Source organism: Lampetra fluviatilis, chromosome 73 (genome assembly GCF_964198595.1).
Source record: "Lampetra fluviatilis chromosome 73, kcLamFluv1.1, whole genome shotgun sequence".
NCBI lineage: Eukaryota > Metazoa > Chordata > Hyperoartia > Petromyzontiformes > Petromyzontidae > Lampetra > Lampetra fluviatilis.
Window position 1 is genome coordinate 1,259,503 of NC_136347.1, and position 72,089 is coordinate 1,331,591.

The following is a 72,089-nucleotide window of genomic DNA, read 5'->3' on the forward strand; positions in this document are numbered from 1 at the left end:
GGCGATAATGGTGCCTTTGCACCAGCGGGGCGCTAGAGACCGCGCGGGCTTCCGCGGATGTTTAATGTCTCTGATCGTGAGTCGCTGTTCACGTCGCCCGCAAGCGGCGGGGTTCTAATAGCAAGTCGCATCCACTCGCACAGTTACACATAGACACACAGTCACACATAGACACACAGTCACACATAGACACACAGTGAGACACAGTCACACATAGACACAGTCACACATAGACACACAGTCACACACAGACACACAGTGATAGACACACAGACACACAGTCACACATAGACACAGTGATAGACACACAGACACACAGTCACACATAGACACAGTGATAGACACACAGACACACAGTCACACATAGACACACAGTGATAGACACACAGTCACACATAGACACACAGACACACAGTCACACATAGATACACAGTCACACATAGATACACAGTCACACATAGACACACAGACACACAGTCACACAGACACAGTCACACATAGACACACAGTCACACACAGACACACAGTCACACATAGACACAGAGTGATAAACACACAGTGATAGACACACAGTCATACATAGACACACAGTCACACATAGACAGTGCGATATATACAGAGACACAGACACACATAGATACAGTGTGTGATAGACACACAGACACAGTCATACATAGACACAGTGTGTGATACACACAGGAGTGATAGACACACACAGAGTGATATACACAGAGACACGTAGACCACGAGTGTAACAGTCACAGGCAGAGACTCACACAGAGAGACGCCTCGACACGAGGAGTCGATGAACCAAATGGAACCCCGAGAATCGCGGTGGGGACCCAGGGACGCAGGGCGAGAGAGACAACCTCACCTCCTCTCAGCTGTGATGATGCTGCTGCTGCTGGGGAGAAGCAGGAGGGACGTGGGGTCTCCTCCAATACCCAGCGATAGCAGCAACAGCAGCGCGTCTGGGCGACTGACCGGTCACTGAATGTGTAGGCAATTACGTAGCTGCCTGGAGGCGACGTTACCCCGCCTCACTCTCGAAGTGTACAATAATCAGTCGCCTGCCGCTGCCGCTCCCACCGCGTAACACTCGGCGAGCCAAAGCGCCTTCATACCGGGGGGCATTCTCGTGTGGGCTGCACCGTGAAATTGTGACCTTCAAAATTCATACCTTTAAAATGCAGCTTGTGATTGCGTTGAGAGTGAGTGCTTTAGCGGTGCGAATACTCTGCAGTATAGAAGTTGGTACAATCACCACCACCCTCACCACCACCCTCACCACACTCACTCTCACCACCCTCAACTACCTCCCAGCAACAGCAGCTGCCATTCGCAAGTGGCGGTGACGTCACCAAGGCGCCTGTGCCAGGCTAGATGCACTTTGAGGCTGCCACGTGAAGTGTCGACGGCTCGCTGCTGACAGGAGGTCACAGGAGACCCAGCAGGTGCCATGGGTTGACGTGGTGGTGTGCGTGTGGGGTGGTGTGTCGGGTGGTGGTGTGTGTGGCGGTGTGTGTGTGTGTTGGTGGTTGCTGTGTGTATGTTAGTGGTGTGTGTTGGTGGTTGCTGTGTGTGGTGGTGGTTGCTGTGTGTTGTGGTGGTGTGTTTATGGTGGTGGTGTGTGTATGGTGGTGGTGTGTGTGGTTGTTGTGTGTGTGTGTGGTGGTGGTGGTGTGTGTCCGTACGCATGGAGGGGGGGGGGGGTTTAACCCAAATGTGCACCGCGTGCGTATGGGGGGGGGGGGGGTCTACTGACACTGTACGCATAGGAAACGGGGGGGGGGGTGAAACCTCGATAATATTAATATTCGATAATTTTCGAAGATAATTTGTCTGCATTGGCCTTCAAACGAGTTGCATAGTCCGGCGGTAGACTGTTTGCCTAAACACGTTAATATTATTCATCTTTGATAGTTTCATAATAAAGTTTTTGGGTTAGATCGCGTTATTTATAAATGTGTCGTAACCCTTCACCACCCGACACGGCCAATCATCAAAAAAGTGTCACGTTGACAAAAGACAAATAGTTCACTGCTATTGCCCACCGGTGTGTTGAAGAGTGAATCCACAACATTTACAATTTTTGAGTTGTACGACGTTTCGCTGGTAATTGCATCCAGCATCCAACCTCAAGTGGGAAAGCATGGTCTGCTTCTGAGGCGGCCGTGATTTATTTTATTTTCTACCTACGTGACGTTACCGAAAGAACCAAAGAGTATGGATTCCTGCGTTCACGAAAGCTTCAAATCAAGATTGAGTACCACTCTGTTCGAATCGACTGGGGGTGGCTCTACAGAGGAGAGAGTCTGGCCCCCGACAGGGCAATGTGGAGTTTCCGTCACGGGCTCAACCACCGCTCCACAGAGCAGAAGGCGACCCTCCACTTTGCTGTGGCGAGAATCGCGACCTCGAGTCCAGCTGGGCACTAGAGACCGCGCGCGGACTTCCGCGGATGTTTAAATTCGCTATCGCTGATGATTGTTTTTTTTACCCTTCTATCTGGCAACAAAACTGACACCTTTTTACAAGGAGTCATGTTTGCATAGACCGCAATACCTGCAGTCATAATACAAACAAAAGACATAACTCTGATAATGTACACTGTCCCTGAAGTTGATTGGTCCACACCCGAGACAGCTTTCCTTAGAGCCTAGGTTCCCATAGTGTAAATTCGCTATCGCTGTTCACATCGCCCGCAAGCGGCGGGGTTCTCGTGGCAAGACACATTCCACTCACACAGTCAAGCCTCGCGCTCTCTAGCTGTAGACGTTCAATTGCTTTGGCAATGTTTGGTTTCAATTCGAGGAGCGTCATCGCGACACAAAGTGACACAGAGGGATAGCCACACATACACAAGCCCACATAGACACAACGATAGGCACAAACACATAGACACAGTGATAGACACACATACACACATATACACAGTGTGATAGACACACAGACACACAGAGTGTGATAGACACACAGACACACAGAGTGATAGACACACAGACACACAGAGTGATAGACACACAGAGACACACAGAGTGATAGACACACAGAGACACACAGAGTGATAGACACACATAGTGATAGACACACAAACACACACAGAGTGACAGACACACAGAGTGAAAGACACACAGACACAGAGTGATAGACACAGAGACACGTAGACCACGAGTGTAACAGTCACAGGCAGAGACTCTCACACAGAGAGACGCCTCGACACGAGGAGTCGATGAACCAAATGGAACCCCGAGAATCGCGGTGGGGACCCAGGGACGCAGTCTCCGTGAGCTGGGCGAGAGAGACAACCTCAGCTGTGATGATGATGCTGCTGCTGGGGAAAAGCAGGGACGTGGGATCACCTCCAATACTCGGCGATAATAGCGGTGGCGATAATAGCGGTAGCGACAACGCGGCTGTTTTTATAGTCCCAGCAGTCCGCCTCCCACCACCACCAGCACTCCGCCTACATTATCAGCACTCCGCCTACATTATCAGCATTCCGCCGACCACCACCAAAACATCTTTTTCGCCGCGACTGCCGTGTCCTTGGCTTTGTAAAACTCCCTTCCGCCCCGTAGTGGCGGTTAAATTTAGATTTAAAGCTTTAAATCGAAATTTAACGGCCACTAGGGGGTGGGATTCCACAAAACTTTAAGATCTTTCAACAAGCTCCGGGATAAGAAGGCTCAACTAATCGAGTCTCTAAATAATAAATAGACGCTCCAAGCATGGTGCTGTTTCATTCAGACGCTGTCTCCCCGACAGACCTGGTCTTCACCTGAGGACGGCTGCTTGCGTTGTGGCCGAAACGTCGTGAGAATTTTTTTATTATGTTTTATTTTTATTATTTCCATTCTACGTGACTTTACCGAAAGAACCAAGAAGATGAATCCCTTCCGCCTGTTCTGCTTCGAGGCAGAACTCGTGTTTAAAATAAAAAAAATACTGCGTTCAAATGTTTTCATACCTGACAAAGAAATGGTTTGCCATTTGTGGCAGATCGGCTAAGAAAGGACGTGTACTGAAGTTGTATCGTAAACTAGATACATTTATACCTTGACTCGCCTTATTTACCAGATAAAATCAGACTTCCATTCCATCTGAATGGGCGCTTGCTTGAAACGTCCTTTATACATCCAGCCAGAGGCGTGGTGCGCACATTTAACTGAAAACCAAATACAATCTACAGATGTCCACATCGTTCTTTACGTTGTATATAAGTTTTCATTGTTAGAGAAGTATGGACATTTTGTATCGACTTTGCAACTCGTTTCTGTGCTTCAGTTACCCTCTGCAAATGTTTTGAATTCAGAGGTATATTTGTTTCATGAGAATGAGAAATGTTTAGCTTTGTGTTAATAAACATGACTGCAGTACATGATATTTCGGAGTTCAGTTTTTGATTTTCAGCGGTGAGTTGGACATTTTACTTTGGTTCTAAAAACATTCAGACAAGACGCCTCTCACAACGCTATGGGAGGAGGCGGCTCTCTTGGTCCCGATGGCAACCGGCGTTGACCGGCCTGGTGAAGTATGGTCAAACACCCCCACCACCTGTATGTGTGTCAGTGCTGTGTGTGTGTGCTGTGAGTGAGTAGTGTGTGTACTGTGTGAGTGCTGTGTGTGTGAGTTGTGTATGTGAGTGTTGTGTGTGTGAGTGCTGAGTGAGTGCTGTGTGTGTGCTGTGTGTGAGTGCTGAGTGAGTGCTGTGTGTGTGCTGTGTGTGAGTGCTGTGTGTGTGAGTGCTGTGTGTGTTGAGTGGTGAGTGCTGTGTGTGTGCTGTGTGTGAGTGCTGTGTGTGTGCTGTGTGTGTTGGCTGTGTGTGTGTGTGCTGTGTGTGAGTGCTGTGAGTGTTGTGTGTGCTGTGTGTGAGTGCTGTGTGAGTGTTGTGTGTGACTGTTGTGTGAGTGTTGTGTGTGAGTGTGTGTCGTGGAACAGCGCTACGAACCACCCGGCGACCCGAGTTCGATTCCCACTCACGGCCAACACCGTCAGTGACAATTATCTGAACCGGTCCTGGGCCTCTCCTAGGTCGACTCGGCCTCAACTGAGTACCTGGTGTAGCGGTGTGTAGTGAACATCGCCACTGCGGAGACAAAGGCGGTCGGGCGTGGTGCTGGCCACCCACACCTCGTGCGCCGTGTCGGCCTTCGTCGGTGTTCGCTAACAGCACTTGCCCCTAGAGTCTGTTAAGGCTACACGGGGGAGCTTTGTGTACAAATAGCTCTGTGTGGGTGATGTGGTTCTTATCGCCGTTTCATGCCTGTTTGGGTCGTTCCGCCAAGCAGATTTCCTTTGGCGAAAGCGCGACTCGCGAAGCTGTGCGAGTCCTGCCGTTAACAACAGCAACACGCGCGTGGCGGTGAAACCCCGCGGCAAAGGACGGAGATGACTGAGCAAGTGAGCCGGCCCCGCAGTGAGCGTGAGAGTTTGGGCCACACAGCCCCCAAGGCCCCCACCCGCTGGCAAGGGGCCGCGTGTCGTTTTACACCGTGACACCGTCACACCTCTGGTATTAGCCACCGCTCTGATGGCGTTGTCGATCACACTACGTAAACACAACTTTTGTTCCTGGGTAGTAAGTGTTATTTCGTTATGGTTTATGCCTATAAAGTATATAAAATGGCTATTATTCCCCACAAACTTTGCTTTTGTGACCAGCACCGGCACTGTGGCACACGAGGGGCTGGGTGGCCAGCACCACGCCCGACCGCCTTTGTCTCCCCAGTGGTGATGTTTACTACACACCGTTACTCCAGGTACTTATTTGAGGCTGAACAGACCTAGGGGAGGCCCAGGACCTGTTCAGATAATCGTCACCGATATTGGCCGTGAGCGGGAATTGAGCTCGGGTTATAGCCGGGTTCGTAGCGCTAAACCACTACACCACCGCTCCCCCCCCCACACACACAGGCGCGTACACAACAACCACTCAGTGGCTCCCCTACACAATTGGTGCATCATAATAAACACTGCCAGCCCCCTGTGTGTGGTGGAGTGGCGAGTGGTGAACTCTGGAGGATGTTGCACTGGGAGCTGTGTGGGGGCTGACCCCCCCCCCCCGCGAGCCGGTGGTGCGCGACGTCCCCCCCTAACCCCCCACCCCTCACTCTACGCGAGCCGGTGGGGTGTGGCGTCCCACTGCCTCGCTTTGTTTAAATCGCTGCTCGCCGCTGTTTGGAATTGACGAATTTTCCTAAGCTGCCGTGTCAACAAGCCGGCCGGCTGCGCTCTGACTTAATTCACTACTCTCTGCACAATACGCTCGCGGCGCGGGCAAACAATCATCTATTTATTTATGCGCGCTGATTGGAGTTACCCACACACAGCACGAACCGCTATACAGCACTAACAGCTGTCCCACCGCTCTTGCCACTCTTCACACGCACGCACCACGCGTCAACCAACAATTTGGCACCGAGGTTTTTTTTGGTGATTTGTTTACCATTCCAACACTTTACACTCCTACCGCGTGTGTGTATTGTGTTTGTTGATGTAACGTTCGGACCTGCCCCTACTGGACATCAGAGGAAAAAAAGAGCTTCATAGCTCATCGGATTCCTCCTGCAGTATAAATACATATTCTGATTAAGTACTGACTACAGGCGCGTCATACGGACGTGCCCAGTAATCGATTACCAATCAACCCAAAGTAATCCATTTACTTGCAGTGTGGGACCCCATTCATTGGGGCCACTACCGCAAGGCCGATTGGGCCGTGGTCAGAACGGCTCTACCAACCTCGCAGAGGCGTGGATGGTGGGGGAGTTCTCGTTCAGACCGCACCAATTATATATACTGATGCAGCTTGAAAACATTACTAGGTAAGAAACGAGTTTTGCAATGCACGCACTTTCATTTGCACTCAAAAAGAAGAACATTGATTGTTTTGACCCCAGAATGAATCAAATTTTATGTGATAATAAAAGTGTTTTTTTCCCCCGTATTGAAACAGCTGTATGCCATATGGACCTGAAAACTCAATTTTTCTGTTCAAGAATACGGCGTGAGCCGTGTGTGTTGACAGCAATGGGCTAAGCCAGGGGCGGCACGATCTAGAGAAGAGATGGAATGATGTGGTAGGAGAAGATATCGAGCTGAGTGCTGACAGGCGGCCAGTGACCTCCGTATTGCTCCTCTATTTCGTGACTCCACTACTTGCATCATCGCTGTCAACCCGCACGGTGTTCAGGCTGTATTCGTGAAAAGGGAAATTGAGTTTTCAGGTTCATACGGCGTTCAACCAATTCAAGACGGGCAAACAAAAACATGTAAGTCTGTTTGTTTGGGTTTCTCCCTTGTGACGGGACATTGTAGCATGAACGTTGAGATGTATAAGGGTGCACGGGGTGACCACTTCAGGTGAGACTTGGCCTGTGTTAAGGTAGGACACTGATAGGGGTTGACAGGTGAGACTTGGTCTGTGTTAAGGTAGGACACTGATAGGGGTTGGCAGGTGAGACTTGGCCTGTGTTAAGGTAGGACACTGATAGCGGTTGGCAGGTGAGACTTGGTCTGTGTTAAGGTAGGGCACTGATAGGGGTTGACAGGTGAGACTTGGTCTGTGTTAAGGTAGGGCACTGATAGGGGTTGACATGTCTGCATAGTTCACCACGCCGGTCAGCACAGGTTGCTAAAGGGAGCAAGAGAACTTCCTCTTACACAGTAGGCATGGAGGTGACCACGGTCACACGCTGCGGCTGTGGTCATGAGAACCACAACGATGGCGAAACCACCAGACCGTGAGGTTGGTATGGTAACATACTTTCACTTTTAGTTCCGTGCGGGTTGACACACACTAACAATGTAACTTATATCACGACACCACCACTAATATCTCTCTACTCGCATTGTTACACTCACACACTAACAATGTCACGTATACCATTACACTACTCAAGTTCAAGTTCATTTATTAGCTATAGCCCTGTGAGCCATTCGGCTCTTGAATCGGGTGCAACCGCAACAAACAAAAAACATGAACAAAAAACATCTTAAAGTGAATATGTGACTAAGTTCAAACAGAAAATCCAAGAAAAGACAGCAAAATATTGCAAAAAAAACACCGTACACCAACACTGTGTGCAAAAATCCCAGTGGGATGCAAGTCAAACAACAACAACAACCACAAGACAACTTAGATTAAGGCCATCAGTCTAACTCTGTACTACAACAACACAAACATGGCTAAACCAATACACTTTTCGAAATCACCAAAATAAAGCCATGAAAGCAATGAAACAGTGATCATAGGAACTGTGACGGAAATTTCACAATAAATGGCATAAACAACGTACTACCAAACCCTGCAGCCATAGCGGGCTGTATGAGTCACTCCACAACAGCAGGAGCATCAATCCGAGTATTATAATTTTCAATGCACCTTTAAGATCAGCACACTAAATCAAAACACAGGTCATACTTTGTAGAGATCATCCGGAGTGAAACATTTTATTTTAGGCCACTGAATAGCACTGGCAGCTAGGGGTGTACAACTCCTCTAGAGCAGTTTTGAGTGAAGATCTCATAGGTAGTGACTCAAGTTTCAATTTATTGGCAACATCATTCCAGACCCTGGGGGCATCAATAGCAAAGGCCCTTCCTCCAGTATATGTACAGCAATAGGGAATATGAAGCTGGTAAAATTACTATTATCACTCTACACACACTGTTACACACACTAACAATGTAACTTATACCACGACACCACTAATATTATCTCTCGACTGGGGGGTGAAGTTTGACCATACTTCACCACGCCGGTCACTGCGGCTTGCTGAATGAGACCCAGAAGACGTCTCCCCCTCCACGGCGGCTCAAGACGCGCCCCGAAACGAGACGCGCAGAAACAGCACGGTGCCAGCTGCAGTGACGATGATGATGATCACCACTCACAACCACGCCATGGACGACTCAACACCAGGAGGAGTCGCGGTGCAGCGCTGGGCTCGACACACACACACATCCCGCCTTGAAAGTCTAAAGTCTTAGCGTCAGTCACCCCGCACACACGAACAGCTGACAGCAGAAGAACAAAGAACGACACCTGACTCTTTGGTTCTTTCGGTAAAGTCACGTAGGTATAAAATAACATAAATTAAATCACTTCTATTTTATAGCTACGTGACTTTACCGAAAGAACCAAAGAGTATGGATCCCTGACTTGCATCCCACTGGGATTTTTGCACACAGCGTTGGTGTAAGGTGCTTTAAGATGTTTTCTTGTTCATGTTTTTTTTGTTTGATGCGGTTGCACCCGATTCAAGAGCCGAATGGCTCCCAGGGCTTTAACTAATAAATGAAACTTGAAACACCCGAGACTGGCGGGGCGGGGTTGTGGTTTGCTGGCATAAATGGGGTGCGGGGGCGTTGCGGGCGCGGATTGGTCGCGGATGGTGCGATGGGCGGAGCTTGCCTCGTGCACCGGCCAATGGGGGTGAAGATGCAGTGACGTTGCATCGCCCAACTCGTCACGTGCCTCGCCGGCTGTTGCAGGGCGCGTGCTGCTACCCCGGCACCGTCGTCACTCGTCAGGGCGCACGCGCCGAGGCGGCCGCAGGCTTCGTGGTGCGGGAGGCGGACGGCTTCTGTGGGGAAGTGCGAGGCGGCTGCTGCTGCTGAGTGGACGTGGGAGGGGAACAATTCACTCGAGATTCTAGAGCAGGGGTGGGGAACGTCCGGCCCGCGGGCCATGTAAGGCCCGCGAAATAATTTCAGAATGCCTCATCACAATTGCAGTAGTACCCTTGAGCGCCGTTGATGTCTTTAATGGTGTTCTTTTATCAAGCAACAACCTTCCTAAATCAACTTTATACAGTGCTCTTTTGTTTTGGCGCCATTTCGTTTGCCTCAGATAAACAAAGTGAATAAAGTGCACTTTATTGGAAATAATGAGTAAAAATGTAGGAAAGAGGTGATCACAGAGATAGATATATATCCTCTTGGCATTGAGATGATCATCAATTATACTGCACGATTTATCTATGCTAGGCGATTATTTTATATATATACGTGTAAAATGTTAGTTCATGCCCGAAAATACATTTAAACAAGGTTGTATTTCACTTGTCAAAAAATCACGATCACTGAAGTATAAATTCGCCCCATGAGAAATCGTCGCCTATTCCTATATCCCGTCCACACTATGCTTTGCCGTGACAACCACGAATTAAATATGTTGCATTGCACCGTGGGTCGGAACCATTACTCGTTAGGAGTTTTGGTAAACGCAATAATACACTGCGAAAACATACGCACAGGAGAAATGTTTCCATAACGCAACGCTTACTGCCAAAACAACTGACGGATTGCCCTGCAAGGTTTTGGCGCCAAATATTCTATGCAATATCTGAATCGGCTGCAGATGAAATTAATGGACAAACAAGTCCAGGAAATGCTTGCTGGTGAATATGATGTGCCATGAATATTGTTGTTTTTATTCACGTGGGAACAAGTTAAAATACGCTGGATTTTTCCAGCCCCCAGTACTGTACTGAAGAAGCTTGACTCTATTTATCACTCGGCCTTAAGATTTGCATTGAACTGCCCATACAGGACCCGCCACTGCTATCTCTACATTGGGTCAAACTTACAATCTCTTAATGATCGACGGCTTGTGCATCAGATATTATTTATTCACTATATACTTACAAAAAAATCCGCAGAATACCTGCTGGATCTCCTCACTATTTCGAAGAACAAATGTGACCTAAGGTCTTCGCTCATTTACCAGCTTCACATTCCTTATTGCCGTACAAACACTGGAGGAAGGGTCTTTGCTATTGATGCCCCCAGGGTCTGGAATGCTATCGCCAATAAACTGCAACTTGGATCACTACCTGTGAGATCTTCACTCAAAACTGCTCTAGAGGAGTTGTACACCCCCAGCTGCCACTGCTATTCAGTGGCCTGAAATCAAATGTATCATTCTGGATGACCGCTGCAAAGTATGATCTTGAGTTTTGATTACAGTGTGCTGATCTTTAAAGGTGCATTGAAAATGTTTGATACTCCTACTGATACTCCTGCTGTTATGGAGTGACTCATGCTGCCAGCTGTGGCTGCAAAGTTTGGTAGTACATATTATGTATATCGTTTATTGTTACATTTGAATCACAGTTCCTATGATCACTGTTACGTTGTTTTTATAGCTTTATTTTGGTGATTTCGAAAACGTTTTGGTTTAGCTATATTTGTTTGTTGTAGTACAGAGTTAGACTGATAACTTTAATCTAAATTGTCTTATGGTTGTTATTGTTTGACGTGCATCCCACTGGGATTTTTGCACATAGCGTTGATATACGGTGCTTTTTCTGGAAGACTTTGCTGTTTTTCCCTCGATGTTTTTGTTTGCGCGTAGTCACTTTAAGATGTTTCTTGTTCATGTTTTTGTTTGTTGCGGTTGCATCCGATTCAAGAGTCGAATGGCTCACAGGGCAATTACCTAATAAATGAACTGAACTGAAATTAACTGAAGCGATCAAACCCAAACTCATCACCCAACTGCACTGCCCCCTGGCGGTCACATCACGCCACTGCACAAATCCTCATCGACCAAAACCACCAGCGGATTCGTCTCTTTCACGTTCATCGGACCCCTCCACATCAAAAATAAAATGCAGCAACAAAAATCTTCCCGTGAATGCACAATTTCAGCAGCACCCTTGGTGGTTCCAAAGCCAGCAAAAACATTCTGGACCGGTTTCGACATTCAGCGTCTCATCAGCAGTCAGGATCGCTGGAGAATGTAAAACACGGCGCTCGATGTGACAAAGATCAACGATGAAGGTGCAGCCCCTGTGTTGAGTAGTTCCGACGGACGCACTCGGAGACGGAGGTAAGTTAAGAGCTTTCGCCAGGGTTTATTAAAGCTGTTACAATATTACACACCAGGGTACACAACTCCCAGGGGCTAGGGGGTCCTACTCTGAGTCCGGGTCCCTGCCGGCTAGCTCCGGTCTCTCTCTCGTGTCAGATCGTGGACTCTGCCGACTCCACCGAGCGGAGAGAGAAGCACCTCTACGGCTACCACCGGCTTCTCCCCAGACTCCCTATTCGTTCCCTCTCTCTACCCCTGGTTCCCTCTTCACCCTTCTTACTCTACCCGTTCCCACAGTGACCCCGCTTACATCACGGGGTATCCCTTAAGTACTCTAGGAGACGTGACATCATGTGCACTGTCCAGCGCGCGTGACCCCACGTCCCATGACGTCATCGCACTGGACAGCGCACACGACGCCACTACTCCCCTCTACTCCTCTACACCTGCAACGGCTCGCTCACGCCACTGCAGGCGGAAGGACCTCCACCAGAGGGCGCTCTGCACAGCTCCTCCCACCACCGGGGGGCGCTGTCGTCTCGCCGGCGACAAAGCGGCGGCCTCGAGGGCTCTCACCGAGCACCGTGAACTTGCATCGAGATCCAGAGCCTCGCAGTCTCGTAGCCAGCAGCACGCCCGGCCGCCTTTGTCTCCCCAGTGGCGACGTTTACACATCACACCAGCTACTCGTTTGAGGCCGAGTCTACCTAGGGGTCAGGTTCATTGCGCAATGCGCTCACCGGATTACACACACACACACAACACCTACCAGCGCATGTAATGATAGAGAATCACTGCACCAGATTGAATTGAATGATGACGTCACCCTGATGCTGCTCTATTTAAGACCGGAAGCAACAGGAGAGCTTCACCATTCTTGCCCGATGAAGCTGATTGTAATTATCAGTGAAACGTCGTATTTCTCAATTTTAAAAAATGCTGTTGATCCTCTCTTCAGCACACCGGTGGGCTAAAGAAGTGAATTATTTTGTCCTTTGAAAAAGTGACACATTTTTTACTGTTTGGCCGTGTCGGGTGGTGGAGGGTTACGATACATTTATAAATAACACGATCCGACCCAAAAACCTTGATTATGAATGATAGAGTTCTAAACGGTGTGTGCAGTCGGGAGTTGTCTGTCCTTCAAAGCAGGGGTCCCCAACCCCCGGGACGCGGACCGGTACCGGTCCGTGGCCTGTTAGGAACCGGGTCGCACAGCAGCAGGAGGTGAGGGCGGTGAGTCTGCATGTGGCCTACCCCAATTGTTTTATTATCACTGGTGAACAACAAAAAAACTTTCTTTTCTGGCCTGGACTTTTGCAGCTGTTCTAGACTAATTTCAGGGTGCTGATTCCAAATCTGATCTCAGAATTGCTCTATCACATCTCATTTTATGCTATCGGCATACCCCATTTTCATTGATTTTACCCGAAATTAACTGTCACTTATGATTGCAAGTTGTTGCGAGTCAGTGACTGCTTTAGTGTTAAAATATGGTGCTGTATTTTTAGGATAGTGTTTATAATATCATTTATGTAGATATCCACATTTATTTAATATTTTTCTTCTGCAGTTTTTTATTGAAAATGCAATATTTGATATCTCAAAAACCTGATGTGATAGACAAAAACTGATGCCATATGTGGAATCAGCACCCCAAAATTACCTGAAAACCGTTGGAATACCTTAGGCCAGACAAAGTGTGTTGACCAGTGTTATTCACCACTTCCATCCGCGCCTCTTTTCCGTACTGCGCGCTTGTCTCAGTCACAGTGTTGGTGAGCCCACACACTCTAACCCCTAGTAGCCACAATGAGTAAAAAACAAACGTCGTTGGAGAGCTTCTTTGAAAAGGGGGAAAGACCCAATGATGAACACCCCCCCCCCTCCCCGGTCCGTGAAAAAATTGTCTTCCACGGAACCGGTCCCTGGTGCCAAAAAGGCTGGGGACCGCTGCTCTAAAGAGGGACATGGAATGTGGAATTTCCACCTCTAGCTGAGGGTGGCTCTGAGGGACGAGTTCCGCCCAGAGACGGAAAGAGACAGACAGAGAGAGACGGAGAGAGACAGGAGGCGACGACGAGAAGTGGGGAGTGACGAGGTGAGGGGGGCAAGTGAGGAGTGACGGTGAGCAGGGCGAGCAGTGAGTGACGAGGTGGGATGAGGGGAGCTTGAGCCCTTGGACAGAGAACGTAACATGTGTCATGTGAGGATATATCCGTGTCGTTGACGGATTACAACTCGTCACGATGATTGGCTCTGCCGGTCCTGGTCCATAGCCAATGGGGGGAAGCCTAGGGGCGTGGCCCTGACGTAATGGAAAGGTGACAGCTGTAAGTAGAGGATTGGTTCTGCTGGCTTTAGCCACAGCCAATGGGGAGACGAGTCAGGAGCGTGGTCCCAGGAGCCTACGATGGAGTCTGGAAGATTCCATAGAGGCTAACCAGGATTGGTGGAAATGTACCACGTGACCCGGGTATTAAATAGGGGTGGAGACGAACAACACGTGGTCAGAACTGGAACGAACAGAGGGAGAGGCCACGCGAGAGCGGGGGTCGAGGCTGCCACGTGGCTGCACGCATCTCTCTCTTTCTATCCCTCTCACGCTGTCTGTCAGCAGCGTAAAGGAGTGTTGTAATGAAAGACGAATAAAGACCGGATTCCAGAAGTCACTTCAACGACCTTTATTACACATGTTTGTGTTTTTATTTACAGAATACATTCAGGTACAATGCGAGTCTTGGATCACAAAGAACGACTCTAAACAAGTCTTAACCACAGTCAATGTCACAACCAGAAGACTAAAACATGGCCCTGAGTTTTACAAGAACAGTTTATAAAATATTCAACGATATTTCACTCCTGCAAATGCATCACCGAGCAAAGTACTTGAGGTCAGACGTTCCGGGACGTCTGCGAGGTCCCTCTGAAGGCGCGAGAGAGGCCGCAGCTGAGAGGGCCACCCGACACTGCGCGTGGGGGAGCCACGCATGGAGACCCCCCCTTAGTGCAGTCACACGCAGACAACCCACACCGCTCGCTCGTGCTGCACCAGCACCGCACCACCCACCGGCCGTCTCGAGCAGGGCCGTGTTATCCCATAGCTCACGGTAGGCACTTTGCATAGGGTCCACCCACCCAGCCACTCATCTAGCCACTCACCTAGCCACTCATCCAGCCACTCATCCAGCCACCCACCAGGGCCGTGTTATTCAATAGGCCACACAGTAGGCACTGTTGCTAGGTTCTACGAAAATAAAATGGACCCGTGTTTTTTTTATCGATTAAAATGAATGGCATCCTTTTGAATCTGCGTCATCCGATGTAACCATAGTAAAAAATTCTATTAAAAACGTTTGCTTATAATATTTTTAGGAATACCTTGTTTGATTTGTGTTTCTATAATAAAAAAATAAATGCGTTTATCTGCGGCACACAGCCGCACCATCCCATTGAATGAGGGCACAGACTAATTCGTGAACCTGCCAGCAGTAACGACATCTGTCCAGTGTCTGGACGAAGTAGCACCTCGTGAAGCGAGTGGCGTGACAGCGGTGGTCGTCACATGGGGAAGCAGCATCTGTAGAGAGTCATCACTCAAAGTGCCGACGAAACTCAAGTGCCGAGGGCCGAACAAGAACATGAATCCGGCCCTGCTCTCAACACATCCACACCACAGGCAGACCTCACTGAGCGTGACCGGTCGGATGCCTGGAGAGAAAATGTTTACTGGGAAAGAAATCTAAAAATCTACAAAGCGCTTAACGGAATGAGATCGCAGCAGCATTGGCCGAGGAAATTTTGCCGCCCACAAGTCGCTCAGCCAATGAGAGCGACGCACGGGTGTCAGCCAATCAGACCCCAACCATCCCCCTCGCGATTCTTACATTATCACGATTGGTAATTACGATTTTAATAAATTAAGAACTGATTTGTTGAGCCAGGTGAGAGAGAGAGAGATTTCGCGAGATAGGGGTAGAGTCTCAGGCTCCGTTTAACACGTTGGCCATCGTGACCAATGTCATCCATAACACCGTGTATTTGGGTTAGTTCGCGTAGACGTATAAATGTGTCGTTAAAGCCACCACCAACCTTACTAACTGGCTGTGTTGGGTGGTGACGGGTTTAACGGCACATTCACTCTGGGTCTCAATCACACCGCTCGCGCGTTCACCATCACATGAACCCACGACCTGCTGTATACCAGGCGACGTAGTTAACATCTCGCCACAGTGGCACCCACTATCGGGACCTGATGAAGCAATTTCAGGATTGGGGTCATGTGGTTTCGTTCACGGACACTCTGAGAAATCCAGGATAGAGAGGTGATGGAGTTGGAGACACACGAGAGATATCCGGTCGAGAGTTATGGTTGTCAAGGCCAGAGATGGCAAAGGCATGATGGTCTAAGGTTTCAAACAAAACGTGGAACCCGGAGCACACGGGCAGTTTGTACCGAACCAGCGCCCTGTGTGTGTGTGATCCATTCCACGTGGGGCAGAGAGCTGCCTGAACATTATAAAATGGCCACGGTCTCCAATACTTGTTGTTTTTTCTCTTCGTGTCCGTTCATCAGCGGCTGCCCGTTCATGTCCCCACGCACGTCTTTATAGTCGCCGCCACTGTGGAAATAAAAACAAACAGCAGGTTTACCAACCACGCGGAGCCTGCACACAGCAACGCGTGGACGTATCTCGCCGGGAACGAGCAGAGGGCCTCAATGGCGCTCACTCTTTAATATCGGTTCGAGTCGGCAAGACCAAGGGGCTGAACCCAGGAGCTCGGTGCGAGCTCAGTGTCCCCGGCACGGCCGCTATGAACCGCTCAGGAAGAGACCCAGACCCGGCGGTGCGTGAACGTGAAACCTCGTCAGTGACACCGAGTGGGAGGCCACCGAGAGAGCTCAGCCCGTCTGCCCACGTCCACGCACATTCACTAGGGGCTGGGCTGGGTGATCCGGGTGCCTGAGCTGGAGGGGGGGGGGGCACCTGCGTGAGTGGGGGCAGAGCCCTGAAGACCGACGGCGTTTCTGCCAGATGAAGACGGAGACAACGATGAAGATGGCGGAGATGACGACAGGCAGGACCCAGGCAGCCACCACCCCTCCCTTGTGCGAGGTCTCCTCTAGAGGGGCGAGGGTGGCGTCACTCACGCCCCCACCGTGTGACCGTGGGGCTGCAGAGACACGGAGACAGAGAGGGGGGGGGGGGGCTCAGCGTGACCCCCACTCGCACCCAGCACCACAGCCCCACCCAGCGACTCAACACGGCTTCACATGCAGCAGGGAGATTCTCTGCCGAGACTCCTCTCTGTGCAACGACCACTCTCCAGCTCTGCACCCTACACCCTGTGATCTGTGACCCTTGACCTCCCACCCACCACCGTCTGCACGAGCGACGGTGCGAGTCACAGCGCCACCGTGTGGTGAGCGCGACGCTCCCCTCTCATTCACCTGCAGCCGTCACGTTCAGCTTCACCGCTCGTTCCACCTGCCAGTTGTTCCTCCCACAGCTTGTACAAAGGACATCGCACTTAAACACAAGGCTGAGGGTCCTGGAAACGTTGAGGAGCCTGAGGGAGCAGTCGCCCTTTTCCTTGTCTCCCGCAAACTCAGCTCTTTCAAGCCAGACATTCCCGAGAAGTGAGTCATAGATCTGGAATGGCACAAAACACAAATTGGAGCATGAACCACAAGCCTACTACGATCAAATCACAATACACCTGAACTAATTAAATCTTAATAGCCAAGCAGGGTTGAGCTTGCTTCATACCTTGACTGGGGTTGCCAGAGGTTGTAGGCTTGGGCTGCAAGGTGGCCAGGAGATTGGGTACAGCCATGGATTTGAATTGCAGATAGCGTTAAAGAGTGGTTCTATCTATGGATTGAGGGTACCCATTATCCCCTTGTATGATGGCGTTTTTCTCTGGGTTCTCCGTTTTCCTCTCAACATGATTCCAAACCCTCGTGAACTCAAAATGGCAGGAGGAACCTGCTTATAAATTGGGTCGTGAGACTCGGTGCGACATTCTTGTCTGATTAAGCGACTATTTTATTATACTGGAACAAAGCAAACCCCAATTAACGTTGTATTACTCTCAGTTACTGAGTAGAATATTCAGGGTTGTATTGGAAAGAGGTTCTCACATTGATGATATCATCTGTGCTTACTTACTATGTAGCCTGTGGGCATCGTGAGCCACGTGATGTAGAGGCCACTCGAGACGGTCGACGGTGAGGAGAATGAGCAGGGAAGAGTCACGCTCTCTCCCTCCGTCACATCCACACTCTCCGGCAGGAAGAGCTGCAGCTTCACAGCAGACGTCACAGCTACACAGAGAGAGAGAGACCGGTCACTCTCATGAAAGATGTCTCCACAGGGAACACATTCCTGCGGAGGGAGCTGGTAGGAACGTTGGGTTGCTTGGTTAATGGCCAGGGTCAACGGCGGCGTGGTGTATTCCTCAAATATGGACTACTGTGAGGGCGGGCACAAGCTGGCATGAGTAGGTTAAACGTTGAGTTTTATAAGGGCACCACGGTGTGACCAGCCCCTCTCCACCCAGCCCCACCCCTCCCACCCCCCCACCCAGCCCCTCCCTCCCCACCCAGCCCCTCCCCACCCAGCCCCACCCAGCCCCTCCCCACCCAGCCCCACCCTCCCCACCTAGCCCCTCCCTCCCCACCCAGCCCCTCCCTGCACGACGGACGGACACAATAATCCGCTGTGGGCTGGTGTAACCAGGAGGTTCCTACCAGTATCAACTAAACTCTCTCACTACAGACGTCTATACAGAGAGAGACCAGTCACTGTCCTCATGGTGCTCACCACCGGTCCACTCAGCAATAGCAGAGATACCGAGGGATGTCTAGATGCAGGTGTTACACACAGCGGCACTATAACATTCACGTTTATACTGACGCAGCATCAGTAAATAACAAAACGAGCTCACTGAAGAGTGACCTAACATGAGCGTCATTCAGCATCACTTGGTGAGCGCGACTGCCTCCCTCACCATCAGTGCTCACGTGGTCACACGGGCGGCGTGAGGGACACGTCTCAGCGCAGCGCGACCACGGGAGGCACCGACGCTCATAGCTACACGGGGGCCCTGGCACTGGAATCCCATCGCCACAACGTCATCGTGACGTCATTATGATGACGGCCTCTATTGGACTCTCAGCTGGTTACACATCACTGCTTTTCCACTGCACACCTGGGCCATGCTGGGACGGTGCCAAGCCGATGCGGCGCAGCTCAGGAGGGGGCCAGATTGTTTTTCCACTGCAGGGGCTGAGCCGTGGCGTGAACGAGTCGAGATGCATGTTTGTTGAAAATTATAAATGCTGCACCTGGCGTTGTTTGGCCCTGGGCGAGATTCCGATGTCTTATGAGGTCAGGGCGGTTTGGTTCTGGCTCAGTGCAGCAAACTGCTGTGGAAAACCACCAGGACCGTCAGGGCTCTGGGCTGGCACGGCTCGACTGTGCTGGTGGGAAAGTGGTCTGAAGGAGACCGCTCCACGTGTGCTGGGTGAGTGCTTCTCGGTGTGAACTCACGCAGGAGGGAGACGAACGCTGCGACCAGGACCCCATTCATTGTGCCTCCGTCTCCTGATGGATACAGAGGAGAGGGGTTCATCACATCTCTCGCTCCACTCACTACCAGCGGTTAAAGTAGGGCAGGGTGAGCCGGCATTCATTCCAATGAGGGAACAGACGGTTTGGTAGAGCAGCAATAGAGCACAAACATCAGTGAAATACATAAATGTGTCTTTACTACGGATGTGGAGCACAGGCAGAGAGGCCTGAAATGCCAAGCCGCTAGCAACAAACTGCACTGTTGAAGGTGTAATCGATAAGGGGAACACGCTTCTTGTAAGAGACGGTGATGGGAGAGACTTTCCAAATGTAGAGCAGTGCAAGGTAAGAAGCAGAAGATAAATGTTGTGACCTGCAGGATGGCGAGTGGGTGAGTGTGTTGTTGTGACCTGCCGGGTGGTGAGTGGGTGTGTTGTGACCTGCAGTGTGGTGAGTGGGTGAGTGTGTTGTTGTGACCTGCAGTGTGGTGAGTGGGTGAGTGTGTTGTTGTGACCTGCAGTGTGGTGAGTGGGTGAGTGTGTTGTTGTGACCTGTAGTGTGGTGAGTGGGTGAGTGTGTTGTTGTGACCTGCAATGTGGTGAGTAGGTGAGTGGGTGAGTGTGTTGTTGTGACCTGCAGTGTGGTGAGTGGGTGGGTGAGTGTGTTGTTGTGACCTGCAGGGTGGGAGTGGGTGAGTGTGTTGTTGTGACCTGCAGTGTGGTGAGTGAGTGTGTTGTGGTCACCTGCAGTGTGGTGAGTGGGTGAGTGTGTTGTGACCTGCAGTGTGGTGTATACAGAGCAGTAGCAGCGATAGAAGAGCAATACGCAGGTGACTGGCTGTCTGTAAGCATGTGGCAGAATTAAAATTGCTTAACACAGAAGTGTTTGAGTGTTTCTTTCCAAGTCCATGCATAACTCTTATTTATAAGAACTGTATCCTGCGTTGAGAGATAAATTTGGAGACCTAACATAACATAAGCACACTAAGAGATAATCAATAAATGTTTAAGCAAAAATAATTGTTTTGATAAATACGACACTGGGCAGCGAAGCTAAGCCTAATTATCATAACTGCCCACCTTAACATAATAGCAAACACTAACATAAAGGAATACGATTATCATAATTTATGCGCATAATTACATGCAATAGCATCATTGCAACACACTAAGCTATTTCCCAATCTTTATTAATTTTTATTATTTTTATCAAAATTTCATAATCCAACATACACAACTGTAGAGTAGTGTATAGTGCAGTGTGTAGTGTATAGTATAGTGTAGTGTATAGTGTAGTGTATAGTGTAGTGTAAAGTATAGTGTAAAGTATAGTGTAAAGTAGTGTAGTGTATAGTGTAGTGTAAAGTAGTGTAGTGTATAGTGCAGTGTAGTGTAGTGTGTAGTGTATAGTGTAGTGTGTAGTGTATAGTATAGTGTGTAGTGTATAGTATAGTGTATAGTGTATAGTATAGTGTATAGTATAGTAGTGTAGTGTATAGTAGTGTATAGTGTAGTGTAGTGTATAGTGTAGTGTATAGTGTAGTGTATAGTAGTGTATAGTGTAGTGTATAGTGTAGTATATAGTGTAGTGTATAGTGTAGTGTATAGTGCAGTGTGTAGTGCATAGTAGTGTAGTGTATAGTGTAGTGTGTAGTGTATAGTATAGTGTGTAGTGTATAGTGTAGTGTAGTGTGTCGTGTAGTGTGTCGTGTAGTGTGTCGTGTAGTGTGTCGTGTAGTGTGTCATGTAGTGTGTCGTGTAGTGTGTCGTGTAGTGTGCAGTTTAGTGTATAGTGTAGTGTATAGTAGTGTAGTGTGCAGTGTAGTGTATAGTATAGTGTATAGTGCAGTGTAGTGTATAGTGCAGTGTGTAGTGTATAGTGTCATCATCATGGCTTGGCTTCGCGAACGAAGATCTAGGAAGGACATCCACGTCTTCTGCAGGCACGCTGGTGGCTGACGTGGCCTATGCGGGACAAGCAGGTCCTGCCACAACGGCTGCAAGTATAGGTCTGATCTGGGATGGGTGCTGAGGGAACATGGTTCTTCCTCCTCCTCCTTTTGTCCTCCATACGGGCCCTGCGGGTATCTTTGAAGAAGGAGGTGGCCTGGTGGACTGTGTGCCGCCAGGAGTTGCGACCAGCTGCTTGTGTTGCCCACTGACGGTGATCGATGCAGCAAGCAGTGAGGGACTTCTTTAGGGAGTCTTTGTATCGCTTTCGTGGTGCCCCTATGTCGCGATGGCCAGAGGACAGTTCCCCACCGTGTATAGTGTAGTGTGTAGTGTATAGTAGTGTAGTGTAGTGTATACTGTAGTGTATAGTGCAGTGTATAGTGTATAGTGTAGTGTGTAGTGTATAGTAGTGTAGTGTATAGTGCAGTGTATAGTGCATAGTGTAGTGTAGTGTGTAGTGTATAGTGTAGTGTGTAGTATAGTGTGTAGTGTGTAGTATAGTGTGTATTATGTAGTGTAGTGTGTAGTGTATAGTGTAGTGCAGTGGCGGCTCCTGCAAAATCTCTCAGGGGGGGCAAATGTCTGGATGATTGATAAGGATAAGGTCCACCCATGCAATGGATAAATTAACAGCTTAAGCATGTAAAGGCAACTTCACTTCTTTAATATTAATGAAAAATAAAGTGACTCTTACAATACATCTTCTTGGTTCTTTCGGTAAAGTCACGTAGAAGGGAAGTAATAAAATAATAAAAATAAAACATAATAAAATGAAATAATTCTCACGACGTTTCGGCCACAACGCAAGCATCCGTCCTCAGGTGAAGAATGAAACACCACCAAGCTTGGAGCGTATATTTAAGCTGGGTTAGAGGGGGGGAGGTGGGAAGAAGAGCGCCTAGACAAAATAATTTGCATATCAAGAGGAATTTAGCATATGGAAAATGCGTAGGAGGTGGGCGGGGGGGGGGTTTCAAATTAATATTATGCCCGTGCATTATGCAGGATTAGCAGCATCAAAGGGAGGGGGAAGGGGAGTAGCATTAACAAAGGAAAGGAATGTTAATAGTATGTAGCTGCAGTTACTAAACAACCACGTAAAAAAAAACTAAAGTATAAACTGCATAAACAACTAAAGTCTAAACTACATAGCATCATCAGTATACTTACTATACTCTACAATAAGCTGAGTTACTAACAGTAAGTAATACATTACAATTCTACGTCATAAAAATTATATAATATGCTTCCATCTAAACTTTATTCTCTTACATAACACGAGTCTACACCGTACTATATACTGCCATAGACAAACCCAACATTAAATTATATACTGTATAGCTATAAACCACGCTATACCTTATACATTTTAATATAACACTATGTATTATTCTACCCACCTTAATGTGTATCACACTACTATATATTTACTATACAATTACGAAACTATATATTACTTTGTACATTGTATTAAGCATATAAATGTTATACTATTTGTTATTATACACTGTACCATTGACCGTCGTGTATATTTAAGCTGGGTTGGAGGGGGGGAGGTGGGAAGAAGAGCGCCTAGACAAAATAATTTGCATGTCAAGAGGAATTTAGCATATGGAAAATGCGTAGGAGGTGGGCGGGGGGGGGGGGTTCAAATTAATATTATGCCCGTGCATTATGCAGGATTAGCAGCATCAAAGGGGGGGGGAAAGGGGGGTAGCATTAACAAAGGAAAGGAATGTTAATAGTATGTAGCTGCAGTTACTAAACAACCACGTAAAAAACTAAAGTATAAACTGCATAACTAACTAAAGTATAAACTACATAGCATCATCAGTATACTTACTATACTCTACAATAAGCTGAGTTACTAACAGTAATACATAAAAAATTTCTACGTTGTAAAAAATTATATAATATGCTTCCATCTAAACTTTATTCTCTTACATCACACGCGTCTATACCGTACTATATACTGCCATAGACAAACCCAACATTAAATGACATACTGTATTGCTATAAACCACGCTATACCTTATAAATTTTAATATAACACTATGTATTATTCTACCCACCCTAATGTGTATCGAAATGGTTTATTACGTCCTTCCAATGATTGCTAAGCCAGAATCCATCTTCTCGGTTAAAATTGTCTTTGTGTTTGTATATGTATCTCTTTCATAAGGTCGGGCGTAGAGTGGCAGTCTGGATGGCGTCCGTCTCAAATTTCTCCATGAAGATGTTGGCTACAACCGGAGATAGGGGGGAGCCCATTGGGGTGCCCTCAGTTTGCTTGTAGAAAGTTTCATTCCAGGTGAAGTATGTATTGGTTAAGCAGTGTCTCACCAGGGGGGGGTACCCCAGCATTCAGTCCTTGATGAACCAAGTCTTCAATGATTGCGATGGTGTCAGGTACAGGAACCTTGGTGAATAAGGAAACCACATCAAAACTGACAAGCAGGTCGTCTGGGGACAGGGCAATCCCCTTGATTGTCGATACCAGGTCAGTAGAGTTTAGTACTGCAGAGGTGGTTTTTCCAGTGAAACTGGAAAAACCTACACTACAATACACTACTATACACTACACTACTATACACTGCACACTACACTGCACACTACACTATACACTACACTACTATACACTACACTGCACACAACACTACACTATACACTGCACACTACACTACACACTACACTACTATACACTACACTGCACACTACACTACACTATACACTGCACACTACACTACACTATACACTGCACACTACACTGCACACTACACTGCACACTACACTACACTATACACTGCACACTACACTATACACTGCACACTACACTATACACTGCACACTGCACTATACACTGCACACTGCACTATACACTGCACACTACACTATACACTGCACACTACACTATACGCTGCACACTACACTATACGCTGCACACTACACTATACGCTGCACACTACACTATCACTGTGGTGGTTTATAGCAATACAGTATGTAATTTAATGTTGGGTTTGTCTATGGCAGTATATAGTAAGGTATAGACGCGTGTGATGTAAGAGAATAAAGTTTAGATGGAAACATATTATATAATTTTTTACAACGTAGACATTTTTTATGTATTACTTACTGTTAGTAACTCAGCTTATTGTAGAGTATAGTAAGTATACTGATGATGCTATGTAGTTTATACTTTAGTTGGTTATGCAGTTTATACTTTAGTTTTTTACGTGGTTGTTTAGTAACTGCAGCAAACATACTATTAACATTCCTTTCCTTTGTTAATGCTACTCCCCTTCCCCCTCCCTTTGATGCTGCTAATCCTGCATAATGCACGGGCATAATATTAATTTGAAACCCCCCCCGCCCACCTCCTACGCATTTTCCATATGCTAAATTCCTCTTGATATGCAAATTATTTTGTCTAGGCGCTCTTCTTCCCACCTCCCCCCCTCTAACCCAGCTTAAATATACGCTCCAAGCTTGGTGGTGTTTCATTCTTCACCTGAGGACGGCTGCTTGCGTTGTGGCCGAAACGTCGTGAGAATTATTTCATTTTATTATGTTTTATTTTTATTATTTTATTACTTCCCTTCTACATGACTTTACCGAAAGAACCAAGAAGATGAATCCCTGCAGTCACGAAAGCTTTAAATCGAAATCTTACAATACATCTTGTTTGTTTCTATACTCACTATTAAAAGAAACCACTCAAGTTTATTTTATTAAAGATTCCACTAGGTGGCGATAAATTATATTGTTGGATGAAACGTGCTTACGTATGATGACGTTAGCACGTATGATGACGTAAGCACGTTAGTGCAAGCCCTCCCGGAAGCCATAGAGAATGCATTGGAGCGCCCGCCGTTCGAAAAAAAACATCTTTGAATGTAAGTCTATGGGGCCACTCGGGGCAATTCTCAGCTGGAGTGAAATCGCCCAAAAAGAGGCGGTACTCCACAGAACGTGACATGACGCTGATTGGACTATATCCAGAGGCACAGTGACGGCTAGCGTGACTCTGTGGTTGAATGACATTGGTGGTGCGTCGCCCAATCGCCCTAATAAAGAAACCGCCCCTGGTGTAGTGTGTAGTGTATAGTGTAGTGTGTAGTGTACAGTAGTGTAGTGTACAGTAGTGTAGTGTACAGTAGTGTAGTGTACAGTAGTGTAGTGTACAGTGTATAGTGTAGTGTACAGTGTATAGTGTAGTGTACAGTGTATAGTGTAGTGTACAGTGTATAGTAGTGTAGAGTATAGTAGTGTAGTGTATAGTAGTGTAGTGTGCAGTGTAGTGTATAGTAGTGTAGTGTATAGTGTAGTGTGTAGTGTATAGTAGTGTATAGTAGTGTATAGTGTAGTGTATAGTGGTGTAGTGTATAGTGCAGTGTATAGTGTATAGTAGAGTAGTGTATAGTGTATAGTGCATAGTGTAGTGTATAGTAGTGTAGTGTAGTGTATAGTAGAGTATATAGTGCAGTGTATAGTGCAGTGTATAGTGCATAGTGTAGTGTAATGTGTAGTGTATAGTAGAGTAGTGTGTAGTGTATAGTAGTGTAGTGTATAGTAGTGTAGTGTGCAGTGTAGTGTATAGTGTAGTGTATAGTGTAGTGTGTAGTGTATAGTGTAGTGTGTAGTGTATAGTGTAGTGTGTAAAGTGTATAGTGTATAGTGTATTGTGTAGTGTGTAATGTATAGTGTAGTGTGTAGTATATAGTAGAGTAGTGTAGTGTATAGTGTAGTGTATAGTGGTGTAGTGTATAGTGCAGTGTATAGTGCAGTGTATAGTAGTGTAGTGTATAGTGTGTAGTGTATAGTAGAGTAGTGTATAGTACAGTGTATAGTACAGTGTAAAGTACAGTGTGTAGTGCAGTGTGTAGTGTAGTGTATAGTGTGCAGTGTAGTGTATAGTAGTGTAGTGTATAGTATAGTGTATAGTATAGTGTATAATAGTGTAGTGTATAGTAGTGTAGTGTATAGTGTAGTGTATAGTGTAGTGTATAGTGTAGTGTATAGTGTAGTGTAGTGTATAGTATAGTGTATAGTATAGTGTATAATAGTGTAGTGTATAGTAGTGTAGTGTATAGTAGTGTAGTGTATAGTGTAGTGTAGTGTATAGTGTAGTGTGCAGCGTATAGTGTAGTGTGCAGTGTATAGTGTAGTGTGCAGTGTATAGTGTAGTGTGCAGCGTATAGTGTAGTGTGCAGTGTATAGTGTAGTGTGCAGTGTATAGTGTAGTGTGCAGTGTATAGTGTAGTGTGCAGTGTATAGTGTATAGTGTAGTGTGCAGCGTATAGTGTAGTGTGCAGTGTATAGTGTAGTGTGCAGTGTATAGTGTAGTGTGCAGCGTATAGTGTAGTGTGCAGCGTATAGTGTAGTGTGCAGCGTATAGTGTAGTGTGCAGCGTATAGTATAGTGTGCAGCGTATAGTGTAGTGTGCAGTGTATAGTGTAGTGTGCAGTGTATAGTATAGTGTGCAGTGTATAGTGCAGTGTGCAGTGTATAGTGTAGTGTGCAGCGTATAGTGTAGTGTGCAGCGTATAGTATAGTGTGCAGCGTATAGTGTAGTGTGCAGCGTATAGTGTAGTGTGCAGTGTATAGTGCAGTGTGCAGTGTATAGTGTAGTGTGCAGCGTATAGTATAGTGTGCAGCGTATAGTATAGTGTGCAGCGTATAGTGTAGTGTGCAGTGTATAGTGTAGTGTGCAGCGTATAGTATAGTGTGCAGTGTATAGTGTAGTGTGCAGTGTATAGCGCAGTGTGCAGTGTATAGCGTAGTGTGCAGTGTATAGTGCAGTGTGCAGTGTATAGTGCAGTGTGCAGTGTATAGTGTAGTGTGCAGTGTATAGTGCAGTGTGCAGTGTATAGTGTATTGTGCAGCGTATAGTATAGTGTGCAGCGTATAGTGTAGTGTGCAGCGTATAGTGTAGTGTGCAGCGTATAGTGTAGTGTGCAGCGTATAGTGCAGTGTGCAGCGTATAGTGTAGTGTGCAGTGTATAGTGTAGTGTGCAGTGTATAGTGCAGTGTGCAGTGTATAGTGTAGTGTGCAGTGTATAGTGTAGTGTGCAGTGTATAGTGTAGTGTAGTGTGCAGTGTAGTGTGCAGTGTAGGGTGCAGTGTATAGTGTAGTGTAGTGTGCAGTGTATAGTGTAGTGTAGTGTGCAGTGTAGTGTATAGTAGTGTAGTGTGTAGTGTAGTGTGCAGTGTAGTGTATAGTAGTGTAGTGTATAGTAGTGTAGTGTAGTGTGTAGTGTAGTGTGCAGTGTAGTGTGCAGTGTATAGTAGTGTAGTGTATAGTGTAGTGTATAGTGTAGTGTATAGTGTAGTGTATAGTGCAGTGTATAGTGCAGTGCAGTGTATAGTGCAGTGCAGTGTATAGTGCAGTGTAGTGTAGTGTATAGTAGTGTAGTGTATAGTGCAGTGTATAGTGTATAGTATAGTGTAGTGTCGTGTAGTGTGTCGTGTAGTGTGTCGTGTAGTGTGCAGTGTAGTGTATAGTGTAGTGTATAGTGTAGTGCAGAGGTGTGGACTCGAGTCATGTGACTTGGACTCGAGTCAGACTCGAGTCATGAATTTGATGACTTCAGACTCGACTCGGCAAAATGTACAAAGACTTGCAACTCGACTTGGACTTGCATAACAATGACTTTGTCCCACCTCTGAGGTGTGGACTCGAGTCATGTGACTTGGACTCGAGTCAGACTCGAGTCATGAATTTGATGACTTCAGACTCGACTCGGCAAAATGTACAAAGACTTGCAACTCGACTTGGACTTGCATAACAATGACTTTGTCCCACCTCTGGTGTAGTGTGTAGTATATAGTGTAGTGTGTAGTATATAGTAGAGTAGTGTAGTGTATAGTGTAGTGTATAGCGGTGTAGTGTATACTGCAGTGTATAGTGCAGTGTATAGTGCAGTGTATAGTAGTGTAGTGTATAGTAGTGTAGTGTATAGTGTGTAGTGTATAGTGTGTAGTGTATAGTGTGTAGTGTATAGTGTGTAGTGTATAGTGTGTAGTGTATAGTGTGTAGTGTATAGTGTGTAGTGTGTAGTGTATAGTGTGTAGTGTATAGTGTGTAGTACAGTGCGCAGTACAGTGCGCGGTGCAGTGCGCGGTGCAGCGCGCGGTGCAGCGCGCGGTGCAGCGCGCGGTGCAGCGCGCGGTGCAGCGCGCGGTGCAGCGCGCGGTGCAGCGCGCGGTGCAGCGCGCGGTGCAGCGCGCGGTGCAGCGCGCGGTGCAGCGCGCGGTGCAGCGTGCGGTGCAGCGTGCAGTGCAGTGTGCAGTGCAGTGTGCAGTGCAGTGTGTAGTACAGTGTGTAGTACAGTGTGTATAGTGCAGTGTATAGTGTGCAGTGTAGTGTATAGTAGTGTAGTGTATAGTAGTGTAGTGTATAGTATAGTGTATAGTATAGTGTATAGTATAGTGTATAATAGTGTAGTGTATAGTAGTGTAGTGTATAGTGTAGTGTGCAGCGTATAGTGTAGTGTGCAGCGTATAGTATAGTGTGCAGCGTATAGTGTAGTGTGCAGTGTATAGTGTAGTGTGCAGTGTATAGTGTAGTGTGCAGCGTATAGTGTAGTGTGCAGTGGATAGTGTAGTGTGCAGTGTATAGTGCAGTGTGCAGTGTATAGTGTAGTGTGCAGTGTATAGTGTAGTGTAGTGTGCAGTGTAGTGTGCAGTGTATAGTGTAGTGTGCAGTGTATAGTGTAGTGTAGTGTGCAGTGTAGTATATAGTAGTGTAGTGTGTAGTGTAGTGTGCAGTGTATAGTGTAGTGTAGTGTGCAGTGTAGTGTATAGTAGTGTAGTGTAGTGTGCAGTGTAGTGTGCAGTGTATAGTAGTGTAGTGTATAGTAGTGTAGTGTATAGTAGTGTAGTGTATAGTAGTGTAGTGTATAGTAGTGGATAGTGCAGTGTATAGTGCAGTGTATAGTGCAGTGCAGTGTATAGTGCAGTGCAGTGTATAGTGCAGTGTAGTGTATAGTAGTGTAGTGTATAGTGCAGTGTATAGTGTATAGTATAGTGTGTAGTGTAGTGTAGTGTCGTGTAGTGTGTCGTGTAGTTTGTCGTGTAGTGTGTCGTGTAGTGTGTCGTGTAGTGTGTCGTGTAGTGTCGTGTAGTGTGCAGTGTAGTGTATAGTGTAGTGTATAGTGTAGTGTATAGTGTAGTGTGTAGTGTATAGTGTAGTGTGTAGTATATAGTAGAGTAGTGTAGTGTATAGTGTAGTGTATAGTGGTGTAGTGTATAGTGCAGTGTATAGTGCAGTGTATAGTGCAGTGTATAGTGCAGTGTATAGTAGTGTAGTGTATAGTGTGTAGTGTATAGTAAAGTAGTGTATAGTACAGTGTATAGTACAGTGTATAGAACAGTGTATAGTACAGTGTGTAGCACAGTGCGTAGTGCAGTGTATAGTGCAGTGTATAGTGTGCAGTGCAGTGTATAGTAGTGTAGTGTATAGTAGTGTAGTGTATAGTAGTGTAGTGTATAGTAGTGTAGTGTATAGTAGTGTAGTGTATAGTAGTGTAGTGCAGTGTATAGTAGTGTAGTGTATAGTGTAGTGTATAGTGTAGTGTATAGTATAGTGTGCAGCGTATAGTGTAGTGTGCAGCGTATAGTGTAGTGTGCAGCGTATAGTGTAGTGTGCAGTGTATAGTGTAGTGTGCAGTGTAGTGGGCAGTGTAGTGTGCAGTGTAGTGTGCAGTGTAGTGTGCAGTGTAGTGTGCAGTGTATAGTGTAGTGTGCAGTGTATAGTGTAGTGTAGTGTGCAGTGTAGTGTATAGTAGTGTAGTGTATAGTGTAGTGTGCAGCGTATAGTGTAGTGTGCAGCGTAGTGTATAGTGTAGTGTATAGTATATAGTGTAGTGTATAGTGTAGTGTGTAGTGTATAGTATCGTAGTGTATAGTATAGTAGTGTATAGTATAGTAGTGTATAGTATAGTAGTGTATAGTATAGTAGTGTAGTGTATAGTAGTGTAGTGTACAGTAGTGTAGTGTATAGTATAGTGTATAGTATAGTGTATAGTAGTGTAGTGTATAGTAGTGTAGCGTAGTGTATAGTGTAGTGTATAGTGTAGTGTATAGTATAGTGTATAGTAGTGTAGTGTATAGTGTAGTGTGCAGCGTATAGTGTAGTGTGCAGCGTATAGTGTAGTGTGCAGTGTATAGTGTAGTGTGCAGTGTATAGTGTAGTGTGCAGTATATAGTGTAGTGTGCAGTGTATAGTGTAGAGCGCAGTGTATAGTGTAGTGTGCAGTGTATAGTGTAGTGTGCAGTGTATAGTGTAGTGTATAGTAGTGTAGTGTGTAGTGTAGTGTGCAGTGTATAGTGTAGTGTACTGTGCAGTGTAGTGTATAGTAGTGTAGTGTATAGTAGTGTAGTGTAGTGTGCAGTGTAGTGTGCAGTGTATAGTAGTGTAGTGTATAGTAGTGTATAGTGTAGTGTATAGTGCAGTGTATAGTGCAGTGCAGTGTATAGTGCTGTGTAGTGTAGTGTATAGTGTAGTGTAAAGTAGTGTAGTGTATAGTGCAGTGTATAGCGTATAGTATAGTGTGTAGTGTATAGTAGTGTAGTGTGCAGTGTAGTGTAGTGTATAGTATAGTAGTGTATAGTATAGTAGTGTAGTGTATAGTAGTGTAGTGTATAGTAGTGTAGTGTATAGTAGTGTAGTGTATAGTAGTGTAGTGTATAGTAGTGTAGTGTATAGTAGTGTAGTGTATAGCAGTGTAGTGTATAGCAGTGTAGTGTATAGCAGTGTAGTGTATAGCAGTGTAGTGTATAGCAGTGTAGTGTGTAGTGTATAGTGTAGTGTGTAGTGTATAGTGTAGTGTTTAGTGTATAGTGTAGTGTATAGTGCAGTGTATAGTAGTGTAGTGTATAGTAGTGTAGTGTATAGTAGTGTAGTGTATAGTATAGTGTATAGTAGTGTAGTGTATAGTAGTGTAGCGTAGTGTATAGTGTAGTGTAGTGTATAGTGTAGTGTATAGTATAGTGTATAGTAGTGTAGTGTATAGTGTAGTGTGCAGCGTATAGTGTAGTGTGCAGCGTAGTGTATAGTGTAGTGTATAGTATATAGTGTAGTGTATAGTGTAGTGTGTAGTGTATAGTATCGTAGTGTATAGAATAGTAGTGTATAGTATAGTAGTGTATAGTATAGTAGTGTATAGTATAGTAGTGTAGTGTATAGTAGTGTAGTGTATAGTATAGTGTATAGTATAGTGTATAGTAGTGTAGTGTATAGTAGTGTAGCGTAGTGTATAGTGTAGTGTATAGTGTAGTGTGCAGTGTATAGTGTAGTGTGCAGTGTATAGTGTAGTGTGCAGTGTATAGTGTAGTGTGCAGTGTATAGTGTAGAGCGCAGTGTATAGTGTAGTGTGCAGTGTATAGTGTAGTGTGCAGTGTATAGTGTAGTGTATAGTAGTGTAGTGTGTAGTGTAGTGTGCAGTGTATAGTGTAGTGTACTGTGCAGTGTAGTGTATAGTAGTGTAGTGTATAGTAGTGCAGTGTAGTGTGCAGTGTATAGTAGTGTAGTGTATAGTAGTGTATAGTGTAGTGTATAGTGCAGTGTATAGTGCAGTGCAGTGTATAGTGCAGTGTAGTGTAGTGTATAGTGTAGTGTATAGTAGTGTAGTGTATAGTGCAGTGTATAGCGTATAGTATAGTGTGTAGTGTATAGTGTAGTGTATAGTAGTGTAGTGTGCAGTGTAGTGTAGTTTGCAGTGTAGTGTATAGTATAGTAGTGTATAGTATAGTAGTGTATAGTATAGTAGTGTATAGTATAGTAGTGTAGTGTATAGTAGTGTAGTGTATAGTAGTGTAGTGTATAGTAGTGTAGTGTATAGTAGTGTAGTGTATAGTAGTGTAGTGTATAGCAGTGTAGTGTATAGCAGTGTAGTGTATAGCAGTGTAGTGTATAGCAGTGTAGTGTGTAGTGTATAGTGTAGTGTGTAGTGTATAGTGTAGTGTTTAGTGTATAGTGTAGTGTATAGTGTATAGTGCAGTGTATAGTAGTGTAGTGTATAGTAGTGTAGTGTATAGTAGTGTAGTGTATAGTAGTGTAGTGTATAGTAGTGTAGTGTATAGTGTAGTGTATAGTGTAGTGTATAGTGTATAGCAGAGGTGGGACAAAGTCATTGTTATGCAAGTCCAAGTCGAGTCGCAAGTCATCAAATTCATGACTCGAGTCTGACTCGAGTCCAAGTCACATGACTCGAGTCCACATCTCATAGGTGGGACAAAGTCATTGTTATGCAAGTCCAAGTCGAGTCGCAAGTCATCAAATTCATGACTCGAGTCTGACTCGAGTCCAAGTCACATGACTCGAGTCCACACCTCTGGTGTATAGTAGTGTAGTGTATAGTAGTGTAGTGTATAGTGTAGTGTGTAGTGTATAGTGTAGTGTGCAGCGTATAGTGTAGTGTGCAGTGTAGTGTATAGTAGTGTAGTGTATAGTAGTGTAGTGTAGAGTGCAGTGTAGTGTGCAGTGTATAGTAGTGTAGTGTATAGTAGTGTATAGTGTAGTGTATAGTGCAGTGTATAGTGCAGTGCAGTGTATAGTGCAGTGTAGTGTAGTGTATAGTGTAGTGTATAGTAGTGTAGTGTATAGTGCAGTGTATAGCGTATAGTATAGTGTGTAGTGTATAGTGTAGTGTATAGTAGTGTAGTGTGCAGTGTAGTGTAGTGTGCAGTGTAGTGTATAGTGTATAGTATAGTAGTGTATAGTATAGTAGTGTATAGTATAGTAGTGTATAGTATAGTAGTGTATAGTATAGTAGTGTATAGTATAGTAGTGTATAGTATAGTAGTGTATAGTAGTGTAGTGTATAGTAGTGTAGTGTATAGTAGTGTAGTGTATAGTAGTGTAGTGTATAGTAGTGTAGTGTATAGTAGTGTAGTGTATAGTAGTGTAGTGTATAGCAGTGTAGTGTATAGTGTAGTGTGTAGTGTATAGTGTAGTGTGTAGTGTATAGTGTAGTGTGTAGTGTATAGTGTAGTGTTTAGTGTATAGTGTAGTGTTTAGTGTATAGTGTAGTGTATAGTGTATAGTGCAGTGTATAGTAGTGTAGTGTATAGTAGTGTAGTGTATAGTAGTGTAGTGTATAGTAGTGTATAGTGTATAGTGTAGTGTATAGTGTATAGTAGTGTAGTGTATAGTAGTGTAGTGTATAGTAGTGTAGTGTATAGTAGTGTAGTGTGTAGTGTATAGTGTAGTGTGCAGCGTATAGTGTAGTGTGCAGCGTATAGTGTAGTGTGCAGCGTATAGTGTAGTGTGCAGTGTATAGTGTAGTGTGCAGTGTATAGTGTAGTGTGCAGTGTATAGTGTAGTGTGCAGTGTAGTTTATAGTAGTGTAGTGGTGATACGCGCTGGGATAGGGATCGGGTGCCAGCGCGTAGTGATTGGCTGTGTGCCGGTGACGCGCTGGAGAGGGAGTGATCGGGTGGCAGCGCGGCGTGATTGGTTGGGTGATGGAAACACGCGCTGGGGGAAAAGGGATCGTAGGAACAGCGCGTCGGGATTGGTTAGCTAAGGAGCGAGGCTCACGTCGAAGTCCGCATCCGCTCCGTCTCCCGGGAGCCGGGACTATATAAGGGGATGCACACAGGCGAACGGGGAGAGATGTAACCAGCGAAGACTGAAGACGGAGAGGAAGAGATAGGGCCTGCGGTACCTAGTCCCGCTGTCCTATAGGGACCGGGACTCTGTGTAGCCCGAGGCGTAGTGCAGTGTGAGCCTGCAGTGTGAGCATGCGGTGTGAGCATGCAGAGTGTGTAGCCAGGGACATAGGGTCTACACGAGCTAAGTGAAGAGTGTGTAGCCAGGGACATAGGGTCTACACGAGCTAAGTGAAGAGTGTGTAGCCAGGGACATAGGGTCTACACGAGCTAAGTGAAGAGTGTGTAGCCAGGGACATAGGGTCTACACGAGCTAAGTGAAGAGTGTGTAGCCAGGGACATAGGGTCTACACGAGCTAAGTGAAGAGTGTGTAGCCAGGGACATAGGGTCTACACGAGCTAAGTGAAGAGTGTGTAGCCAGAGGCATAGGGTCTACACGAGCTAAGTGAAGTGTGTGTAGCCAGAGGCATAGTGTCTACACGAGCTAAGCGAAGTGTGTGTGTAGCGAGAGGCATAGCGTCTACACGAGTTAGGAGGAGTGCGTAGTCAGAAGAATAGAGACCACACGTTGTGTCGAGACCGTAGTCGGAAGAAGAGAGACCACACGTTGTATCGTGACAAGTCAAGATTGAATAAAAAGTGTGTTACCCGTCAAGAAGTTTCCTGCCGTCATTTCCCATACTTCAACTGGCGTCAGAAGTGAAACAGTCTTCCAAGCATGGATACAAGGAGGACTCATCGGACCCACGGGATTGACCGCGGGGATAACCTTGACGACTCGGGCCAGCTGGCATCGGGGGGTGAGGACGAAGAATTGCCTATGCTGCAAGATCCGCCGACGGCGCTGGGCGAGCGACTGGGGACCGATGCCGTGCTCCGGGAGGCACACTCCCATCTAGCGGAGCTGCTGCTCGCCGCCGCGTCCATCCTGGCGGAAATCAGCTCATCGGGAGGAGCGGGGACGGCGGCGGACATTCTACAGGGTCGCCCCGCAGATTCCCACCAAAATGCGCCGACTTTTGGCGGGAACGGTGACCACCACGTGGCGGCGGTTCTTCAAGCGCGCCCGCTTACGTCATCAACGCGCGCTGCGGACCGCCATCAGACACCCGCCACTGGGGCCGCCATTTTACACACCGACGGGGCGGCGGGAAGGAACCACGAGGCAGAAGACGACTTCATTTTTCAACAGCGCCTGCCTACATTGTCAACCTTCAAGGCGGAAGGCGGGGATTGGGGCCAATTTCAGCGCAGGTTTTTGGCGCATCAGGAGATGTCCGCCTGGTCCGACGCTACAGCGCTGCGGGCACTACCTGCCATGTTGGACGACAACGCGCTCGCGGCCTTCACGTCCGCACGGAAGTCGGACCGCTCCACGCTTAAGGCTGCGCTGGGTCTCATGGCCAAGGTCTACGGACCTCCCTCGGCGTGTCGCCATCATTTTTATGCAAGGCGGAAGGCGGACACGGAGACCGCGCTCGCCTATCGCACGGCGTTGCTGGCTCTCGCCGACGCCGCGTTCCCTCGTATGGACGAGGAGGGCCAAGATGCGATGGTTTTGGAGCAACTGCTCAAGTTGGCGCAGGACCTGGGGGTCCCTATCAACACGGCCGACGAGATCGATATTTCTTCCCTGCGGGTCGCTACGAGTATACAAGCGCACGAGGTTCTTCAACGTAAACAGGGGGTCGTCTGCAACGCTGCCGTGGCCCCAGCTCCGGGCCCGGTAGTCACCGAACCCAAAGTCGTCAGCCCACGAGAGGAGGCGTTCACCGCGGGACGACCAGGGGACTGGAGGTCGGGGGGTCGTTCGCCTCTGCGATCGGCCCGCAAGCTGGAGCAACCGAGATCTCCGACGACCCTCATCACATGTTATAACTGCGGCCTCCGGGGCCACGTGGCGCCCGGTTGCCGCGCCCCACGTCAACGCGCCATGGGACCTCGGCTGGACGACGACCACGGCCCCAAGTCATCCCTAGTTACCCCGGCAAGTCGCGGCACCTCACACGCTCGGCTCGCATGCTCGACACACAGGGGCCGTCGCGTTACGGCGGAGGAGAGCCGAGTAGGGTTCGGGGATTCAGTTCGGCGAGGGGGGTTCGGCCGGGACCGGGGAGTCATTGAATGGTCGGAGTTGGGGCACAGAATAGTCGCTGCCTCAGCGGGTTCATCCGTTGTTACGGGATCTATTGATGGGGTCGAGGTCAGGGTGTTAGTGGACACAGGGGCGTCGGCGACTATTATATCGGACCTAATTTACAACATCCTACCAGTCCAATGTCGTCCACTGCTTCCTGTGGATGTGCCATTTTACGCCGCTAATGGGGGATCGTTGGGCATTATCGGTCAGATTAGGGCGTCCATTTGCATTGGAGACATCAAATTGTCGGGACCCGTTTTCGTTTCGTCCTCTTTGGCGGTTCCTTGTCTATTGGGCACTGATTTTTTGGCGAAAATGCCCATTAAAATTCTCATTGACCAGCGTTGCATTGAACTACCATCGGGTCGCCGCATTTCATTTTTGACGAACCCTACTGAAATTCGGACGGCGTGCGCTACGATACAAGCGTTGGCGACACAGACCGTGCACGTACCCCCGGGTTCACAGATGTTAATTCCCCTCCGGTTGCGGAAACCGTGGGGAGGGGAGACCTCGGAACAAGGCATGCTGTTGGGTCCTTCTAATAGGGCTGTCGGAGGTCTCGATTTGTCGGTGGCGCACACTTTGGTTAGGGCTGACAAGGATCCGTTTGTGATGGTTTTAAACGCGGGGTCGCGGCCGGCCGTCATTCACCAGGGCACCGTGCTAGCTCACGCGGCACGGGTCCCTGCGGAAGAGCGGCTGGTTGCGCAGGTTGATCCGAGCCCCACGCAGAACATCAAACCAAAGGAGGACCTTGAATGGGTCGATTCGCTGTGTGCCGACTCGGACGATTTGTCAGGGGTGCAGTTGGGTGCGCTGCGCGAGTTGCTGATAGAATTTTCTGATGTATTCAATAAACATAAGTATGACATTGGGTGCACGGACCTGTTACGCCACCACATTGAAACGGGCGATGCGGCACCGGTCAGGCAAAACCCCTTCCGACTGAGTCCTGCTGAGAAGGAACATGTTCAGTCGGCCGTCAACGATATGCTAGAAGCTGACATTATTTCGCCTTCTTCCAGTCCTTGGGGAGCACCTATTGTGCTGGTTAAAAAGCAGGACGGGTCCCTGCGATTTTGCGTTGATTTCCGTCGCCTGAATAAGATTTCTGTGGCTGACGCGTATCCGCTCCCCAGGATGGACGAGTCCCTCGATGCTTTGTCTGGGGCGCGATATTTTTCGACTCTTGATTTATTATCGGGATTCTGGCAGTTGCCACTCGACGAAAAGTCTAAACCTAAGACAGCATTTCGGACTCCAGGGGGCCTGTTTCAGTTTAACCGGTTACCCATGGGACTTCACTCCTCTCCTGCGACGTTTCAGCGCCTTATGGAGTTGGTTTTATCGGGCTTGCAATGGGATACGTGCTTAATTTACCTGGACGATGTCATTGTGTTCAGTAAAACGTTTGAGGAACACCTCCAGCGATTGAGAGGGGTGTTCTTGCGCATGCGATCGGCTAAATTAAAGTTTAAACCGGCCAAATGCCACCTTCTTCGTAAGTCCGTTAGATACTTGGGCCACATTGTCGACTCTCCGGGAATTTCTACCGATCCCGCAAAAACGGACTGTGTCAGTTCATGGCCGATGCCCACGTCAGTTTCGGACGTGCGCAGTTTCATCGGGTTTGCTTCGTATTATCGCCGATTCGTTGAGCATTTTGCCACCATTGCAAAACCCTTGCACGCTCTAACGGCAAAAGGAGTGAAGTTCCGATGGGGACCGGAGGAGGAGGCCGCGTTCTGCTCCCTCCGGGACGCCTTGGTGGGTGCCCCACCCTTGCGCTATCCTGATTTTGCGAGTCCCTTTTTGCTGGACACGGATGCTAGCAACACGGGCATTGGGGGGGTGCTATCCCAGGTTGTTGGGGGAGTCGAAAGGGTGGTCGCCTACGGTAGCAGGGTGTTGTCGCCGGCAGAGCAGCACTACTGCGTCACCCGTCGGGAGCTGCTTGCCATTGTTTTTTTTGTACAACAATTCAGACCCTATCTCTATGGTCGTCACTTTACGGTCCGGACGGATCACGCGGCGCTCCAGTATTCATTGAGGGTCGCCCAACCCTCGGGTCAATTGTCACGGTGGTTGGAAGTCCTTCAGGACTATCAGTTCACGACTACATACCGTAAGGGGTTGCGACACACTAATGCCGATGCACTGTCGCGATTGTTGCCTTGTCACAAATGTGCGTGCTTGTCGGGAGCGGCTCGCTGTAAACCGCCGGTTGCGGAAGGTATGGGGGCATTGGTCGCGACCGCGGGGGCGCCGATTGGGGATGTTCCCGCTACCCCAGGGGGTGAGGACGCGCTGCTCTCGCTGTCGCTGATTGAGTGGGGCCGTCTCCAAATGGCGGACAGCTCCCTGCTAGCATTGCGTCGCAGGGTGGGGGGTTCCGAAGAGGCCCAGGAGCGGACTGGCTCCTATGTACTTAAGCAAGGCCTGTTGATGAGATGGGACAATTTGTCCCGGCGGCACGCACTTGTGGTGCCTTCCGCTGTGAGGGGGAAAGTTGTCTTGGCCGCACACGAACGCCTCTTGCATTTGGGAGTTAACAAAACGCTTGCCCTGCTTCAGCGTGACTATTATTGGCCGGGGATGGGGAGTGACGTGGTGAATATTCTGAAGGGATGTGTTGAGTGCGCCAGACGAAAACCACCGGCCTTGGCAGCTAATCCACCGCTGCAATCTATTCAAGTCTCGCGCACTAACGAGCTCGTTGCGCTCGATATTCTGGGGCCTTTTCCAGTCACGCCTAGGGGTAACAAGTACCTGTTGGTGGGGGTCGAATATTTTACCCGGTGGCCTATGGCGTGGCCACTCGCCAACCAGTCGGCGGCGGCTGTGACGGACGCCTTTGTCCAGGGCTACGTCCTGGACAAGGGGGCTCCCGAACGCCTGCTGACCGACCAGGGAAAATTTTTTTCTAGTAAATTGCTGCAAGAGGTATGCGACCTGTTGGGCACTAAGAAGGTGCGTACCTCCCCGTACCACCCGCAGACAAACGGGATGGTGGAGAGACTCCACAGAACTTTGACTTCTATGCTGTGCCAGCAGGTGTGTGAGGCACATGTTGATTGGGACCTGCAGGTCCCGGGAGTCCTCGCCGCGTATAGAATGGCCCCCCATGCAGCAACGGGGTTTTCCCCATTCTATCTGATGTACGGTCGGGAAGCTGACCCGCCCATGGAAACGCAGCTGGGCCTGTCCGCACCACGAACTAATTCGAAATTGGCAGAGCATATTAAATTTAATATTTGTAAACTGACGGAGGCAAGGGAAGCCGCACGTCTTAATTCGCGAGCTCGCCAAATTGCAAACGAGCGGTTGCGTGCACGAAAGGTGTCCGTGCACAACTGGAAACCAGGTGACAGGGCCTGGCTGCATTGCCCTCAGGCACCTTTGGCTACGTCGCCTAAATTGTTGAAGCCATGGCGGGGACCCGTGGAGGTCGTGCGGGTTGCACGCCCCCAGTGCGTTCAGATAAAGTGGGGAAAGCGCCGTTGGTACGTCCACCCCTCCCGACTGAAGCCGTTCTCGCCTCCATATGGCCTCCCCTTGTGTTATGAGGGCCGAGCATGTGACGTGTCCGACGACCCGGAGGGGGAAATGTCTCTGCCTGATCCTCACATGTCTCCGCCCGATCCGCTCCCAGGTGTCACGGAACTGACAGCTGCCGACCACCGGCGGCCGGATCTTCGCGGCGGGGCCGGTCCTTCCAGGCCCGATCCGCGCCGTCTAGAGCAGTCGGAGCCACCGGACGGTCGTTAGCGTCCCGTCCCATACGACGGACCGGCCAGACGGACTCGCGCTAGGTCGCGCTACTTTTTGTGACCTACCACGTGAGGAGTCGAGGCAGCCGGAGCGCCTCGTCACTGCGTTTAGTCACAGAGACACTTGGCGCGTTCGTTTTCTGGAATTCGCTTTTATTGTGTTGTTCGTCGGGCTGTACATAGCTTCTTATCTAGGTGGTGTGTGTTGTTGTTGATTTTTATTGTGTGGGTTATCGATTGTACATAGGTTGTTGTTGTTGTGTTATTGTTGCGTTACGGGGCACACTGGGGGTGGGGGGGGGGTTTGCTGTGTTAACGGTGTGTTGTGTTGTTGTTTAGCAGCCGGGCCAGCTGCGAGCTATGTGGGAGGGGGTGATGTAGTGGTGATACGCGCTGGGATAGGGATCGGGTGCCAGTGCGTAGTGATTGGCTGTGTGCCGGTGACGCGCTGGAGAGGGAGTGATCGGGTGGCAGCGCGGCGTGATTGGTTGGGTGATGGAAACACGCGCTGGGGGAAAAGGGATCGTAGGAACAGCGCGTCGGGATTGGTTAGCTAAGGAGCGAGGCTCACGTCGAAGTCCGCATCCGCTCCGTCTCCCGGGAGCCGGGACTATATAAGGGGATGCACACAGGCGAACGGGGAGAGATGTAACCAGCGAAGACTGAAGACGGAGAGGAAGAGATAGGGCCTGCGGTACCTAGTCCCGCTGTCCTATAGGGACCGGGACTTTGTGTAGCCCGAGGCGTAGTGCAGTGTGAGCCTGCAGTGTGAGCATGCGGTGTGAGCATGCAGAGTGTGTAGCCAGGGACATAGGGTCTACACGAGCTAAGTGAAGAGTGTGTAGCCAGGGACATAGGGTCTACACGAGCTAAGTGAAGAGTGTGTAGCCAGGGACATAGGGTCTACACGAGCTAAGTGAAGAGTGTGTAGCCAGGGACATAGGGTCTACACGAGCTAAGTGAAGAGTGTGTAGCCAGAGGCATAGGGTCTACACGAGCTAAGTGAAGTGGTTGTAGCCAGAGGCATAGTGTCTACACGAGCTAAGCGAAGTGTGTGTGTAGCGAGAGGCATAGCGTCTACACGAGTTAGGAGGAGTGCGTAGTCAGAAGAATAGAGACCACACGTTGTGTCGAGACCGTAGTCGGAAGAAGAGAGACCACACGTTGTATCGTGACAAGTCAAGATTTAATAAAAAGTGTGTTACCCGTCAAGAAGTTTCCTGCCGTCATTTCCCATACTTCAGTAGTGTAGTGTATAGTGTAGTGGTGTGTAGTGTATAGTATAGTGTGTAGTGTGTCGTGTAGTGTGCAGTGTAGTGTATAGTGTAGTGTATAGTGTAGTGTATAGTGGTGTAGTGTATAGTATAGTGTGTAGTGTATAGTATAGTGTAGTGTAGTGTGTCGTGTAGTGTGTCGTGTAGTGTGCAGTGTAGTGTATAGTGTAGTGTATAGTAGTGTAGTGTGCAGTGGTGTATAGTGTAGTGTATAGTGTAGTGTATAGTGCAGTGTGTAGTGTATTGTATAGTGCAGTGTAGTGTATAGTGCAGTGTGTAGTGTATAGTGTCATCATCATGGCTTGGCTTCGCGAACGAAGATCTAGGAAGGACATCCACGTCTTCTGCAGGCACGCTGGTGGCTGACGAGGCCTATGCGGGACAAGCAGGTCCTGCCACAATGGCTGCAAGTATAGGTCTGATCTGGGATGGGTGCTGAGGGATCATGGTTCTTCCTCCTCCTCCTTTTGTCCTCCATACGGGCCCTGCGGGTATCTTCGAAGGAGGTGGCCTGGTGGACTGTGTGCCGCCAGGAGTTGCGATCAGCTGCTTGTGTTACCCACTGACGGTGATCGATGCAGCAAGCAGTGAGGGACTTCTTCAGGGAGTCTTAGTATCGCTTTCGTGGTGCCCCTATGTCGCGATAGCCAGAGGACAGTTCCCCACCGTGTATAGTGTAGTGTGTAGTGTATAGTAGTGTAGTGTATAGTGCAGTGTATAGTGCAGTGTATAGTGTGTAGTGTATAGTGTGTAGTGTACAGTAGTGTAGTGTACAGTAGTGTAGTGTACAGTAGTGTAGTGTACAGTAGTGTAGTGTATAGTGTATAGTGTAGTGTATAGTGTATAGTATAGTGTATATTAGTGTAGTGTATAGTAAAGTAGTGTATAGTAGTGTAGTGTATAGTAGTGTATAGTGTAGTGTATAGTGTAGTGTATAGTGTAGTGTAGTGTATAGTGTAGTGTATAGTGTAGTTTGTAGTGTATAGTGTGGTGTATAGTGTATAGTGTAGTGTAGTGTATAGTGTGTAGTTTAGTGTATAGTATAGTAGTAGTGTAGTAGTGTAGTATAATGTGTAGTGTAGTGTGTAGTGTATAGAATAGTGTATAGTATAGTAGTGTATATAGTGTACTGTATAGTGTAGTGTATAGTATGTAGTGTAGTGTAAAGTGTATAGTATAGTGTAGTGTATAGTATAGTGTATAGTATAGTGTATAGTATAGTGTATAGTATAGTGTATAGTATAGTGTAGTGTGTAGTGTATAGTGTGTAGTGTATAGTGCAGTGTATAGTGCAGTGTATAGTGCAGTGTATAGTGCAGTGTATAGTGCAGTGTATAGTGCAGTGTATAGTGCAGTGTATAGTGTATAGTGTAGTGTATAGTGTAGTGTGTAGTATAGTGTGTAGTCTGTAGTGTAGTGTGTAGTGTAGTGTGTAGTGTATAGTGTAGTGTGTAGTGTATAGTATAGTGTAGAGTATAGTAGTGTATATAGTGTACTGTATAGTGTAGTGTATAGTGTGTAGTGTAGTGTAAAGTGTATAGTATAGTGTAGAGTATAGTGTATAGTATAGTGTATAGTATAGTGTATAGTATAGTGTAGTGTGTAGTGTATAGTGTGTAGTGTATAGTGTGTAGTGTATAGTGTGTAGTGTATAGTGTGTAGTGTATAGTGCAGTGTATAGTGCAGTGTATAGTGCAGTGTAAAGTGCAGTGTATAGTGCGGTGTATAGTGCAGTGTATAGTGTAGTGTGTAGTATAGTGTGTAGTGTGTAGTATAGTGTGTAGTATAGTGTGTAGTGTGTAGTGTAGTGTGTAGTGTAGTGTGTAGTGTATAGTGTAGTGTGTAGTGTAGTGTGTAGTGTATAGTGTAGTGTGTAGTGTATAGTGTAGTGTGTAGTGTAGTGTGTAGTGTAGTGTGTAGTGTATAGTGTAGTGTGTAGTGTATAGTAGTGTAGTGTATAGTGCAGTGTATAGTGCAGTGTATAGTGCAGTGTATAGTGTATAGTGTAGTGTTTAGTGTATAGTGTGTAGTGTGTAGTGTAGTGTGTAGTATAGTGTGTAGTGTGTAGTGTAGTGTGTAGTGTGTAGTGTACAGTAGTGTAGTGTACAGTAGTGTATTGTACAGTAGTGTAGTGTACAGTAGTGTAGTGTACAGTAGTGTAGTGTATAGTGTATAGCGTATAGTGTATAGTAGTGTATAGTGTAGTGTAGTGTATAGTGTAGTGTATAGTGTAGTGTATAGTGTGTAGTGTATAGTGTGTAGTTTAGTGTATAGTATAGTAGTAGTGTAGTAGTGTAGTATAATGTGTAGTGTGTAGTGTAGTGTGTAGTGTATAGTAGTGTAGTGTATAGTATAGTGTATAGTATAGTAGTGTATATAGTGTAGTATACAGTGTAGTGTATAGTGTGTAGTGTAGTGTATAGTGTAGTGTGTAGTGTAGTGTGTAGTGTATAGTGTAGTGTAGTGTGTAGTGTATAGTGTAGTGTATAGTGTAGTGTATAGTGTAGTGTATAGTGTAGTGTATAGTGTAGTGTATAGTAGTGTAGTGTAGTGTATACTGTAGTGTATAGTGCAGTGTATAGTGTAGTGTGTAGTGTATAGTAGTGTAGTGTATAGTGCAGTGTATAGTGCAATGTATAGTGCAGTGTATAGTGCAGTGTATAGTGTATAGTGTAGTGTGTAGTTTATAGTGTAGTGTGTAGTATAGTGTGTAGTGTGTAGTATAGTGTGTAGTGTGTAGTATAGTGTGAAGTGTGTAGTGTATAGTGGTGTAGTGTATAGTAGTGTAGTGTATAGTAGTGTAGTGTACAGTAGTGTAGTGTACAGTAGTGTAGTGTATAGTGTATAGTAGTGTAGTGTATAGTAGTGTAGTGTGCAGTGTAGTGTATAGTAGTGTAGAGTGTAGTGTATAGTAGTGTATAGTAGTGTATAGTAGTGTATAGTAGTGTATAGTGTAGTGTATAGTGTAGTGTATAGTGCAGTGTATAGTGCAGTGTATAGTGCAGTGTATAGTGCAGTGTATAGTAGAGTAGTGTATAGTGTAGTGTATAGTGTGTAGTGTAGTGTATAGTGCAGTGTATAGTGCAGTGTATAGTGCAGTGTATAGTGCAGTGTATAGTGTGTAGTGTAGTGTATAGTGCAGTGTATAGTGCATAGTGTAGTGTATAGTAGTGTAGTGTCGTGTATAGTAGAGTATATAGTAGAGTATATAGTGCAGTGTATAGTGCAGTGTATAGTGCAGTGTATAGTGCAGTGTATAGTGCAGTGTATAGTGCAGTGTATAGTGCATAGTGTAGTGTAATGTGTAGTGTATAGTAGTGTAGTGTATAGTGCAGTGTATAGTGCAGTGTATAGTGCAGTGTATAGTGCAGTGTATAGTGTATAGTGTAGTGTGTAGTATATAGTGTAGTGTGTAGTATAGTGTGTAGTGTGTAGTGTAGTGTGTAGTATAGTGTGTAGTGTGTAGTGTAGTGTGTAGTGTAGTGTGTAGTGTAGTGTGTAGTGTGTAGTGTGTAGTGTACAGTAGTGTAGTGTACACTAGTGTAGTGTACAGTAGTGTAGTGTACAGTAGTGTAGTGTACAGTAGTGTAGTGTACAGTAGTGTAGTGTACAGTAGTGTAGTGTATAGTGTAGTGTATAGTGTATAGTAGTGTAGTGTAGTGTGCAGTGTAGTGTATAGTAGTGTAGAGTGTAGTGTAGAGTGTAGTGTGTAGTGTATAGTAGTGTATAGTAGTGTATAGTAGTGTATAGTAGTGTATAGTAGTGTATAGTAGTGTATAGTAGTGTATAGTGTAGTGTATAGTGCAGTGTATAGTGCAGTGTATAGTGCAGTGTATAGTGCAGTGTATAGTGCAGTGTATAGTGCAGTGTATAGTGCAGTGTATAGTGCAGTGTATAGTGCAGTGTATAGTGCAGTGTATAGTGCAGTGTATAGTGTATAGTAGAGTAGTGTATAGTGTAGTGTATAGTGTGTAGTGTAGTGTGTAGTGTATAGTGCAGTGTATAGTGCAGTGTATAGTGCAGTGTATAGTGCAGTGTATAGTGCAGTGTATAGTGCATAGTGTAGTGTATAGTAGTGTAGTGTATAGTAGAGTATATAGTGCAGTGTATAGTGCATAGTGTAGTGTAATGTGTAGTGTATAGTAGTGTAGTGTATAGTGCAGTGTATAGTGCAGTGTATAGTGCAGTGTATAGTGCAGTGTATAGTGTATAGTGTAGTGTGTAGTATATAGTGTAGTGTGTAGTATAGTGTGTAGTGTGTAGTGTAGTGTGTAGTATAGTGTGTAGTGTAGTGTGTAGTGTAGTGTGTAGTGTAGTGTGTAGTGTAGTGTGTAGTGTGTAGTGTGTAGTGTACAGTAGTGTAGTGTACACTAGTGTAGTGTACAGTAGTGTAGTGTACAGTAGTGTAGTGTACAGTAGTGTAGTGTACAGTAGTGTAGTGTACAGTAGTGTAGTGTATAGTGTAGTGTATAGTGTATAGTAGTGTAGTGTAGTGTGCAGTGTAGTGTATAGTAGTGTAGAGTGTAGTGTAGAGTGTAGTGTGTAGTGTATAGTAGTGTATAGTAGTGTATAGTAGTGTATAGTAGTGTATAGTAGTGTATAGTAGTGTATAGTAGTGTATAGTGTAGTGTATAGTGTAGTGTATAGTGTAGTGTATAGTGTAGTGTATAGTGCAGTGTATAGTGCAGTGTATAGTGCAGTGTATAGTGCAGTGTATAGTGCAGTGTATAGTGCAGTGTATAGTGTATAGTAGAGTAGTGTATAGTGTAGTGTATAGTGTGTAGTGTAGTGTGTAGTGTATAGTGCAGTGTATAGTGCAGTGTATAGTGCAGTGTATAGTGCAGTGTATAGTGCAGTGTATAGTGCAGTGTATAGTGCATAGTGTAGTGTATAGTAGTGTAGTGTATAGTAGAGTATATAGTGCAGTGTATAGTGCAGTGTATAGTGCAGTGTATAGTGCAGTGTATAGTGCAGTGTATAGTGCAGTGTATCGTGCATAGTGTAGTGTAGTGTATAGTAGAGTATATAGTGCAGTGTATAGTGCAGTGTATAGTGCAGTGTATAGTGCAGTGTAATGTGTAGTGTATAGTAGTGTGTAGTGTAGTGTGTAGTGTATAGTGTAGTGTATAGTAGTGTAGTGTATAGTAGTGTAGTGTATAGTAGTGTAGTGTATAGTAGTGTAGTGTGTATAGTGTATAGTGTAGTGTGTAGTGCAGTGTATAGTGCAGTGTATAGTAGTGTAGTGTATAGTGTAGTGTAGTTTATAGTGTAGTGTAGTGTATAGTGTAGTGTATAGTGTAGTGTATAGTAGTGTAGTGTATAGTAGTGTAGTGTATAGTAGTGCAGCGTATAGTGTAGTGTGCAGCGTATAGTGTAGTGTGCAGCGTATAGTGTAGTGTGCAGCGTATAGTGTAGTGTGCAGCGTATAGTGTAGTGTGCAGTGTATAGTGTAGTGTGCAGTGTATAGTGTAGTGTGCAGTGTGCAGTGCAGTGTAGTGTGCAGTGTATAGTGTAGTGTGCAGTGTATAGTGTAGTGTAGTGTATAGTAGTGTAGTGTATAGTAGTGTAGTGTGTAGTGTAGTGTGCAGTGTATAGTGTAGTGTAGTGTGCAGTGTATAGTGTAGTGTGCAGTGTATAGTGTAGTGTGCAGTGTATAGTAGTGTAGTGTATAGTAGTGTAGTGTATAGTAGTGTATAGTGCAGTGTATAGTGCAGTGCAGTGTATAGTGCAGTGTAGTGTAGAGTGTAGTGTATAGTAGTGTAGTGTATAGTGCAGTGTATAGTGTATAGTATAGTGTGTAGTGTATAGTGTAGTGTGTCGTGTAGTGTGTCGTGTAGTGTGCAGTGTAGTGTATAGTGTAGTGTATAGTAGTGTAGTGTGCAGTGTAGTGTATAGTGTAGTGTAAAGTGTAGTGTATAGTGTAGTGTATAGTGCAGTGTAGTGTATAGTGCATAGTGTAGTGTATAGTAGTGTAGTGTATAGTAGTGTAGTGTATAGTAGTGTAGTGTATAGTAGTGTAGTGTGCAGTGTATTGTATAGTGTAGTGCATAGTGTATAGTGTAGTGTGTAGTGTGTAGTGTATAGTATAGTAATGTATAGTATAGTAGTGTATAGTATAGTAGTGTAGTGTATAGTAGTGTAGTGTATAGTAGTGTAGTGTATAGTAGTGTAGTGTATAGTAGTGTAGTGTATAGTAGTGTAGTGTATAGCAGTGTAGTGTATAGCATAGTGTATAGTGTAGTGTATAGTGCAGTGTATAGTGCAGTGTGTAGTAGTGTATAGTGTAGTGTATAGTGTAGTGTATAGTGTATAGTGTAGTGTATAGTGTATAGTGTAGTGTATAGTAGTGTAGTGTATAGTGTAGTGTGTAGCGTATAGTGTAGTGTGTAGCGTATAGTGTAGTGTGTAGCGTATAGTGTAGTGTGTAGCGTATAGTGTAGTGTGCAGCGTATAGTGTAGTGTGCAGCGTATAGTGTAGTGTGCAGCGTATAGTGTAGTGTGCAGTGTATATTGTAGTGTGCAGTGTATAGTGTAGTGTGCAGTGTATAGTGTAGTGTGCAGTGTATAGTGTAGTGTCCAGTGTATAGTGTATAGTAGTGTAGTGTAGTGTGTAGTGTATAGTATAGTGTGTAGTGTGTCGTGTAGTGTGCAGTGTAGTGTATAGTGTAGTGTATAGTAGTGTAGTGTGCAGTATAGTGTATAGTGTAGTGTATAGTGTGTAGTGTATAGTGTAGTGTAGTGTGTCGTGTAGTGTGCAGTGTAATGTATAGTGTAGTGTAGTGTATAGTGCAGTGTGTAGTGTATAGTGTCATCATCATGGCTTGGCTTCGCGAACGAAGATCTAGGAAGGACATCCACGTCTTCTGCAGGCACGCTGGTGGCTGACGAGGCCTATGCGGGACAAGCAGGTCCTGCCACAACGGCTGCAAGTATAGGTCTGATCTGGGATGGGTGCTGAGGGATCATGGTTCTTCCTCCTCCTCCTTTTGTCCTCCATACGGGCCCTGCGGGTATCTTCGAAGAAGGAGGTGGCCTGGTGGAGTGTGTGCCGCCAGGAGTTGCGATCAGCTGCTTGTGTTGCCCACTGACGGTGATCGATGCAGCAAGCAGTGAGGGACTTCTTCAGGGAGTCTTTGTATCACTTTCGTGGTGCCCCTATGTCGCGATAGCCAGAGGACAGTTCCCCACCGTGTATAGTGTAGTGTGTAGTGTATAGTGCAGTGTATAGTGCCGTGTATAGTGTATAGTGTAGTGTACAGTAGTGTAGTGTACAGTAGTGTAGTGTACAGTAGTGTAGTGTACAGTAGTGTAGTGTACAGTAGTGTAGTGTATAGTAGTGTATAGTGTAGTGTATAGTGTAGTGTATAGTGTATAGTAGTGTAGTGTATAGTAGTGTAGTGTATAGTAGTGTAGTGTATAGTAGTGTATAGTGTATAGTAGTGTATAGTGTATAGTAGTGTATAGTGTAGTGTATAGTGTAGTGTATAGTGTAGTGTATAGTGTAGTGTGTAGTGTATAGTGTAGTGTATAGTGTAGTGTATAGTGTAGTGTATAGTGTGTAGTGTAGTGTATAGTGTGTAGTTTAGTGTATAGTATAGTAGTAGTGTAGTAGGGTAGTATAATGTGTAGTGTAGTGTGTAGTGTATAGTAGTGTAGTGTATAGTATAGTGTATAGTATAGTAGTGTACATAGTGTAGTGTATAGTGTAGTGTATAGTGTATAGTATAGTGTAGTGTATAGAGTAGTGTAGTGTATAGAATAGTGTAGTGTATAGAATAGTGTAGTGTGTAGTGTAGTGTATAGTGTGTAGTGTATAGTATAGTGTATAGTATAGTGTAGTGTATAGTATAGTGTATAGTATAGTGTAGTGTGTAGTGTAGTGTGTAGTGTAGTGTGTAGTGTAGTGTGTAGTGTGTAATGTGTAGTGTGTAGTGTATAGTGTATAGTATAGTGTATAGTATAGTGTAGTGTATAGTATAGTAGTAGTGTAGTAGTGTAGTATATTGTGTAGTGTAGTGTGTAGTGTAGGAGGAGGCGAATGCGGCGTAGAGAGAGAAGACGGAGGCGAGGCTGCAGGGCCGGTGCGCTAGCCAGGCTACGGAGGCAGCCACTCAAACCACCGCTACCCAGCCTATTTCTCACGAACGCCAGATCCATCGCGAACAAAATGGATGAATTGAGGCTACAGACTACAGCGAGCAACGTAGTGAAGGACAGCTGCATTCTGCTTTTCACAGAAACCTGGCTTCATTCATCCATCCCGGACTCTGCTATTGAGCTCGCAGGCTACACAGCACAGCGCCAGGACAGAACAGTAGACTCCGGTAAGAGCAGAGGAGGGGGGCTCTGTGTGTACGTGAATAAGAGCTGCTGTACTAACACTGTGACTGTAGACAGCCACTGCTCCCCAGATCTGGAGTATGTGACTGTTAAATGCAGGCCGATTTACCTCCCAAGAGAGTTTACTGTGGTCATGATAACTGCTGTTTACATCCCACCGGATGCTAATGCTCACTCAGCTATTGGACTTTTCCATGGCAGCATTAGCATTCAGCAGAGCAAGTATCCTGACGCTGTGCTGATTATAGCAGGGGATTTCAACCATGCAGACTTAAAAGCAGTACTCCCTAAATTCCACCAGCATGTTAAGTGTGCTACTAGGGGAACTAAGATTCTGGACAAGGTCTACACCAACATCAAACTAGGCTACAGGGCTAGACCACTACCACACCTGGGCCAGTCTGACCATTTGTCCCTGCTTTTGATCCCTGCATACGCCCCCATCAAGAAAACGGCTCCTACCATCACAAAAACTGTCGCCATCTGGCCTGAGGGTGCCACCCAGCAGCTGCAGGACTGCTTTGATAGGACCGACTGGGGGGTCTTCGAACATCAGGACCTGGAGGTGTTCACATATAGTGTACTGTGCTACATTAAAAACTGCATAGACACTGTCACTGTGGACAAACGCGTTCGGGTTTACCCCAACCAGAAGCCCTGGATGACCAGGGAGGTCCAGCAACTGCTGAAGGAGAGGAACATCGCCTACAACTCCGGAGACAAAGCTCTCTACAGTACAGCCCGAGCCAACCTGAAGAGAGGCATCCGCAAGGCCAAAGCAGACTACAGGAGGAGGATTGAGGAATGCCTGGACAGTCACGACAGCAGGCAGGTGTGGCAGGGAGTCCAGCACCTCACCAACTACAGGGCCAACCGCAGAGCTGCTGATGGTGACAACGCTCTGGCAGAGGAGTTGAACCTCTTCTTTGCCCGCTTTGAGGTGACACCACAAGGGACAGCATCATCAAACCTCACGGTCCACAGCAGCTTAAACCTCACAGTAGAGGAGCATGAGGTGAGGCGCACGCTGCGGGCCGTCAACCCGAGGAAGGCTGCGGGACCTGATGGCGTCCCGGGACGTGTGCTGAGGGACTGTGCTGACGAGCTGGCTGGAGTCTTCACAAGGATTTTCAACCTGTCTCTGGAACAGTCCACTGTACCAACCTGCCTAAAGTCCTCCACCATAGTCCCGCTGCCCAAAAAAACCCACATTTCCAGCTACAACGACTACCGGCCAGTAGCACTCACGCCAGTGGTGATGAAGTGCTTTGAAAAACTGGTCCGGAGTCACATCATAGGAAGCTTGCCCCGAAACCTTGACCCCCACCAGTTTGCCTACAGAGCGAACCGATCCACGGAGGACGCCGTGGCCACAGCACTACATGCTGCACTGTCACACCTGGAGCAGCAGGGGAGCTATGTGCGGATGCTCTTCGTGGATTACAGTTCTGCGTTCAACACCATCCTCCCACACAAACTGGTGGAAAAACTGGGCGACCTGGGGATTCCACATTCCACCTGCATGTGGATACATAGTTTCCTCTCGGGCCGCAGACAGAGGGTCAGAGTGGGCCGTCATACATCCACAGCCCTGAGCCTCAGTACCGGCTCCCCCCAGGGCTGTGTACTGAGCCCCCTGCTCTACTCCCTCTACACACATGACTGTGCCGCCGTCCACCATAGCAACACCATTGTGAAGTTTGCTGATGACACCACAGTGGTGGGGCTCATCTCTGGGGGGGATGAGTCTGCCTACAGGGACGAGGTGGAGCGGCTGACAGCATACTGCAGGGGTAACAACCTGCTCCTTAACACCGCAAAGACCAAGGAGCTCATAATAGACTACAGGAGAAAGAAAACGGACACTCCACCACTAATCATCAGCGGGGACTGTGTGGAGAGGGTGGCAGATTTCTGCTTCCTGGGAGTCCACATTGGGGAGGGCCTGACCTGGAGCGCCAACAGCACTGAGCTTCTGAAAAAGGCCCAGCAGAGACTTTACTTCCTGAGAATTCTCAGGAATAATAACATCACACAGAAACTGCTGGTGTCCTTCTACCGAGCCTCCATCGAGAGCATTCTTACATACTGCATCTGTGTATGGTACACCAGCTGCACAGTGGCTCAGAGGAAAGCGCTCCAGAGGGTCATCAACGCAGCCCAAAAGATCGCTGGCTGCCATCTCCCCACACTGGAAGAACTACACAGTTCACGTTGCATCAAAAAAACACAGAACATTATAAAGGACTCTTCCCACCCTGGACACTCACCGTTTGAGCTGTTGCCATCAGGCAGACGATTCAGATCAGCCAAAACAAGGACAAACAGATTCAAACAGAGCTTTTATCCTACAGCGATCACCACACTCAATAATGCTAATTAATTATTAAGTAATAGTGTTTACAATTGACTGTGAAATAGAGATGTGCAATGACAAAATGTAACCTTATGTGGGTATGTGGGTACACTTGGGCTGTTTTATATATAGTATAAATTGATTATCTTTAATTTAATTTTATTTTCTTGTTTTATTTAATTTAAATTTATGAATGATGCCCTGACTGGTGAGCATTTTAAATTTCGTTGTACTGGTGACAATGACAATAAACGATCTATCTATCTATCTAGTGTGTAGTGTATAGTAGTGTAGTGTATAGTATAGAGGTGTATATAGTGTAGTGTATAGTGTAGTGTATAGTGTGTAGTGTAGTGTATAGTGTGTAGTGTAGTGTATAGTGTATAGAGTAGTGTAGTGTATAGAATAGTGTAGTGTGTAGTGTGGTGTATAGAATAGTGTAGTGTGTAGTGTAGTGTATAGAATAGTGTAGTGTAGTGTATAGTGTAGTGTATAGTGTAGTGTATAGTGTAGTGTATAGTGTAGTGTATAGTGTAGTGTATAGTGTAGTGTATAGTAGTGTAGTGTATTGTAGTGTAGTGTATAGTATAGTGTAGTGTGTAGTGTATAGTGTAGTGTATAGTGTAGTGTATAGTGTAGTGTATAGTATAGTATAGTGTATAGTATAGTGTATAGTATAGTGTAGTGTATAGTGTAGTGTATAGTGTAGTGTATAGTATAGTGTATAGTATAGTGTAGTGTATAGTGTAGTGTGTAGTGTATAGTGTATAGTATAGTGTATAGTATAGTGTATAGTATAGTGTATAGTATAGTGTAGTGTACAGTATAGTGTATAGTATAGTGTATAGTATAGTGTAGTGTATAGTATAGTGTAGTGTATAGTGTAGTGTATAGTGTAGTGTATAGTGTAGTGTATAGTGTAGTGTATAGTGTAGTGTATAGTGTAATGTATAGTGTAGTGTATAGTGTAGTGCATAGTAGTGTAGTGTATAGTATAGTGTATAGTGTAGTGTAGAAGTGTAGTATATTGTGTAGTGTAGTGTGTAGTGTAGTGTGTAGTGTAGTGTGTAGTGTATAGTATAGTGTAGTGTATAGTATAGTGTAGTGTATAGAGTAGTGTAGTGTATAGAATAGTGTAGTGTGTAGTGTAGTGTATAGTGTGTAGTGTAGTGTAGTGTATAGTATAGTGTATAGTGTATTGTATAGTGTAGTGTATAGTGTAGTGTATAGTGTAGTGTGTAGTGTATAGTGTAGTGTGTAGTGTATAGTGTAGTGTGTAGTGTATAGTGTAGTGTATAGTGTGTAGTGTGTAGTGTATAGTGTATTGTATAGTGTATAGTGTAGTGTATAGTGTAGTGTATAGTGTAGTGTATAGTGTAGTGTATAGTGTAGTGTATAGTGTAGTGTATAGTGTAGTGTATAGTGTAGTGTGTATAGTGTAGTGTAGTGTGTATAGTGTAGTGTGTAGTGTATAGTGTAGTGTATAGTGTATAGTATATAGTAGTGTAGTAGTGTAGTATATTGTGTAGTGTAGTGTGTAGTGTATAGTGTATAGTGTAGTGTATAGTGTAGTGTATAGTGTAGTGTATAGTGTAGTGTGTAGTGTATAGTGTAGTGTGTAGTGTATAGTGTAGTGTATAGTGTATAGTGTAGTGTAGTGTATAGTGTAGTGTGTAGTGTATAGTATATAGTAGTGTAGTAGTGTAGTATATTGTGTAGTGTAGTGTGTAGTGTAGTGTGTAGTGTATAGTATAGTATACTGTAGTGTATAGTATAGTGTAGTGTATAGTATAGTGTATAGTAGTGTATATTAGTGTATAGTGTAGTGTATAGTGTAGTGTATAGTGTAGTGTAGTGTGTAATATAGTGTAGTGTATAGTGTATAGTATAGTGTATATAATAGTGTAGTGTATAGAATAGTGTAGTGTATGGAATAGTGTAGTGTATAGTGTAGTGTATAGTATAGTGTAGTGTATAGTATACTGTAGTGTATAGTATACTGTAGTGTATAGTATAGTGTATAGTGTGTAGTGTAGTGTATAGTATAGTGTAGTGTATAGTATAGTGTATGATGTAGTGTGTAGTGTATAGTGTAGTGTGTAGTGTATAGTGTGTAGTGTATAGTAGTGTATAGTGTAGTGTGTAGTGAATAGCGTAGTGTATAGTGAATAGTGTATTGTATAGTGAATAGTGCATAGTGTGTAGTGTATAATGTGTAGTGTGTAGTGTATAGTGTATAATGTAGTGTATAGTGTATAGTGTAGTGTGTAGTGTATAGTGTATAGTGTAGTGTATAGTGTAGTGTATTGTAGTGTAGTGTATAGTATAGTGTAGTGTATAGTGTAGTGTGTAGTGTATAGTGTAGTGTATAGTGTAGTGTATAGTGTAGTGTATAGTATAGTGTATAGTATAGTGTAGTGTATAGTGTAGTGTATAGTGTAGTGTATAGTGTAGTGTGTAGTGTAGTGTATAGTGTATAGTATAGTGTATAGTATAGTGTATAGTATAGTGTATAGTATAGTGTAGTGTATAGTATAGTGTAGTGTATAGTGTAGTGTGTATAGTGTAGTGTGTATAGTGTAGTGTGTAGTGTGTAGTGTGGTGTATAGTGTAGTGTATAGTGTAGTGTATAGTGTATAGTGTAGTGTATAGTGTATAGTGTAGTGTATAGTGTAATGTATAGTGTAGTGTATAGTGTAGTGTATAGTGTAGTGTATAGTGTAGTGCATAGTAGTGTAGTGTATAGTATAGTGTATAGTGTAGTGTAGAAGTTTAGTATATTGTGTAGTGTAGTGTGTAGTGTAGTGTGTAGTGTAGTGTGTAGTGTAGTGTGTAGTGTATAGTATAGTGTAGTGTATAGTATAGTGTAGTGTATAGAATAGTGTAGTGTGTAGTGTAGTGTATAGTGTGTAGTGTAGTGTAGTGTATAGTATAGTGTATAGTGTATTGTATAGTGTATAGTGTATTGTGTAGTGTATAGTGTATTGTGTAGTGTATAGTGTATAGTGTGTAGTGTATAGTGTAGTGTATAGTGTAGTGTGTAGTGTATAGTGTAGTGTGTAGTGTATAGTGTATAGTGTAGTGTATAGTGTGTAGTGTGTAGTGTATAGTGTGTAGTGTGTAGTGTATAGTGTATTGTATAGTGTATAGTGTAGTGTATAGTGTAGTGTATAGTGTAGTGTATAGTGTAGTGTATAGTGTAGTGTATAGTGTAGTGTGTATAGTGTAGTGTGTATAGTGTAGTGTGTAGTGTATAGTGTAGTGTATAGTGTATAGTATATAGTAGTGTAGTAGTGTAGTATATTGTGTAGTGTAGTGTGTAGTGTAGTGTATAGTGTAGTGTATAGTGTAGTGTGTAGTGTATAGTGTAGTGTAGTGTGTAGTGTGTAGTGTATAGTGTAGTGTGTAGTGTATAGTGTAGTGTATAGTGTAGTGTGTAGTGTATAGTATATAGTAGTGTAGTAGTGTAGTATATTGTGTAGTGTAGTGTGTAGTGTAGTGTGTAGTGTAGTGTGTAGTGTGTAGTGTAGTGTATAGTATAGTATACTGTAGTGTATAGTATAGTGTAGTGTATAGTATAGTGTAGTGTATAGTATAGTGTATAGTAGTGTATATTAGTGTATAGTGTAGTGTATAGTGTAGTGTATAGTGTAGTGTAGTGTGTAATATAGTGTAGTGTATAGTGTATAGTATAGTGTATATAATAGTGTAGTGTATAGAATAGTGTAGTGTATGGAATAGTGTAGTGTATAGTGTAGTGTATAGTATAGTGTAGTGTATAGTATACTGTAGTGTATAGTATATTGTAGTGTATAGTATAGTGTATAGTGTGTAGTGTAGTGTATAGTATAGTGTAGTGTATAGTATAGTGTATGATGTAGTGTGTAGTGTATAGTGTAGTGTGTAGTGTATAGTGTGTAGTGTATAGTGTATAGTGTGTAGTGTATAGTAGTGTATAGTGTAGTGTGTAGTGAATAGCGTAGTGTATAGTGAATAGTGTAGTGTATAGTGAATAGTGCATAGTGTGTAGTGTATAATGTGTAGTGTGTAGTGTATAGTGTATAATGTAGTGTATAGTGTATAGTGTAGTGTGTAGTGTATAGTGTATAGTGTAGTGTATAGTGTATAGTGTAGTGTATAGTATAGTGTGTAGTGTATAGTGTAGTGTATAGTGTGTAGTGTATAGTGTGAAGTGTATAGTGTGTAGTGTATAGTGTGTAGTGTATAGTGTATAGTATATTGTAGTGTAGTGTATAGTATAGTGTATAGTGTAGTGTATAGTGTGTAGTGTAGTGTATAGTATATTGTAGTGTATAGTATAGTGTAGTGTATAGTATAGTGTATAGTATAGTGTAGTGTATAGTGTAGTGTATAGTGTAGTGTATAGTGTAGTGTGTAGTGTATAGTGTAGTGTATAGTATAGTGTATAGTATAGTGTATAGTATAGTGTATAGTATAGTGTAGTGTATAGTATAGTGTAGTGTATAGTGTAGTGTGTATAGTGTAGTGTGTAGTGTGTAGTGTGGTGTATAGTGTAGTGTATAGTGTAGTGTATAGTGTATAGTGTAGTGTATAGTGTATAGTGTAGTGTATAGTGTAATGTATAGTGTAGTGTATAGTGTAGTGTATAGTGTAGTGTATAGTGTAGTGCATAGTAGTGTAGTGTATAGTATAGTGTATAGTGTAGTGTAGAAGTTTAGTATATTGTGTAGTGTAGTGTGTAGTGTAGTGTGTAGTGTAGTGTGTAGTGTAGTGTGTAGTGTATAGTATAGTGTAGTGTATAGTATAGTGTAGTGTATAGAATAGTGTAGTGTGTAGTGTAGTGTATAGTGTGTAGTGTAGTGTAGTGTATAGTATAGTGTATAGTGTATTGTATAGTGTATAGTGTATTGTGTAGTGTATAGTGTATTGTGTAGTGTATAGTGTATAGTGTGTAGTGTATAGTGTAGTGTATAGTGTAGTGTGTAGTGTATAGTGTAGTGTGTAGTGTATAGTGTATAGTGTAGTGTATAGTGTGTAGTGTGTAGTGTATAGTGTGTAGTGTGTAGTGTATAGTGTATTGTATAGTGTATAGTGTAGTGTATAGTGTAGTGTATAGTGTAGTGTATAGTGTAGTGTATAGTGTAGTGTATAGTGTAGTGTGTATAGTGTAGTGTGTATAGTGTAGTGTGTAGTGTATAGTGTAGTGTATAGTGTATAGTATATAGTAGTGTAGTAGTGTAGTATATTGTGTAGTGTAGTGTGTAGTGTAGTGTATAGTGTAGTGTATAGTGTAGTGTGTAGTGTATAGTGTAGTGTAGTGTGTAGTGTGTAGTGTATAGTGTAGTGTGTAGTGTATAGTGTAGTGTATAGTGTAGTGTGTAGTGTATAGTATATAGTAGTGTAGTAGTGTAGTATATTGTGTAGTGTAGTGTGTAGTGTAGTGTGTAGTGTAGTGTGTAGTGTGTAGTGTAGTGTATAGTATAGTATACTGTAGTGTATAGTATAGTGTAGTGTATAGTATAGTGTAGTGTATAGTATAGTGTATAGTAGTGTATATTAGTGTATAGTGTAGTGTATAGTGTAGTGTATAGTGTAGTGTAGTGTGTAATATAGTGTAGTGTATAGTGTATAGTATAGTGTATATAATAGTGTAGTGTATAGAATAGTGTAGTGTATGGAATAGTGTAGTGTATAGTGTAGTGTATAGTATAGTGTAGTGTATAGTATACTGTAGTGTATAGTATATTGTAGTGTATAGTATAGTGTATAGTGTGTAGTGTAGTGTATAGTATAGTGTAGTGTATAGTATAGTGTATGATGTAGTGTGTAGTGTATAGTGTAGTGTGTAGTGTATAGTGTGTAGTGTATAGTGTATAGTGTGTAGTGTATAGTAGTGTATAGTGTAGTGTGTAGTGAATAGCGTAGTGTATAGTGAATAGTGTAGTGTATAGTGAATAGTGCATAGTGTGTAGTGTATAATGTGTAGTGTGTAGTGTATAGTGTATAATGTAGTGTATAGTGTATAGTGTAGTGTGTAGTGTATAGTGTATAGTGTAGTGTATAGTGTATAGTGTAGTGTATAGTATAGTGTGTAGTGTATAGTGTAGTGTATAGTGTGTAGTGTATAGTGTGAAGTGTATAGTGTGTAGTGTATAGTGTGTAGTGTATAGTGTATAGTATATTGTAGTGTAGTGTATAGTATAGTGTATAGTGTAGTGTATAGTGTGTAGTGTAGTGTATAGTATATTGTAGTGTATAGTATAGTGTAGTGTATAGTATAGTGTATAGTATAGTGTAGTGTATAGTATAGTGTATAGTGTAGTGTGTAGTATAGTGTGTAGTATAGTGTGTAGTATAGTGTAGTGTATAGTGTAGTGTATAGTGTAGTGTATAGTGTAGTGTAGTGTAGAGTGTAGTATAGTGTGTAGTGTAGTGTATAGTGTAGTGTATAGTATAGTGTAGTGTGTAGTATAGTGTGGTGTGTAGTGTATAGTGTGGTGTGTAGTGTATAGTGTGGTGTAGTGTATAGTAGTGTATAGTGTATAGTAGTGTATAGTGTAGTGTAGTGTATAGTAGTGTAGTGTATAGTGTAGTGTATAGTGTAGTGTGTAGTGTATAGTGTAGTGTATAGTGTAGTGTATAGTGGTGTAGTGTATAGTATAGTGTATAGTATAGAGTAGTAGTGTAGTATATTGTGTAGTGTAGTGTGTAGTGTAGTGTGTAGTGTATAGTATAGTGTAGTGTATAGTATAGTGTAGTGTATAGAATAGTGTAGTGTAGTGTATAGTGTGTAGTGTAGTGTAGTGTATAGTGTAGTGTATAGTGTAGTGTGTAGTGTATAGTGTAGTGTATAGTATGTAGTGTAGTGTATAGTGTGGTGTATAGTGTAGTGTATAGTGTGTAGTGTAGTGTATAGTGTGGTGTATAGTGTAGTGTATAGTGTAGTGTATAGTGTAGTGTATAGTGTAGTGTATAGTGTAGTGTGTAGTGTGTAGTGTATAGTGTGTAGTGTATAGTGTATTGTGTAGTGTGTAGTGTATAGTGTGTAGTGTATAGTGTATAGTGTAGTGTGTAGTGTATAGAGTATAGTGTAGTGTATAGTGTAGTGTGTAGTGTCTAGTGTAGTGTGTAGTGTATAGTGTAGTGTGTAGTGTGTAGTGAGTAGTGTATAGTGTATAGTGTGTAGTGTAGTGTATAGTGTGGTGTATAGTGTAGTGTATAGTGTAGTGTAGTGTGTAGTGTAGTGTAGAATATAGTGTAGTGTATAGTGTAGTGTATAGTGTAGTGTGTAGTGTATAGTGTAGTGTGTAGTGTGTAGTGTGTAGTGTATAGTGTATAGTGTATAGTGTATAGAGTATAGTGTAGTGTATAGTGTAGTGTGTAGTGTAGTGTATAGTGTGTAGTGTAGTGTATAGTGTGGTGTATAGTGTAGTGTATAGTGTAGTGTATAGTGTGGTGTATAGTGTAGTGTATAGTGTAGTGTATAGTGTAGTGTATAATATAGTGTAGTGTATAGTGTAGTGTGTAGTGTAGTGTGTAGTGTATAGTGTATAGTGTGTAGTGTATAGTGTAGTGTATATAGTGTAGTGCATAGTATAGTGTAGTGTATAGTATAGTGTAGTGTATAGTATATAGTAGTGTAGTAGTGTAGTATATTGTGTAGTGTAGTGTGTAGTGTATAGTATAGTGTAGTGTATAGTATAGTGTAGTGTATAGTGTAGTGTATAGTGTAGTGTATAGTAGTGTATAGTGTACTGTATAGTGTAGTGTATAGTGTGTAGTGTAGTGTGTAATATAGTGTAGTGTATAGTGTAGTGTGTAGTGTAGTGTATAGTATAGTTTAGTGTATAGAATAGTGTAGTGTATAGAATAGTGTAGTGTATAGAATAGTGTAGTGTATAGAATAGTGTAGTGTATAGAATAGTGTAGTGTATAGTATAGTGTAGTGTATAGTATAGTGTAGTGTATAGTATAGTGTAGTGTATAGTGTAGTGTATAGTATAGTGTATAGTGTGTAGTATAGTGTATAGTGTGTAGTGTAGTGTATAGTATAGTGTATAGTATAGTATAGTGTATAGTATAGTGTATAGTGTAGTGTGTAGTGTATAGTGTAGTGTGTAGTGTATAGTGGTGTATAGTGTATAGTAGTGTATAGTGTAGTGTAGTGTATAGTGTAGTGTATAGTATAGTGTCATGTATAGCATAGTGTATAGTTTGTAGTGTAGTGTGTAATATAGTGTAGTGTATAGTGTAGTGTGTAGTGTAGTGTATAGTGTAGTTTATAGTGTGTAGTGTATAGCATAGTGTATAGAATAGTGTAGTGTATAGAATAGTGTAGTGTATAGAATAGTGTAGTGTATGGAATAGTGTAGTGTATAGTATAGTGTAGTGTATAGTATAGTGTGTAGTGTATAGTATAGTGTGTAGTGTATAGTATAGTGTGTAGTGTATAGTATAGTGTATAATGTAGTGTGTAGTGTATAGTGTAGTGTGTAGTGTATAGTGTGTAGTGTATAGTGTGTAGTGTATAGTGTATAGTGTGTAGTGTATAGTGTGTAGTGTATAGTGTGTAGTGTATAGTGTATAGTGTGTAGTGTATAGTGTGTAGTGTATAGTAGTGTATAGTGTAGTAGTGTAGTGTGTAGTGTAGTGTATAGTGGTGTGTAGTGTAGTGTATAGTTTAGTGTAGTGTGTAGTGTGTATAGTGTATAGTGTGTAGTGTATAGTGTATATTGTAGTGTATAGTGTAGTGTATAGTGTATAGTGTGTAGTGTATAGTGTGTAGTGTATAGTGTGTAGTGTATAGTGTGTAGTGTATAGTGTGTAGTGTATAGTGTGTAGTGTATAGTGTGTAGTGTATAGTGTGTAGTGTATAGTGTGTAGTGTAGTGTATAGTATAGTGTATAGTATAGTGTAGTGTATAGTGTGTAGTGTAGTGTATAGTATAGTGTAGTGTATAGTAGTGTAGTGTATAGTATAGTGTATAGTATAGTGTATAGTGTAGTGTATAGTATAGTGTAGTGTATAGTGTAGTGTGTAGTATAGTGTAGTGTATAGAGTAGTGTATAGTATAGGGTAGTGTATAGTGTAGTATATAGTATAGTTTAGTGTGTAGTATAGTGTATAGTAGTGTAGTGTATAGTAGTGTAGTGTAGTGTATAGTGTAGTGTATAGTAGTGTAGTGTATAGTAGTGTAGTGTATAGTAGTGTAGTGTATAGTAGTGTAGTGTATAGTAGTGTAGTGTATAGTAGTGTAGTGTATAGTGTAGTGTATAGTAGTGTAGTGTATAGTAGTGTAGTGTATAGTGTAGTGTGTAGTGTATAGTGTGTAGTGTATAGTGTGTAGTGTATAGTGTAGTGTATAGTATAGTGTATAGTATAGTGTAGTGTATAGTATAGTGTAGTGTATAGTATATAGTAGTGTAGTAGTGTAGTATATTGTGTAGTGTAGTGTGTAGTGTATAGTATAGTGTAGTGTATAGTGTAGTGTAGTGTATAGTGTAGTGTATAGTAGTGTATAGTGTAGTGTATAGTAGTGTATAGTGTACTGTATAGTGTAGTGTATAGTGTGTAGTGTAGTGTGTAATATAGTGTAGTGTATAGTGTAGTGTGTAGTGTAGTGTATAGTATAGTTTAGTGTATAGTATAGTGTATAGAATAGTGTAGTGTATAGAACAGTGTAGTGTATAGAATAGTGTAGTGTATAGAATAGTGTAGTGTATAGTATAGTGTAGTGTATAGTATAGTGTAGTGTATAGTGTAGTGTATAGTATAGTGTGTAGTGTATAGTGTGTAGTGTAGTGTATAGTATAGTGTATAGTATAGTGTAGTGTATAGTGTGTAGTGTAGTGTATAGTATATTGTAGTGTATAGTATAGTGTAGTGTATAGTAGTGTAGTGTATAGTATAGTGTATAGTATAGTGTATAGTGTAGTGTATAGTATAGTGTAGTGTATAGTGTAGTGTGTAGTATAGTGTAGTGTATAGAGTAGTGTATAGTATAGGGTAGTGTATAGTGTAGTATATAGTATAGTTTAGTGTGTAGTATAGTGTATAGTAGTGTATAGTAGTGTAGTGTAGTGTATAGTGTAGTGTATAGTAGTGTAGTGTATAGTAGTGTAGTGTATAGTAGTGTAGTGTATAGTAGTGTAGTGTATAGTGTAGTGTATAGTAGTGTAGTGTATAGTAGTGTAGTGTATAGTAGTGTAGTGTATAGTGTAGTGTGTAGTGTAGTGTGTAGTGTATAGTGTATAGTGTGTAGTGTATAGTGTAGTGTATATAGTGTAGTGTATAGTATAGTGTAGTGTATAGTATAGTGTAGTGTATAGTATATAGTAGTGTAGTAGTGTAGTATATTGTGTAGTGTAGTGTGTAGTGTATAGTATAGTGTAGTGTATAGTATAGTGTAGTGTATAGTGTAGTGTAGTGTATAGTGTAGTGTATAGTAGTGTATAGTGTACTGTATAGTGTAGTGTATAGTGTGTAGTGTAGTGTGTAATATAGTGTAGTGTATAGTGTAGTGTGTAGTGTAGTGTATAGTATAGTTTAGTGTATAGTATAGTGTAAAGAATAGTGTAGTGTATAGAATAGTGTAGTGTATAGAATAGTGTAGTGTATAGAATAGTGTAGTGTATAGTATAGTGTAGTGTATAGTATAGTGTAGTGTATAGTGTAGTGTATAGTATAGTGTATAGTGTGTAGTGTAGTGTATAGTATAGTGTATAGTATAGTATAGTGTATAGTATAGTGTATAGTGTAGTGTGTAGTGTATAGTGTAGTGTGTAGTGTATAGTGGTGTATAGTGTATAGTAGTGTATAGTGTAGTGTAGTGTATAGTGTAGTGTGCAGTGTATAGTGTAGTGTATAGTATAGTGTCGTGTATAGCATAGTGTATAGTTTGTAGTGTAGTGTGTAATATAGTGTAGTGTATAGTGTAGTGTGTAGTGTAGTGTATAGTGTAGTGTATAGTGTGTAGTGTATAGCATAGTGTATAGAATAGTGTAGTGTATAGAATAGTGTAGTGTATAGAATAGTGTAGTGTATGGAATAGTGTAGTGTATAGTATAGTGTAGTGTATAGTATAGTGTGTAGTGTATAGTATAGTGTGTAGTGTATAGTATAGTGTGTAGTGTATAGTATAGTGTATAATGTAGTGTGTAGTGTATAGTGTAGTGTGTAGTGTATAGTGTGTAGTGTATAGTGTGTAGTGTATAGTGTATAGTGTGTAGTGTATAGTGTATAGTGTATAGTGTGTAGTGTATAGTGTGTAGTGTATAGTGTGTAGTGTATAGTGTGTAGTGTATAGTGTGTAGTGTATAGTGTGTAGTGTATAGTGTGTAGTGTATAGTAGTGTATAGTGTAGTAGTGTATAGTGGTGTGTAGTGTAGTGTATAGTTTAGTGTAGTGTGTAGTGTGTATAGTGTATATTGTAGTGTATAGTGTAGTGTATAGTGTATAGTGTGTAGTGTATAGTGTGTAGTGTGTAGTGTATAGTGTGTAGTGTATAGTGTGTAGTGTATAGTGTGTAGTGTATAGTGTGTAGTGTATAGTGTGTAGCGTATAGTGTGTAGTGTAGTGTATAGTATAGTGTATAGTATAGTGTAGTGTATAGTGTGTAGTGTAGTGTATAGTATATTGTAGTGTATAGTATAGTGTAGTGTATAGTATAGTGTAGTGTATAGTATAGTGTATAGTATAGTGTATAGTGTAGTGTATAGTATAGTGTAGTGTATAGTGTAGTGTGTAGTATAGTGTAGTGTATAGAGTAGTGTATAGTATAGGGTAGTGTATAGTGTAGTATATAGTATAGTGTAGTGTGTAGTATAGTGTATAGTAGTGTAGTGTATAGTAGTGTAGTGTAGTGTATAGTGTAGTGTATAGTAGTGTAGTGTATAGTAGTGTAGTGTATAGTAGTGTAGTGTATAGTGTAGTGTATAGTGTAGTGTATAGTAGTGTAGTGTATAGTAGTGTAGTGTATAGTAGTGTAGTGTATAGTAGTGTAGTGTATAGTGTGTAGTGTATAGTGTGTAGTGTATAGTCTGTAGTGTATAGTGTGTAGTGTATAGTGTGTAGTGTATAGTGTGTAGTATATTGTAGTGTAGTGTATAGTATAGTGTAGTGTATAGTGTGTAGTGTAGTGTATAGTATATTGTAGTGTATAGTATAGTGTAGTGTATAGTAGTGTAGTGTATAGTATAGTGTATAGTATAGTGTATAGTGTAGTGTATAGTATAGTGTAGTGTATAGTGTAGTGTAGTGTATAGTATAGGGTAGTGTATAGTGTAGTATATAGTATAGTGTAGTGTGTAGTATAATGTATAGTAGTGTAGTGTATAGTAGTGTATAGTGTAGTGTATAGTGTAGTGTATAGTGTATAGTAGTGTAGTGTATAGTGGTGTATAGTGTAGTGTATAGTAGTGTAGTGTATAGTAGTGTAGTGTATAGTAGTGTAGTGTATAGTAGTGTAGTGTATAGTAGTGTAGTGTATAGTAGTGTAGTGTATAGTGTGTAGTGTATAGTGTGTAGTGTATAGTGTGTAGTGTATAGTGTGTAGTGTATAGTGTGTAGTGTATAGTGTGTAGTGTATAGTGTATAGTGTGTAGTGTAGTGTATAGTATATTGTAGTGTAGTGTATAGTATAGTGTAGTGTATAGTGTGTAGTGTAGTGTATAGTATATTGTAGTGTAGTGTATAGTATAGTGTAGTGTATAGTGTGTAGTGTAGTGTATAGTATATTGTAGTGTATAGTATATTGTAGTGTATAGTATATTGTAGTGTATAGTATAGTGTAGTGTATAGTAGTGTAGTGTATAGTATAGTGTATAGTATAGTGTATAGTGTAGTGTATAGTGTATAGTGTGTAGTATAGTGTAGTGTATAGTGTAGTGTATAGTATAGGGTAGTGTATAGTGTAGTATATAGTATAGTGTAGTGTGTAGTATAGTGTATAGTAGTGTAGTGTATAGTAGTGTATAGTGTAGTGTATAGTGTAGTGTATAGTAGTGTATAGTGTTGTAGTGTATAGTAGTGTAGTGTATAGTAGTGTAGTGTATAGTAGTGTAGTGTATAGTAGTGTAGTGTATAGTAGTGTAGTGTATAGTGTAGTGTATAGTAGTGTAGTGTATAGTGTGTAGTGTATAGTGTGTAGTGTATAGTGTGTAGTGTATAGTGTGTAGTGTATAGTGTGTAGTGTATAGTGTGTAGTGTATAGTGTGTAGTGTATAGTGTGTAGTGTATAGTGTGTAGTGTAGTGTATAGTATATTTAGTGTAGTGTATAGTATAGTGTAGTGTATAGTGTGTAGTGTAGTGTATAGTATATTGTAGTGTATAGTATAGTGTAGTGTATAGTAGTGTAGTGTATAGTATAGTGTATAGTATAGTGTAGTGTATAGTGTAGTGTATAGTATAGGGTAGTGTATAGTGTAGTATATAGTATAGTGTAGTGTGTAGTATAGTGTATAGTAGTGTAGTGTATAGTAGTGTATAGTGTAGTGTATAGTGTAGTGTATAGTGTAGTGTATAGTAGTGTATAGTGTACTGTATAGTGTAGTGTATAGTGTGTAGTGTAGTGTGTAATATAGTGTAGTGTATAGTGTAGTGTATAGTATAGGGTAGTGTATAGTGTAGTATATAGTATAGTGTAGTGTGTAGTATAGTGTATAGTAGTGTAGTGTATAGTAGTGTATAGTGTAGTGTATAGTGTAGTGTATAGTGTAGTGTATAGTAGTGTATAGTGTACTGTATAGTGTAGTGTATAGTGTGTAGTGTAGTGTGTAATATAGTGTAGTGTATAGTGTAGTGTGTAGTGTAGTGTATAGTATAGTGTATAGAATAGTGTAGTGTATAGAATAGTGTAGTGTATAGAATAGTGTAGTGTATAGTATAGTGTAGTGTATAGTATAGTGTAGTGTATAGTATAGTGTAGTGTATAGTATAGTGTAGTGTATAGTATAGTGTATAGTGTGTAGTGTAGTGTATAGTATAGTGTATAGTATAGTATAGTGTATAGTATAGTGTATAGTGTAGTGTGTAGTGTATAGTGTAGTGTGTAGTGTATAGTGTGTAGTGTATAGTGTATAGTAGTGTATAGTGTATAGTAGTGTATAGTGTAGTGAGTGTAGTGTAGTGTATAGTGTAGTGTGCAGTGTATAGTGTAGTGTGCAGTGTATAGTGTAGTGTATAGTATAGTGTCGTGTATAGCATAGTGTATAGTTTGTAGTGTAGTGTGTAATATAGTGTAGTGTATAGTGTAGTGTGTAGTGTAGTGTATAGTGTAGTGTATAGTGTGTAGTGTATAGTATAGTGTATAGAATAGTGTAGTGTATAGAATAGTGTAGTGTATAGAATAGTGTAGTGTATAGAATAGTGTAGTGTATGGAATAGTGTAGTGTATAGTATAGTGTAGTGTATAGTATAGTGTAGTGTATAGTATAGTGTGTAGTGTATAGTATAGTGTGTAGTGTATAGTATAGTGTGTAGTGTATAGTATAGTGTATAATGTAGTGTGTAGTGTATAGTGTAGTGTGTAGTGTATAGTGTGTAGTGTATAGTGTGTAGTGTATAGTGTATAGTGTGTAGTGTATAGTGTGTAGTGTATAGTGTGTAGTGTATAGTGTGTAGTGTATAGTGTGTAGTGTATAGTGTGTAGTGTATAGTAGTGTAGTGTGTAGTGTAGTGTATAGTGGTGTGTAGTGTAGTGTATAGTTTAGTGTAGTGTGTAGTGTGTATAGTGTATAGTGTATAGTGTGTAGTGTATAGTGTATAGTGTGTAGTGTATAGTGTGTAGTGTATAGTGTGTAGTGTATAGTGTGTAGTGTATAGTGTGTAGTGTATAGTGTGTAGTGTATAGTGTGTAGTGTATAGTGTGTAGTGTATAGTGTGTAGTGTAGTGTGTAGTATAGTGTAGTGTATAGTGTAGTGTATAGTATAGGGTAGTGTATAGTGTAGTGTATAGTATAGTGTAGTGTGTAGTATAGTGTATAGTAGTGTAGTGTATAGTAGTGTAGTGTATAGTAGTGTATAGTGTAGTGTATAGTGTAGTGTATAGTGTAGTGTATAGTGTAGTGTATAGTAGTGTATAGTAGTGTAGTGTATAGTAGTGTAGTGTATAGTGTGTAGTGTATAGTGTGTAGTGTATAGTGTGTAGTGTGTAGTGTATAGTGTGTAGTGTATAGTGTGTAGTGTATAGTATATTGTAGTGTAGTGTATAGTGTAGTGTATAGTATAGTGTATAGTATATTGTAGTGTATAGTATATTGTAGTGTATAGTATAGTGTAGTGTATAGTAGTGTAGTGTATAGTATAGTGTATAGTGTAGTGTATAGTATAGTGGAGTGTATAGTGTATAGTGTAGTGTGTAGTATAGTGTAGTGTATAGTGTAGTGTATAGTATAGGGTAGTGTATAGTGTAGTATATAGTATAGTGTAGTGTGTAGTATAATGTATAGTAGTGTAGTGTATAGTATAGTGTATAGTGTAGTGTATAGTGTAGTGTATAGTAGTGTAGTGTATAGTAGTGTAGTGTATAGTGTAGTGTATAGTAGTGTATAGTGTAGTGTATAGTAGTGTAGTGTATAGTAGTGTAGTGTATAGTAGTGTAGTGTATAGTAGTGTAGTGTATAGTAGTGTAGTGTATAGTAGTGTAGTGTATAGTAGTGTAGTGTATAGTAGTGTAGTGTATAGTGTGTAGTGTATAGTGTGTAGTGTATAGTGTGTAGTGTATAGTGTGTAGTGTATAGTGTGTAGTGTAGTGTATAGTATATTGTAGTGTAGTGTATAGTATAGTGTAGTGTATAGTGTGTAGTGTAGTGTATAGTATATTGTAGTGTAGTGTATAGTATAGTGTAGTGTATAGTGTGTAGTGAAGTGTATAGTATATTGTAGTGTATAGTGTAGTGTATAGTGGTGTATAGTGTAGTGTATAGTGGTGTGTAGTGTAGTGTATAGTTTAGTGTAGTGTGTAGTGTGTATAGTGTATAGTGTGTAGTGTGTATAGTGTATAGTGTATAGTGTGTAGTGTATAGTGTATAGTGTGTAGTGTATAGTGTATATTGTAGTGTATAGTGTGTAGTGTATAGTGTGTAGTGTATAGTGTGTAGTGTATAGTGTGTAGTGTATAGTGTGTAGTGTATAGTGTGTAGTGTATAGTGTGTAGTGTATAGTGTGTAGTGTATAGTGTGTAGTGTAGTGTATAGTATATTGTAGTGTAGTGTATAGTATAGTGTAGTGTATAGTGTGTAGTGTAGTGTATAGTATATTGTAGTGTATAGTATAGTGTAGTGTATAGTAGTGTAGTGTATAGTGTAGTGTATAGTGTATAGTGTAGTGTGTAGTATAGTGTAGTGTATAGTGTAGTGTATAGTATAGGGTAGTGTATAGTGTAGTATATAGTATAGTGTAGTGTGTAGTATAGTGTATAGTAGTGTAGTGTATAGTAGTGTATAGTGTAGCGTATAGTGTAGTGTATAGTAGTGTATAGTGTAGTGTATAGTAGTGTAGTGTATAGTAGTGTAGTGTATAGTAGTGTAGTGTATAGTAGTGTAGTGTATAGTAGTGTAGTGTATAGTGTGTAGTGTATAGTGTGTAGTGTATAGTGTGTAGTGTATAGTGTGTAGTGTATAGTGTGTAGTGTATAGTGTGTAGTATATTTAGTGTAGTGTATAGTATAGTGTAGTGTATAGTGTGTAGTGTAGTGTATAGTATATTGTAGTGTATAGTATAGTGTAGTGTATAGTATAGTGTATAGTATAGTGTATAGTATAGTGTATAGTGTAGTGTATAGTATAGGGTAGTGTATAGTGTAGTATATAGTATAGTGTAGTGTGTAGTATAGTGTATAGTAGTGTAGTGTATAGTAGTGTATAGTGTAGTGTATAGTAGTGTAGTGTATAGTAGTGTAGTGTATAGTAGTGTAGTGTATAGTAGTGTAGTGTATAGTAGTGTAGTGTATAGTGTAGTGTATAGTGTAGTGTATAGTGTAGTGTATAGTGTAGTGTAGTGTGTAGTATATAGTGTAGTGTGTAGTAGTGTATAGTGTAGTGTATAGTTTATAATGTTGCGTTGAACGAGGATCCAACTAAGCGAGGGTCCTTGCCAATCAGCATCTGGAACGGTGCGTACGGGGAGTGACGTCACATGGGTTCTGGTGTGCAATGAAATAAACCGAATCAAGCTTGGAATAGTTCCTACAACATTGGCAGCATATGTGTTGAAGTTTCATAACTGAAGATGTTAAACGCCTGTTGATTTCACGCGCCCTCGATTAACAATCATAATGTACTCGTTATTTAAATAGTGCAACAAACGTGAGATGTTTTACTTTAAAAAGTTATACAATTCATCATGGGACCTCTTTACTAGTATCAAAGTAAAAAACATAAGAATAGTTGTTCACATTTATGTCATATTCAGTTATTTAGTTTAATATCTTGTCGATAATTGAGGATGCGTTTATTCAAACGTGTTCTGCATGTTTTCGAACAGATACTGTATTAAGAATAGATCACAGCAAATATCACCACGATGCCATGAACACCTTCAAGACGGATCTATTCACACTTTGTGTGCAGGATCAATAAAGGTTGTGATTTTGATGACTACTCACCCACAGCCTGTCCCGTGTCTCTGTCTCTCTTCTTGTCCCGTGTCTCTCTCGAGTCTCGAGTGAATTGTTCCCCTCCCACGTCCGCTCAGCAGCAGCAACTCGCACTTCCCCACAGAAGCCGTCCGCTTGACGAGTGGGGACGCTGACGGGGGAAGCACCACGCGCTCGTCTTATAGAAGCGGCGAGGCGCGTGACGCAACGCAGCGGCTTCCAGCGCCCATTGGACGCACCGAGGCAAGTGATAACATCGCATCGTGCGTGGAGAGCCGTTCAACCAGTCTGGCTGGTTTTGTACAGTGCTCTGTGCGTGAAGCGTACGCATTTAAGATACTTTTAAGAGACTTTCAAGAGGTATAGGTGTGTGCCGGCCTGCAAAGGTGCTGCTACCCCCCACGACCCCCACCCGCTGGCAGGAGCGGCTCTAACCGGCTGCGTGTCGACTCCAGCGCTGCACCGCCGCTGTTTGTTGCCGTCACTGTAGCTGGCACCGTTCTGTGTCTAAGCGCCCCGTTTCGGTGCGCGTCTCGAGACCGGCGTGGTGAAGTATGGTCAAACTTCACCCCCCACGCACACAGAGGTGTGGTTGTGAGTGGTGGGGGTGCCCACACTCTACCCCACCACCACGCGCCCTGCAGGTTCTGCTGATGTGTGAGCAGCGTCACAGGAGTCACACAGTGGCAGAGGTGTTGTGATTGTGTGTTGAGTGTTGATTTTAAATATGTGAATGAGTGTGCAGCGTGTGAGTGTAACAATGTGAGTAGAGAGATAATGTTCTCTGGTTCTTTCGGTAAAGTCACGTAGATAGAAAATTCATAGATCACGACGTTTCGATCGCAACACAAGCAACCGTCATCAGGTGAATCTAACACAGCAGGAGAACTGCCGACGTAGGAGAAATAGCTGCTGCAACAAGAGGTTGTATTGGCTTTTGGTGGGCACATCCCAAGAGTTAGAGAGCCGAGCTATAGAAGGAATTTTATATGTAAATGAGATTTGCATGCCAATGTGAGGCTCCAGAAACCGGAGGTTGTGCCACATGAGAAAATTAGCATGTCAATGTCAATAGGATAAAAAAGCCCGCAGGAGCAAGATATACACATGGAGAAAGAGAGAGACACACAGAGAGACACATACAGATAGACACAAGGTACCTGTGCCTGCCACCATTATAATCATTGAAGACTTGGTCCAACAGGGACTGAATTCTGATGTGCCAACTTTGGTGAGGCACTTACTTCACCTGGAATGTTACATTCTACAAACAAGAGGAGGGTACCCCAATGGGTTCTCCCTTATTGCCAATGGTAGCGAATGTTTTCATGGAGAAATTTGAGACAGATTCCATCCAGACATCCACCGTCCGTCCTTGTGGAAGAGATACATAGATGACACGTTCGTCATCTGGCCACATGGCCTACCAGCTCTGGGACAATTCTTCAACCACATCAACTCCATACACCCAGCCATCAAATTCACCATGGCGGTAGAAAAGGATGGCAAGCTACCATTCCTGGATGTTTTGATCGAGAAGAGACCTGATGGCTCGTTGGGACATTCTGTCTACAGGAAAGCCACCCACACGGATGTCTATCTAAAACCTGACTCCCACCACCATCATCCATCCCCGAAGAATTCCCTCATCAAAACTCTACACCATTGCATCTCCGACCATCACCACCTAGCCACTGAACTGGAGCACGTACACCAAGCACTCAAGATGACTGGATATTCAGACTACACAATCCGCAAAGCTGTCACCCCAACCGTTGGGAGAGAACCACCTGAGGACCCAATCAAAACCATCACCTTGCCATACATTGCAGGGGTCACCAATTTTTTTTCCAAAATCATGAGCAAATACAAGATCCAGGTTTGATTCAACACAGTTCATAAAATTCGTGATCTGATCCCATCTGTGAAGGATGTGATCCCTGACATGCAATACCCCGGTATCTACAAACTAAGCTGTGCCTGCGGCAGTAGTTACATTGGGGAAACGAAACGACATGACGCGGACCGTGTTCATGAACATCAGGCAGATCTGAAACACGGTAGGACCAACACCTCTGCCGTGGCTGATCATTGCTTTAACTCTGTGGGCACACATGGAATGTATTTCTCCAAGACGAAGGTACTATGCAAATCCACTGGCTATCAAAGATTTGTTCATGAAGCCATCCAGATATATAAACACAGACACAATTTCAACCGAGAAGATGGGTACAAACTGAGCAATCATTGGAAGGACGTTATTAACCAGGTAAAGTCATAACTGGCTGTGATGCTTCCATCCTACCTGCCTATGTTAGCAGTTATTTCCGACTCTCTGAGTTACATAACCTTGTTAAATGTATTTACACTAACAGGCTAAATGTCTCACTAACATAACCGCTGCTTCCCTTTTCCTCGATGTGGCGGTGGCGCTCGTTGTTTAATAGGCCGAATGTCTCTCATTAACACAGCCGCTGCTGCGGGAGCCGTCTCACATTGACATGCTAATCTCTAATCTCGAGCAATACAATGGCTTCTTCAGCACCGTAGTCGTGGGGTTACATTAACAGATTGACATGCTCATCTCTAGCAACACAATGGCCAAGGTATACCTAGCTCTGCGATCTTACATTTACCTGCAAATTCCATCTCTAGCCCCGTCCACTT